This window comes from Gossypium hirsutum, chromosome A01, assembly GCF_007990345.1.
Source record: "Gossypium hirsutum isolate 1008001.06 chromosome A01, Gossypium_hirsutum_v2.1, whole genome shotgun sequence".
In the NCBI taxonomy this organism is placed as follows: domain Eukaryota; kingdom Viridiplantae; phylum Streptophyta; class Magnoliopsida; order Malvales; family Malvaceae; genus Gossypium; species Gossypium hirsutum.
Window position 1 is genome coordinate 82,866,142 of NC_053424.1, and position 60,948 is coordinate 82,927,089.

At 35.2% G+C, this 60,948-nt stretch overlaps 1 long non-coding RNA gene and 1 other non-coding gene across 2 annotated transcripts; both read left to right on the top strand.

Moving 5' to 3' along the window:
• Positions 1-30,275: 30,275 nt before the first annotated feature.
• LOC107903728 (uncharacterized) lies at positions 30,276-33,495 on the top strand. The gene is made up of 4 exons (XR_001685922.2): positions 30,276-30,736; positions 30,852-30,918; positions 32,044-32,121; positions 33,143-33,495. It is a non-coding gene; the product is annotated as an uncharacterized lncRNA (long non-coding RNA).
• A 25,280-nt stretch (positions 33,496-58,775) lies between these two features.
• Positions 58,776-58,881, top strand: LOC121206560 (small nucleolar RNA R71). The gene has a single exon (XR_005901619.1). It is a non-coding gene; the product is annotated as a small nucleolar RNA R71 (small nucleolar RNA).
• Positions 58,882-60,948: the final 2,067 nt, after the last annotated feature.

The following is a 60,948-nucleotide window of genomic DNA, read 5'->3' on the forward strand; positions in this document are numbered from 1 at the left end:
CGATCTCTATGCACATACATTATGACTTAATCAAATCATAAACTAAGTCTCATTGCTCGAAAACTTACCTCGGATGTGGTCGAACGTTTTCGGCGGCTATTCGATAACTTTTTCCTTTCCCTTATCCAACTGTGGTCCTCTAAGCTCTTGAGCTAATTCAAACAAATTTAACTTATTAAAGTCTCATTATGCTAGCTTATGGCCGAATATGACAAGGAGCTTGATAGGTCATATGGCCACCTTTTAGCTCAAATACACAATGGTCATGCACATTTTTAATCACATTAATCAATTTAACACAATTCATTTGAACATCAAAAGAGAACCTCAAGGTACTTAGCCCATATATACATTAGGCATTAAAGTCACATATATATATGGAAATCATGAATCAAACTCAACATTTTAGCCCACACTCTCTTTTAGCCGATTATCTAAGCCAAGATAAAAGCATCAATATGCTTGCCTCTAACCGAACACATGCAACACCAACCTATCTCATGTGGCCAAATATACATGTCTAGGTTGAGGCCGAGTATATGCTTAATACTTCCTACAAATATGGTTACTTGTATTGACTACATACCATTTTGTTTCAAATTCAAAACTCGGCTAATACACATATACACACTAGTAAATCAAACACTAACTTTTGCACTTCACCTTACTACCATTTCTCATCTAAATAACGTGAACAACAACCACATTCTCTTCTACTTCCTACCATGGCCGAATGCATCACAACACCATACCATTTCAATTTTGGTCATGGTTAAACAAAGAACTTAATGTCTCACTCAAAAATGCTAAAAAGAAGATTCAAGAGTCATCAATCCACCATCACATGCATCATTACAAAGCTTCACTTTTAGCATGGAAATGACATCAACACCAATCCACCTTAGCCGAATATCATCTCCATGACATAGCAAAGATTTGAACCATGGGCTAGTTAGAACTCAAGCTAACAACAAAAAACATGCATGAGTCTCATGGCACAACATCAAACATACCTTATCCTAGACACAAGTATGGCCGAACCTCCTCCTAATCCTCTTCCAAGCCAAACATGAAGCAAGAGCTCCTTCCTTCTTCCTTAGTACTTTCGGCCAAAAGAAATGAAAAAGGATGGACACTTTTTTTTTCTTTGTTTTCATCATATTCCCTTTCATTTTTTATTACCATGCTCCTTATTTTATTTTTCCTAACATACATCACTAACATAACATGTTTGTGACATGTTTCCACCCATAGCATGGCCGGCCATTATGCTTTAATTTGGCTAATTTGACATGCAAGGACAAGCACTTTCCCACATATATTAATAGGCCTCTTTAACACTTGCCTAGCATATTTCTAAATTGTCTCACATAAGTCCCTACTAATAAATTTCACATACACTGACCAAATTACAGTATGGAACTATCACACAAGCATTTACGCACATCATAAACACAGAATATAACCTTTAATTTTTATAAGACTCAGTTTCGTGGTCCCGAAACCACTTTCTGACTATGGTCAATTTAGGGCTGTCACAGCAACCCTATCCAGTATCCTTAACATAGCTTAGAAAAATGTGTCATCCCCAACCATGTGATCTTGAGACCCAGTCTTAGTAGTGGGTGACACCAGTGTCTCACTCGTATCTAGGTTCGGCATGCTGCCCAGAGAAGAGGACTCAGCTCAAGCCCTCTACGGCCTCTAGTACCATGTCCATGGATAACTCATGCGCTCATGTCTAATCAGATTTATCTATATTACGAATTTTATGGATCAGTTACAGTTTTAGTATTTAAAAACAGATATTTTATGTAAAGCAGTATCATATTTTTAGAGTTTGTTTTTCACAAGTATAGTCTCTATTAGTTTCAGTTCCACTACAGTTTCAGTATACACTAACTAGAGTGTTTTTAGAGCAGACTATCTATAATACCATAACAGTTTATCAGAATACTTACAAGATCGGCGCCGGAGACTTGGTGTACCACATTCTAAATCAAATCATTTGAAAATTAGTTCTTTAAAACAAATATTTTAAAACCCAATATCCACAATTGAGTTTTGTAACCTAGCTCTGATACCACTAAATATAACACACCAAACCCAGCCTAGACGTTATGGCCGAATCTAGCGATGTTATATGGAATGGGATTTGAAATTGAATCATCATGTTAAAATCATTTTCGTTTATTAGCTCCTGTTTGTCTTTCGACAATTTCAAATTTATTTTCTCGTTAATTTGATTCGTTTATAAAGTATTCTGTAGTGAAAGCTTTAAAAACCGTGATATTTTAAGAAAATCGTTCGCGTTTAGGAAAACGTTATTTTTAATAAAACCAAGTTTTCGTTGAGTTTTGCAATTTAAAAGTCCATGAAAATAGTTAAAATCCAAAATAAAGACAAACAGACTAAAAGTCCCAAACTACATCAAAAATAGGAAATAGAAACCATAAAAGAAATTAAAGTAGTTCAATAGACATGTGGTCACCGTTGAGTCCTTTGCCGCACCGATCCATCTAAGTCTGAGGTTTACCTGTACAGATAAAATAGAAAGGGGCGAGTTTACGTAAACTCAGTGTGTAATCCCCACAAAAGACATGCATACAGTCAAACAACAGTTACCAGTCAAATACAGTCTGGGCCTGAGCCTATTACAGATTCAGATACAGTTTCAGGTATAAATTAGGCCCTCAGCCCATCTCAAATACAGTATGCATACAGTAACAGAAAATCAGTATCCTGTCCACCATCTCCGACCATCCCTACACATCATGTGGGGTTTAAAACACTCACCCAGCCCTACACACCAAGTCGTTCCGAATGCTGCACATATCAATAAGATTGCAACTTAGCTACCAAATAATAGGCATGAAAGCCTTCCAGTACACTTCCACCAGCAATCAATCATCCCACCCCCAATGCAAATGCAACTAAACATGCTCAATGCAGACATATAGAAATACATGCGCACATGCTAGATTCCAGTTATTAGTCATACATAGGGATCAGTAAACATGCGTAAATTTCAACATGCGAAAATTTTAATATGCTCAATGCATACATTATTTATTCAGGTCACACAATTTAGGGTCTAAGTAGTGCTTACCGACCCTACAGTAGATTCACAGTCGAATTGGGTCACCCGTGCAACCTTACAAAACATTATAGCTAAACGGGCCCACACGCCCATGTAGCCCACACGCCCAGATTGGCCTAAGCTCGTGTGGATCACATGCCTTGCCCAAATTCCCACACAGCCCAATTCGGTCAAGCCCGTGTGTCACACACGGCCTACCTAGCTATCACACGGTCGTGTCTAGCGCACGGTCTAGCCTTCGTCGACTACTCAGCCGTGTCATTCACACACGGCCTACCATATTAGTGACCACACGCTCATGTAGCGTCGACAGTTTGCAATTTTGGCTTTTGCTGAATCCCGTTTTCTGTATTTTCAGGTACACACTTGGCACGTTTCCGTCGCAAAAGCACTCCCAAGATCACCAGAACCTAAAATTGACCAATCAAACCCCAAATTAACCTCACAAAACAATATCAACTCGAACTATCATGTAAAAGACAACCCTTTAATCCATCAAGGTTCTTACCTTCGAAAGAGTGACAGAAGTTTCGCACCCTTAAAGCCTCGATTGAAAACCTTCAGCCTCTTAATCCACTCCTAAACACCAAAAAAACTTATTAACTAACAATTCCAAAACCCAAACAGAAACGTACCTACAAACTTACCAGAAACGACGGAAAACAAAAATCTGACAACAATTACAAAGCATAAGAGAACGATGGCATGCAGAAGAAGGGAAAGAAAAGTGGTAGATAGCAGAAAAAAGGGAAATAACGTGAAATTCTTGGGAACAATTCTGGAAGAGAGAGAAAAATGCTCTTTATGAAAAATAACAAAATAATAAAAATGAAAGATGATAACACCCCTACATCCCCAAATCCCTTATATCTCTCCCACAGCTCCACTACACTCAACCAACACAGAATTTCGGTTCAACTAAAACTCTAACCGTTAATAGAGCAAAAATAATCTCCCATACTCGCGTAGGGATTCGAACACCTAACCATCAGCAAATTAACACTTCACTTATCCATCAGACCAGCAGGCTTATTCTGTTAAAATTTTACAAACAATTTAATTTTAGCCTACTAAACAGAGATAAAGCGTAATTCCAAAAATAACAAAAATTTCTCAAGCTAGGGCTTGAACTTAAGAACTCTCAAACACTCATAAAACACTTAACCACTGAAGCAAATTCAGATTTGTGTCAAAAACCTCCATAAGCATAATTATAAAATTTGGGGCGTTATAAATATAATATTTTCCTCATTCACAATCTCAATATGAGATCCATTATGAATATCTTTTAAAACTAATGGATTAACCATCACAAAATATTAATGTATTAGTTCTTCTGACGCTTTCGACTAATTTTATACTACCAAATATTGAAATAATATTGGTTTTTATTTTCTTTTATACTTGCGTTCACTTCGGGGAATACAATAGATTTACTAGGATAAATTTATAAACGTCCCGATAGATTTTTTATTTCATAATACCATTGCAAACATGCGTGGATTTCAAATCAAAATCTATCTATTCATGTTGTCATGATTAGTCTCCAATTATAATAAACATGCTATAATAAATAAATTTTAATAAAATATACTTGAAGATCTTTAACATCATTGTCATCACTCACATAAGGATTATATAAATTTCTTTGGATAATTATCCATAGTGCACAGGCCTCAATCGAAGAGTAAAATTACAATAGCTTTAGAAGGAAATCAACATCAACTTTGAGCAGCAAATTTGGAATGACCATATTATAAAATAAAAAAGAATCATGCTGATAATGTGTTATAAAATAAAAGACAACGAGTAAAGATCAAAGAGAATGGGAGAGCAAAGAGAAAACATATTTTATTGATCAACTAGAAATATTTACAAAACTTATCCAAAGTCTCTATTTATAGGCATAAGAAGTATAAAAGAAGTAGAGATATACTTCTAATGACTATTAGAATTTAAAGTATATCAAAACTTATCTAGAACTTGATGGACATCCACTTAATAAAATATTCATAACATTTTATTCTTTTTTCTTTTGATGATCTAAAAAAGCACATGAACAAGTAAATCGGTACAATTTTTAACTTTTACTTAGTATTAAATATTTTTTATTTACTTTTTATAATTTTTTTTTACTTTGTATATTTTTTTTGTTTGATATTATTGGTGTGTCTATTAATGTAGAACCAACTTTTTCGATTAAAGAAAACAAAATTGGGGTAAAAAGAGAAATTATTATTCTCAACAGTAGGTACTTAATCTTTTTACTTTATACATTTAGAGTTTTCAATTTTAATTTTATATAATTTTCTAATTAAAATAATACATGGTAATTGTTATGAATATCTTATTAAGTGGATGCTCATCATGATAAAGATAAAATTCTGATGTACTTTAAATTCTAATAGTTCTTAGAATTAGATCTCTACTGTAACACCCCTTACGCATTCTCGAGATCGGGACTAGGCACGAGGCATTACCAGACACATACTCAGATAATTTCGGGAAAAACGGGTTATAAAATTTCGTTCCAATTTGAACCCAATCAAAAAACATCTTAGTGTCCCTATTGTGGGCCTACGAGGCCGAAAGCATACATTGAAAATGGTCTGGGACTAAACCGAGGACCTAAGGAAAATTTAAAAAGATTTCTGGGTTAATGTCTCACACTCCCGTGCGGAGCCAATGCACACGCCCATGTGCTTTGGGACACGCCCGTGTCCCCTACCCGTGTGGAATTAATTGAATTTATTTCTCATTTCGAACCTAAGGGGTTTTCACACAGCCAAGCACATGCCCGTATCCCTGGCTCGTGTCCTTCACATGGCTTAGACACGCTTGTGTGGTCGCCTGTGTCCAAAAACTCGAGCATTCTGTTTATCATGTCAGCATGCATCTAGGGGCACACGACCAAGACACACGCCCGTGTGCTAGGCCATGCCCTCCACACGATTGAGAAACACGGTCGTGTCTTTGCCCGTGTGTTTACTACCATACATTCTGACTTAAAATTTTTAGGTGCAGGGGACACACGGCCATACCACACACTCATGGGGCGATCTGTGTATCACACATGGCCTAGACACATGCCTGTGTGTCCACTCCTGTGGACCTTGTTAGGCAAGCCTTTGGTCACTCTCTATCATTCCCATACTCTTATAGATTTCCATAACACATAACATGGCCTAATTATACATCCCAAATGACCTTGATATACCTCATTGCATGTAAACCTCATCTCATCGATTTTATACATGCTAGGTTATTCCCTTTGTACTAAGGATTTCTATGCCTTATAACACTTTTAAGGTTGGCTTATTATTATAACTAATTGCCAGTTATGGTCTAGCCATCCGATGTGATTTGGTCACATTACATGTGTTTAAATGTATATTTCATCCTCACTAGCACAACTGAACACAAGCATGCATAAAATTTGTAGGTCATAACCTACATCAATATGAGCCAATTCCATGGCCACATACAAGTGAATATGTATACCTTTACAAGCCTTCGTATTGGCTAATTAAATGATACATATAACAAAATAACAAAAGCCTAGTACATGCAATTGAAAAAAATAAGAGTATCTATATACTAAAGCTAGACAAGATGATATTGTGTTGATTCTCCAACCGTCTCCTAATCTTCCCGAGTCCATGAGCTCCGTAAGAAAAGGAAAATAGAGGGGTAAGCATTTACATGCTTAGTAAGCCTGAACAACTGGAAAGTAAACTTACCAATTAATTAGCATACAACCATATTAGGCAATAAAACCAACAAGCATTGAATGGTTTCCCTATCATATACACTCAATCAACAAGTTAGTCTCATAACAATGCACCATGTAACTTGTCTTAGATGAGCTCATCATTCAACATTTTCATTTTTATATATTATGTTAATCCCGTTAAGTTTCTCAAAAATCTCGATGGATTATCCATTACCATCAAATCATAAGAGCGATCATCTCAAGTACGCACTCCAGTGAACCTCACATCTTACGGCGGGACTATCAGTCCAGGCTAAATCACCCGTAATATCAACTCATAGGGTGATGTCCGAATTACCAGTCTAGGCTAAATCCCTTGTAGTGACAAACACCCATAATGAGATCGGATCTGAATTACTAGTCCATGCTAAATTCAGACCCTAGTCGAATTACCTGTCCGGGCTAAATTCATTATTCACACATATCCTTCGGGAGGCTCGATCACTCAAGGAACACCCGTCTGGGATAGATTCTTTCTATATTTGAGATCAACGGATTACCCGTTCGGGCTAAATCTTTTTTCTACAACACATGCAGGATCTCAAGTCATGTAAGCCATGGTTTATCCTTCGAATTTCCCTTTTTACTTCAATCGGGACATTTATTATCATATCATTAGTATTAACATATTTCATGGATTTGCATGCCATCATTATGACCAAATATCATTCATTCATAAACATGTAATTAGGCATATTAATAGTTTACTTAAAGTTATTCGAACTTACCTAGCACTCATTTCGGTTTCGTGTTTTGGTTATTCCGAAACCTTTCATTTTCCTCGATCGACCTTCGGAATTTTTTTCCTCGGGGTCTATAACAATAAAAATGAATCATTAAGACCTGAAATTATTCTTTTCGAGTATAAATTTCACCTCCGGACAAAACAATCATTTTGCCCCTAACCTTTTACATTATTTATGATTTAGTCCCTAGGCTCGTATGATGAAATGCATGAAATTTCTACATTGTCCAAGCCTAGAAGAAAGTTTTTCCTTCTTCTGGCAGCTCACATTTCTATTATTTCACATTTCTATCACATACTTTGTACCTTTTGCAAAAAAAAAGGTCCTTTTAGGGAATTTTCATGAAAATCACCTAGGAAAAGATGCTTAACACACATCCAACTTTCATATTCCTCCATAAATCATCAAATAATAAACATGTCATACATGGGCCACTTTGCAAACATGAACCCTAACTAAAACTATGGGTAGAAATAGAGAGAGTAAGCTATTGGGATTTCAAAAATACGAGAACATTAAAAACGGGGGTTGGGAGCACTTACTATTGAGCTTAAAATTGTTGAAAACCCTAGCTACGAAGGGATTGAGAAATTTGGAAAGATGAGGAGAAGAATGGCTGAATTTTGCCTTCGTTTTCCCATTTTATTTCATTAATTAGCCAAATGACCAAAATGCCCTTAAGCCCTTTCAAATTTTATCCATACATGCCCATTTTTGTCCAAAAACTTAGAAATTGGGCAAATTCTATTTAAGACCTTCAAATTAATAATCTAAATCAATTTCATACAAATTGCTTCTAGAATCCAAGTTTTACAATTTATTCAATTTGGTCCTTATTTTCCAATTGGACACCTTACTCATAGAATTTCTTCATGAAACTTTAACATATGCATATTCTCATATTCTAGACCTCATAATAACATAAAAAAACATTTCAATGTTGTATTTGTAGTCCCAAAACCATTGTTCCGACTAGGCCCTATTTTGGGATGTTACATTTCTCCCCCTTAAGGACTTTCGTCCTCGAAAGTCTTACCAGTAAACAGGTTCAGATATTTGCTTCTCATTGTTTCTTCTGGCTCCCATGTAGCCTCTTCCACACCATGTCAATGCTATAAAACTTTTACCAAAGCTATATTCATGTTCCTTAATTGTTTGACTTCTCGAGCCAAAATTTTGACCGGCTTTTCAACATAGGTCATGTCTGATCTAATTTCAATCTCCGTCGGTGAAATCACGTGCGAGGGGTCAGATCAATACTGTCTTAACATAGATACATGTTCCACGTTGTGAATCTTTTCCAGTTCTAGTGGCAATGCTAACTGATATGCCAAAGGTCCAATTCATCCAATAACATCATATGGTCCAATAAACCATGGACTCAGTTTCCCTTTTCGGCCAAATCTCAATACCTTTTTCCATAGAGATACTTTCAAGAATACTTTGTCTCCGACTTGAAACTCAATCTCTTTTCTTCTCAGATTAGCATATGACTTTTGCCTCTCTGATGCCGCTTTTAAATAGTCACAAATCACTTTAACCTTTTGTTCAGTTTCTTTATTTAGATCAACTCTGTGACTCTGACTCTCCTTGAGTTCTGTCCAATATAATAGAGTTCGGCACTTTCTGCCATACAAGGCCTCATAAGGCACCATCTTCAAACTCGTTTGAAAACTGTTGTTGTAGCGAACTCTACCAATGACAAGTATTTTTCCCAGCTATCCTGAAATTTAAGAATGCAACATCGCAACATCTCTCAAGAATCTGAATCATCCACTCAGACTGACCATTAGTCTGTGGGTGAAAATTTCTACTAAAACTCAACCTAGTACCCAGGGCTTCTTGTAACTTCTTCCAGAATCTTAAAGTGAATTTTGGGTGTCTATTTGAAATAATCGATAGCAGTAACCCATGTAATCTCACGATCTCAGATATATACAAGTCGGCCAACTTGTCAAGTGAATAATCTATCCTTACCGGAATAAAATGAACCAACTTTGTCAACTTATCAATCACAACCCATATGACATCTTTCTTTTTCGGGGTCAATGGAAATCCTGTCACAAAGTCCACAGTGATTCTGTCCCACTTCCATTCGGGGACCATCACAGGCTGTAGTAAACCTGAAGGTACTTCATGTTCAGCTTTGACTTTCTGACATATCAAGCATTTCGATACAAATTCAGAGATGTCTCTTTTCATATCGTTCCACCAGTACATTTTTTTTAAATCATTGTACATTTTGGTACTTCCAAGATGAATAGACAAACGGCTGTCATGTGCCTTTTGCAAGATTTTTCTAATAATTTCATTGTTCCTAGGTACACAAACTCTTTTTCTGAACATCAAACATCCATCATAACCAATCTAAAAATCTGATTCGATGCTCGACTCACACTGAGCTCTTTTAGCTTGCAGGACACTATTATTAGTCTGAGCATCATAAATTTCCTAAAGAAATGTCGACCTAGGCCTTAGCTCTGCCAAAACTGAACCATCATCAAACCACACCAATCGAGTGGTTATGGCCCTCAATGCAAACAAAGATTTTCTGATTAACGCATCAACGACCACATTTGCCTTTCCCGGGTGATAATCGATGATCGGCTCGTAATCTTTAATTAACTCTAACCATCTCTGCTGTCTCAAATTCAATTCTTTTTGAGTCATCAAATACTTCAAACTCTTGTGGTCAGTGAATATACGACAAGTCTCACCATATAAGTAATGCCTCCAGATTTTCAAGGCAAAAACAATGGCGGCAAGCTCTAAGTCATGCGTCGGATCATTCTTCTCGTGTGGCTTCAACTATCGTAAAGCATAGGCTATCACCTTGCCATCTTGTATAAGTACACAACCCAATCCATTTAAGGATGTATCACTGTAGAGCACAAACTCTTTTCCCAACTCAGGCAATACTAAAACTGGAGCTTCAGTTAGCAATGTCTTCAACTTTTTGAAACTCTACTGACACCTTTCTGTCCATTCAAACTTAACGTCTTTCTCTAGCAACCTCATCATTGGAGTCACTATCATGGAGAATCCTTTCACAAATCTTCGGTAGTAACTGGCTAAGCACAAAAAGCTTCTAACCTCAATTACATTTTTAGGTGGTTTCCATTTAACAATAGCAGAGATCTTACTTGGATCAACTCGGATACTATCACCCGAAACAATGTGACCCAAAAACCCTACTTCTTGGAGCCAAAATTCACTTTTGCTAAACTTAGCATACAATTGCTTTTCTCGTAAGGTTTGCAACACAGTCCTCAAATGCTTCGCATGTTCTGTCTCATCCTTAGATTAGATCAAAATGTCGTCAATGAACACAACGACAAACTTGTCCAAGTATGGCTGAAATATCCTATTCATTTGTTCCATAAATATGGCCGGTGCATTCGTTAACCCAAATGGCATGACAAGGATTCATAGTGACCATACCTCATTCTGAAAGCTGTATTAGGCACAATCGATTCCTTAACTCGCAACTGATAGTAGCCGGATCTCAGGTCTATCTTAGAGAATACAGTGGCTCCCCTCAACTGGTCGAACAAATTGTCAACCCTCGACAAAGGATACTTATTCTTGATAGTTACCTTATTCAGTTGCTAATAATCTATACATAGCCTCATTGAACCATCTTTCTTCTTTACAAATAATACGGAAGCACCCCAAGACAAAAAGCTCAGGCTTACAAAACATTTATCTGTCAGTTCTTGCAGCTGTGCTTTTAATTCTTTTAGCTCAGTTGGTGTCATCTTATACGGAGCAATAGAAATAGGAGCTGTTCCTGGCACCAGTTCAATACCAAACTCTATCTCTCTACCAGGAGGTAATTCAGGTAGTTCCTCCGGGAACACGTCTGGATATTCACATACTATTGGTACGGACTCAATCTTCAACTCCATTTCCTTAATGTTCAGTACAAAAGCAAGGTAGGCTTCGTACACTTTTCTCATATATCTCTGAGCAACCATTACTATTATTACAACCAGCAGTGTATCCAATTCTCTTGAATCAACTCGTAGAGTTTCACCATCTGGGCATTTCAGTTCAATACACTTACTACCACAGTTTACAATTACATCATACAGGGCTAACCAATCCATGTCAAGTATTACATCAAACTTATCAAATGGAAATAACATAAGGTTAGTCGGAAAACAATGACCCTAAATCGTCAAAGGACAATTCTTACAGACTTTATCCACCAAGACTGACTTGCATAATGGGTTCAACACTCTGATTATAAATTTCGTAGGTTCAATGGATATTTTCATACTAGACACCAATCTCATGCAAATGTATGAATGCGTCGATCCCAGATCAATTAAGGCAACGACACAAGTATTAAAAAGAGAAAAGGTACCCGTGATGACGTCAGGAGCAGAGGCTTCCTCTCAAATGCTTATTATATACGTTCTTGCCGAGAATCGAGCCTTTAATTTTGTAGTGTATTTGGTCACAACTGGACTGCCACTAGCATTTCTAGGATATCTTGGAGGTCTACCTCGTGGAGTAGGAGTACTCGACTTTGAGGCTAATTCCATCTCTTTATCGGTTCGCTCTGGGCAGTCTCTGAGGAAGTGGTCAAGAGAACCACATCTAAAGCACGCACCACTCTTCATTCAGCACTCTCCGAAGTGAAATTTATTATAGCTTTTACACTTCGACTTTTGGTCATCTACACTCCCCACACTAGTCATCGTCGACGAAGAAGACTTTTGGTTAAGTCGTTTGGAGCTTCTCGCTCCACCCGAATATCCTACTGATGAAGTGGAGCGTTCATGTTGGCTCCTTGATTTTTTTGCGGAGAATAAGAGCACCCTACCGCTGGATCTCTTGCTAGAAACTCGAGCTTCTCTCTTAGCTTGCTTCCTTTCATTATTGAGCTCCTCGGCCTTCTTGGCCCGATCAGCTAATACAGCAAACTCTCGTATCTCGAAGCACTTACACATTTCTAACGACGTTTGAACCCATTCAGTTGCATACTAACTTAGCTTTACAAACTCCCTTTCGTATTCCGCTATAGTCTTATTTCCTTATTTGAGTTCCAAGAACTCATTTCGCTTCGAGTCTAGGAACCTCTGACTGATGTATTTCTTCTTAAAATCCGCTTGGAAAAATTCCCAAGTGATGTTTTTCCTTTGGCACCACTGAAGATACAGTCTTCCACCAGTGGTATGCAATATCCTTCAAGAGAGATACAGCACACGTTAAACACTCCTCAGGTGTACAAGATAACTCGTCTAATACTCATGTAGTGTTCTCGAGCCAGAACTCGGCTCGTTTAGCATCATCATCAATCTTAGCTCTAAATTCCTCAGCCCTGTACTTTCTAAGCTTGTCTACAGGGGGTTTACCAATTCTTATAGGTGCCATATCTCATGGCACTTCCCCCTTTGGTCGGTTAGGGGGCGGGGGAGGTTGTGGTATATTGGGGCAATTCCTCAAATAATCCCCAAACCACTCATCCATCATGTTAAAGAAGGCGGCTCTGGGCTCTTCCCGGCCATCAGACATAGACCTTCTAATACTACTAAAAATAGTTCGTTGTATGGAAGCTGGAGCATGGCTCTCGGCTCCCTCGGACTTATCTTGTGCTTGATTGGAAGACATTTACTATATTCAAAGATAATTAAATAGTTAGGAGATATCACACTATCAACATTCATATAATGGCATGTATGGCTAAACTCAATACACTCTACGGTAGTCCTAGAACCGACTAAACTGTAACTCTGATGCCACTAAATGTAACCCTCCTTACCCATTCCCGAGACTGAGACCACGCACGAGGCATTACCATACACACTCTCGGATAATTTTGGGAAAAACGGGTTATAAAATTTCATTCCAATTCAAACCCAATCAAACAACATCTTAATGTCCCTATTATGGGCCTACGAGGCCCAAAGTATACATTGAAAATGGTCCGGGACTAAATCAAGGACCTAAGGAAATTTTCAGAAGATTTCTAGGTTAATGTCTCACACTGCCGTGTGGAGACAATGCACACGACCATGTGCTTTGGGATACGCCCTTGTCCCCTACTCATGTGGAATTAATCGAATTTATTTCTCATTTCTAAACTACAGGGTTTTCACACGGCCAAGCACACGCCCGTGTCCCTGGCCCGTGTCCTTCACACGGCCTAGACACGCCCATGTGGTGGCCTGCATCCAAAAACTCGAGCATTTTGTTTATGACATCAGCATGCATCTAGGGGCACAGGCCAAGACACACGCCCGTATGCTAGGCCATGCCCTCCACACGATTGAGACACACAGTCGTGTTTCTACCCGTGTGTTTACTACCATACATTCTGACTTAAAATTTTTAGTTGCAGGGGACACACGGCCATACCACACACTCATGGGGTGATCTATGTGTCACACACGGCCTAGACACATACCCGTGAGTCTACCCCTGTAGACCTTGTTAGGCTATTTTCCAAGCTTTTGGTCACCCTCAATCATTCTCATGCTCTTATATATTTCCATAATACATAACAAGGCCTAATTATACATCCCAAATGACCTTGATATACCTCATTGCATGTAAACCTCATCTCATCGATTTTATACATGCTAGGTTATTCCCTTTGTACTAAGGATTTCTATGCCTTATAACACTTTTAAGGTTGGCTCATTATTATAACTCATTGCCAGTTATGGTCCAGCCATCCCATGTGATTTGGTCACATTACATATGTTTATATGTATATTTCATCCTCACTAGCACAACTGAACACAAACATGCATAAAATTTGTAGGTCATAACCTACATCAATATGAGCCAATTCCATGGCCACATACAAGTGAATATGTATACCTTTACAAGCCTTTGTATTGGCTAATCAAATGACACATATAACAAAATAACAAAAGCCCTATACATGCAATTGAAAAAAATAAGAGTACCTATATACCTAAGATAGACAAGATGATATTGCGTTGATTATCCAACCGTCTCCCAATCTTCGTGAGTCTACGAGCTCTGTAAGAAAGGGAAAAAAGAGGGGTAAGCATTTACATGCTTAGTAAGCCCGAACAACTGGAAAGTAAACTTACCGATTAATTAGCATACAACCATGTTAGGCTATAAAACCAACAAGCATGGAATGGTTTCCCTATCAGATACACTCAATTAACAAGTTAGTCTCATAATAATGCACCATGTAACTTGTCTTAGATGAGCTCATCATTCAAAATTTTCATTTTTATATCTCATGTTAATCCCGTTGAGTTTCTCATTAATCTCGATGGATTATCCATTTCCCGTCAAATCATAAGAGCGATCGTCTCAAGTACGTACTCCCGCGAACCTCACATCTTATGGTGGGACTACCAGTCCAGGATAAATCCCCCGTAACATCAACCCATAGGGTGATGTCCGGATTACCAGTCCAGGCTAAATCCCTTGTAGTGAAAAACACCAGTAATGAGCTCAGATTTGAATTACCAATCCAGGCTAAGTTCAAACCCTAGTCAGATTACCCGTCCGGGCTAAATCCATTATGCACACATATTCTTCGGGAGGCTCGATCGCTCAAGGAACACCCATCCGGGGTAGATCTTTTCTATATTTGAGATCAATGGATTACTCGTTCGAGCTAAATCCTTTTTCTACAACACATGCAGGATCTCAAGTCATGTAAGTCATGGTTTATCCATCGAATTTCCCTTTTTACTTCAACCGGGACATTTATTATCATATCATTATTATTAACATATTTCATGGATTTTCATGCCATCATTATGACCAAATATCATTAATTCATAACACATGTAATTAGGCATATTAATAGTTTACTTAAAGTTATTCGAACTTACCTAGTACTCATTTCGGTTTCGTGTTTTGGTTATTCCGAAACCTTTCGTTTTCCTCGATCCACTTTTGAAATTTGTTCCTCAGGGTCTATAACAATAAAAATGAATCATTGATACCTCACATTATTCTTTTCGAGTCTAAATTTCACCCCCAGACAAAACAATCATTTTACCTCTAACCTTTTAAATTATTTATGATTTAGTCCCTAGGCTCGTATGATGAAATGCATGAAATTTCTACATTACCCAAGCCTAGAAGAAAGTTTTTCCTTCTTATGGCAGCTCACATTTTCCATTATTTCACTTTTCTACCACATATTGTGTACCTTTTGCAAAAAGGTCCTTTTAGGGATTTTTCATGAAAATCACCTAGGAAAAGATGTTTAACACACATCTAACTTTCATATTCCTCCATAAATCATCAATGAATAAACATGTCAAAAATGGTTTACTTTTCAAACATGAATCCTAACTCAAAATATGGGTAGAAATGGAGAGAGTAAGTTCAAAAATACGAAGAACGTTAAAAACGGGGCTTGGAAGCATTTACTATTGAGCTTGAAAGTGTTGAAAACCCTAACTGTGGAGGGCTTGAGAAATTCGGCTGGATGGGGGAGAAGAATGGCTAATTTTTTCTTTCATTTTCCCATTTTATTTCATTAATTAGCCAAATGACCAAAATGCCCTTAAGCCTTTTCTTTTAAATTTTTTCCATACATGCCCATTTTTGCCCAAAAACTTAGAAATTTCGAAAATTCTCTTTAAGACCTTCTAATTAATAATCTAAAGCAATTTCATACAAATTGCTTCTAGAATCCAAGTTTTACAGTTTATTCAATTTGGTTCTTATTTTCCAATTGGACACCTTACTCATAGAATTTCTTCATGAAACTTTAACACATGCATATTCTCATATTTTATACCTCATAATAATCATAAAACAAACATTTAAACGTCAGATTTGTGGTCCTGAAACCACTGTTCTGACTAAGCCCTATTTTGGGATGTTACATCTACTTCTTTTATACTTATTATGCCTATAAATAGAGACTCTGACGAAGCATTGTAGCCATCCCTTTGATTAATAAAGTACATTCTCTATTGTTTTCATACTTTCTTTGTTCTTTATTCTCTCCATCTTTCTTTATTTTATAACACGTTATCAGCAAAATGATTCTCAATTTTTTTTCAAAATCTTTCGAAGTCATCCCACAGATCAAATTCTTTTTCACCTTAAACTTTCACCCTTATAACTTCATCTTTGAGATGTTGAAAGATTCAATCTCAGAATGAATTATGGTTCTTATTCCTGATGTTTGATTTATTGTACAAGCATGGATAAAGTATAGATTTGGTAAGAAACTGTTATATTTTGACCATATGTTCTTTTTAAATTAAGGTATGACTACTATTAATTTTTATTTGACATAAATTTCACATTCTAAAGGTATTTGATTTTTGCCTTTCTAGGTTAATTTTTTTATGTAAAACACATAATTGTTTATTAGATATGTTTACTATTAATATGGTATGTTTTCTCTATTATTATTTTTTGGTAAATCATTCTTTTTGAAGTTTTTTTAATTAAGTTATATTATGCATAATATTTAGATGTTTTGATTATTAAATTCTTGTTATTAAATATTCTTAAAAGTTTAATTATGGTGGAAAGTGTTATTAAACTACCATTTTTGATTGAAAGGAAATTTGATAGGATCTATTTGGTCTTATTAACTTGCTAATATTGAATGATTGTATGATACCTTTTAAATTGAATTTATAAATATTTTATTAAACAACATAAGATTTTATAATATATATGTAATATTGAAATTTGGTACAATGTGTATCAGATAATTCTCAAGCATCGTCCATAAAAATTTTGATTGTTTATTAAATGATTTTTACAATTAGATTATAAATGTTATCACGAAAATAAAGTTGTGTTGCTACTTGCAATAATGCTCATGATAATAGTCAAGGTGATGACGATGATGTTAAAGATCTTCAGGTATATTTTACTATGTTTTATTTATTATATCATGTTTATTATAATTGGAGACTAATCAAGACAACATGAATAAATAGATTTTGATTTGAAATCTCACGCATGCTTGCGATGGTGATTATGAAATAAAGAAGCTATTGGGATGTTTATAAGTCCGTCCTACTGGATTTGTTGCATTCCTCGAAGTGAATATAAACATAAAGTAAATAAATGATATACTTATGGACCACTAAAAGTGGGAACATAGTAATAAATAAGAGAACAATGAGAGTTCTCAAGATAACTTTTCAAAGGGTAAAGATAACTTATGTTATCAATGTGATATGAAAGATTATTGGCCACATATGTCGCTTACACCCAAATATTTTGTTTCTATTAATATTATTTGAGGAATGATATGGAAATGTAGTAATGAATTATATCATTATAGATAGAAAATATTTATTTTATTTTAGTACTGAAACAAACAAATATTATTCCAATATTTGATAGTACAAAATTAGTTAAAAGCTATAGATGAGCTAATATCACGATCTAAAAAGCACAAAATTTGTGATGGTTAATGCATTACTTTTAAAAGTTATTTGTAATGGATATCATATTGAGATTGTGAATGAGGAAAATACTATATTTCATATGAATAAAAAAGGGGATTGGGTTATTAATTTATATTTATTTTATAATATTTGTGATATTATTTTGAAATCATCCCTATTAAAAGATTGAAAGCAAAATATTTGACTTTGAAAGATCTACTCATAAGCAATAGAATATGATAATTCTATCTAAAGCTTGTTATGGTTAGATGGTTAGATGCACCTAAAGTTGCAAGTTTTTTTTAAAACTATGACTTTATAGCATTCAGAATAAGTTCTCAATTAAAATTACATGGTAAAATACTACTGATGAGAACTTATAAGAGAGAAAACTTATATATGAAAAGTCATTGGCTATGTATCTGTTTTACACCTAGAAAATAAGATCCACTCTCAAAGTTTGCTATTAATAGATTTTTGGGCATTTGAAGATTTTGGCATATTTCCTAAAACGAATATTGCAAATAATTATTTGGAAATTATATTTATTGACTTGGTGGCATTATAGACTTCACATTGATTTAGAAATTTCCAGTAGTAAATGTCACAATAGTACTTATATGTGGATACAAATTAAAATAAATGATAATAAAATTATCAATTCGTTACAATTTAGTACAATTGAAACACATGTTAAAGTAAACTAGAAGTTTACTAATACAAATGCGTTTACTACTTGGCGTGACCAGTTAGACCATCCCGGATCGTATATGATGCGAAAATTAATTGAGAATTCATATGGACATCCATTAAAGAACCAGAAGATTCTTTAATTTAAAAAATTCTCATTTGTTGCTTTTTCTCTATAAAAATTAGTTATTAAAAACTCACTAGCTAAAGTTGAGATTTAATGTCTTTCATTTCTAAAATGAATATGGGCCCATTCATCCAATTGTGGATGGTTTTGATATTATATCATTTTGGTAAATGCATCTACAAAATAAACACATGCATTATCAACTCACAACCTATCGTTTGCGAGATTTGCTTGTTTAAATGATTAATTTCAGATTATGCAATTAAAATAATTCATCTTGCTAATTTTGGTGAGTTTAAATCCCAAGTTTTCAATGATTATTGCATGTCAATTGGGATAAAAGTTGAATATCCTGTAGATCATGTTCACACACAAAATGATTTAGCGAAATTGTTTATCAAATGCCTCCAACTAATAGCTAAATCATTACTTTTGAGAACAAAACTTTCCATTTCAGCATGAGATTGTATTGATTTACATGATGTACGCATCAAGCCAATAAATTATAAATACTCCCCATTACAATTGATTTTTGGTAAGAGTCAAATATTTCCCATCTTACAATTTTTGGATATGCGGTATATGTTCCAACTGCTCTACCACAACGCACAAAGATGGGTGATCATAAAAGATTGCGAATCTATATTTGTATGAGTCTTCTTATAATATTTTTGAGCTATTAATTCGATATTTAGTTATGACATGAGTTGTCAGTTTTCCCAACATTAGGGGGAGAGAATAAAAAGCTGGATTAATAAATTACTTGAATATAATTATCAATATCTAATATCCACGTACAAAGCAATGTGAACCAGAAGTTCAATAGATGATTCATTTTACAAATCAACTGAATCTCACATACCAGCTGAAAATGTTTCAATACAAAGTGATGTCCTAATAGAACAAACTATTAGTGCAAAAGAAAGTAATTCATACTTGAAGCGTGGAAACCTAATCGGTTCCAAAGATAAAAATCCTCGTAAAAAAAAGGAGCAAACATTCATTATGGTCATATAGTAGAGGCAGGGGTTCCTGAAGAGACTCATGACATAACTAATTATAAAACTCAAGAAGAGATTCAAATACCTAAAAGTGAAAATGAAAATGATAAAAATAAAGAGATCTCCATAAGTTATGTCAGTACGAGAAAAAGATGGAACCGAAAAAAATGTAGTTGCTATTGAAATAATAAAAGAAAATAAGGATCTTGTGTAACACCCCAAATTCGGCTAGATGTTATGGCCGAATCTAGCAATGTCACATTGAACTGTTTTTCGTAAAGTGTGATATCGATGAAAACCCTTTTTCTATTTAACCTCTTTGTGTGATCTTAATAATGATTTTAAGACGTGTCATTCATTTTCAAAATGTGAGTTATTGTCAAAAAATTTTAAATGTTATTAATTTTTAAAACGTCATTTATTACGGAAGCTCTTGAAACAAGTTGCGTATTCGTAGTATCTTTGATAAAACATTTATCTTTTTGAAAACCTGCGTCCTTTCCTACTGCTAGCAGTTATAAACAAAAACAAATAAAAATCCCAAATTAAAAATAATAATCTAAAGAGGCCATTATTACAATAAATTACCCCAAAAATTGATTCAAAATTATAAAATACTATTTAAAATTAGATAGGTTGTGTGGCCACCGCTGAGTCCTTCATTGCACCGATCAGCCTATGTTTGGGGATTACCTATACAGTTAAAACAGGAGGGTGAGTTTACGAAAACTCAGCCTGTAATCCCATGTAAACAAACAGTCAGAAAACAAGCACAGTCTGGGCCTAAGCCCCCTTTTTAGTAACAGTGACAATATCAGGTTAGGCTTTAGCCCATCTCAATACAGAAATAGTCATGTGTTTGGGCCTTGGCCCATTACAGTAACAATAATCAATGGAGAAACAATTTAAACAGTACACAAGTCCTACCTATCCAGCCTCTACAGTCCATCTCTTTCCAACCATACACTCTATGTGGGGATATAATCAACCCACCCATCCGTACACTATAGAAAGTACCAAATGCGGCACTATACAGTAATATGCAGCTAGGCTGCCGGTAATATAGGCTCAAAGCCTTTCAATACACTTCTTCCGATCAGTATAAAACCTATCCCCATGCAATGCATTATGCAATCATGTCATGTCATATCATAATATTATACATGTACTCAATATAGTTAAAAATAGCATGCCAAAATATAGTCATACATGAACATATATATATATACATTACAAAGGGGCATAACAGTCATTCAGTCAATTAGGGGTCTAGGAAAGCTTATTGACCCAACAGTAGGTCCACAGTCGTCTTGGACAACCCGTACAACCTTAGCCGTCAAACAGTGAAAATGTGCCCAAAATGGCCTTGGTCGTGTAGATCACACGGCCTAGCCCAATATTTCAACACTTCAATGTGGTTCACCCGTGTAGGGCCCATGTGTTCGTGGGGCCCACACAGCCCAATTCGGCCCAGCCCATGGATTGCACATTGCCGGCTTCATCGATCACACGCTCATGTTTAGTCACATGGACTACCACACGAGCGAGCGTATGACCATGTGGCATCGTCGTTCACTTACTCCGGCTTTTGCCGATTTCCATAGTCAAGGTTGAGTTTACACACATTGTTTATCTCCAATGCAAAAGCGCACCCAAAACTATCAACACCTGTAGTCGACAAACAACCCCATAATCAATCCTAAATCGCAGTTAATTCGGAACCATGACACACAATTAATTGCATATTAATCGAATTAAAAAAACCCCTCTTCAAAACACTTGACCAAAATATCGATAGCCACTTACCCTGCTTGAACAACCAAGGCCTTACACACATAAATCGTTGATAAAAAGTGATCACTAGCTCCTCGGTTATTACCTGCATTCCAGTCGAAACCCCTACTAACAGTTATTCACATAAACGATTAAAACCAAAATGAATCACACACTTACCGAAAGCACAGAACCGCATAACTAGAAAGGGACAATTGAAAAATAAAACCAAACAAGAAAAGGGGTCAAATCCACAACAATTTGGCAGAAGGCAGAAATGTAAAGAATGAAAGCCACAAAAACAAAAAAGGACGACACAAAGAGGGAAGCAGAAGAAGAAAAGGATTGATCAGAGAGGAAAAGGGAACACCAGTCGTGGGAAGGGGCAAAGCCGAAGGGCACAAAAGAATTATAGCAAAACGCACCTAGCAATAATCGGTCAGGAAAAGAGCAAAAAGATGAACAGTAGCTTTCTAAAGTAGAGAAAACTATCATCAAGATCTTCAGAGAAGTGAGAGGAGCCAATTTTTTTTAAAAAAGATACCAAAATAAAATAAAATCCCTCAAAAACCTCCTAAAAATCGTCCACTGTGACCCCACACTCCTCAAACACTCAGAATTTCGGTCAAACTATAACTCTTCCACAGCCAAGTAGTAAAAATAAATCCCCTGTAATCGCGTAGAGATTCGAACCCCAAACCTCCCAATCACTTAACGCTCTACTTATCCACCAGACCAGCAAGCCCATTCTGTCATATCTTTAACAAGATTTATTTATAAATCTACTAACTAAAGCTAAGGGTTTATTCATTAAAAAGAAAAAATTTCCCAAGCCAGGGCTTGAACTTGGAACCACTCCAACACTTCCCAAAACCCTTAACCACTGAAGCAGACATGTATTTGTGTAACAACAACATATAAAAATAATTATAACAGATTTTGGGGCGTTACATCTTGAGCCTAAATCTACTAAGGAATGTAAAAATAGAAAAGATTGGCCAAAATGGAAAGATGCAATTCAAGCAGAATTGAATTCACTTTCTAAACGTAAAGTTTTTGGACCTGTAGTCCAAACACCTAAAGGTGTAAAAGCCTGTAGGATATAAATGGGTATTTGTCTGAAAATGAAATGAAATTGATGAAGTCATAAGATATAAAGCTCGCCTTGTAGAACAAGGATTTTTGCAAAGGCCCGGCATTAATTATGAAGAGACATATTCTCCTGTGGTGGATGCAATCACATTTAGATATCTTATTAATCTGGCAGTACATGAAAAACTTGACATGTATCTAATAGATGTTGTTACATCCTATTTATATGGTACACTTAATAGTGAAATTTATATGAAAATCCTTGAAGAATTTAAAATCCCAAAAAAAATATAGAATTTCTTGAGAAAATTGCTCGATCAGTTTAAAGAAAAGTTTATATGGAATAAAACAATCTAGACATATGTAGTACAATTGTCTTAATAAATACTTGTTAAAAGAAGGTTACAAAAACGATCCAATTTGTCCATGTGTCTTTATAAAAAGGTTTGGATCAGATTTTGTGATAATTTTTGTTTATGTTGATGATCTAAATATTATTGGAACTCCTAAAGAGTTTCAAAATACAATAAATTGTTTAAAGAAAGAATTTGAGATGAAAGATTTTGGAAAAACAAAGTTTTATATTGGATTAAAAATCGAGCATTTAAAAGATGAAATTCATGTTCATTAATCAAATTATGTGGAAAATGTATTAAAGAAATTTTACATAGATAAAGCACACCCATTAGGTACTCCAATGGTTGTAAGGTCGTTATATGTGAATAAAGATCAATTTCGTCCTTACGAGAATGATGAAGAGTTTATTAGTCCTGAAATACCATATCTAAGTCCCATAGGGGCATTGATGTGCAAACAATACAAGACATGATACAGCTTTCGCTGTAAATTTGTTAGCAAGATTTAGTTCTTCTCCAACATGTAGACATTGGAATGGAATTAAACATGTATTTAGATATTTCAGAGGGACCATTGATATGGGGTTATTTTATTCAATGATTCAAAATCCCTATTAGTTGCTTATTCTGATGCTAGATACTGATACTTATTAGATCCACATAAAGGTCGATCTCAAACAGGATATTTATTTACATGTGAGATACTGCCACATCATGGCGTTTAACAAAGCAAACATTACTTGCTGCTTATTCAATCATGCAGAAATAATTGGAATCCATGAGGCAAGTGAGAGTGTGTTTGGCTAAGATTATTGACCCAACATATCCAAAAGATATGTAATTTTCCTTTACAGGAAAAGATGTCAACTATCTTATATGAAGATAATACAGCATCTATAGCTCATTTGAAGGGTGGTTACATCAAAAGTGATAGAACGAAACATATTTCAGCAAAATTATTCTTCACACATGATCTTGAGAAAAGAGGTGATATAAATGTTTAACAAATTCATTCTAGTGAGAATTTAGCAGATCTTTTTACTAAGGCATTGCCAACTTTAACATTTGAAAGACTATTACACAAGATTAAAATACGTCGACTCAAAGATGTAATGTAACGCCCCTTACCCGTATTCGATACGGAACAAGGTACGAGGTGTTACTAGACATATACCCACACAATCATAAAAAATCGAGACATGAATTTCCTCCTAAATTTAAAACTTTTCATTCACATGCATATCGTCCCTTATACAGACCCACGAGGCCCAAAAAATACATTAGGTGTGGTTCAAGACTAAACCGAGAACTTTTGGAACTTTTACTACAATTGGAAATTTTTCATACTTTGGAGAGTCACACGCCCGTGTGGCTTGGGAAACGCCCGTGTCCTCGGCCCATGTAACTCTTTGTTTATGACATCATGCACAATTTGAGGTCACACAACCAAGTCACACGCCTGTATCTCGGGGTCGTGTCCTTCACACGGTTGAGACACATGGCCGTGTCTCTGCCCATGTGGCCAAGGAAATGGCTATTTACCAAGCCATTTGCCACCCTCATTTGCACACTCACATACACACTTTCAATGGAACTTAACATGGCACAATTAAGCTACCAACACAGCCATAATAAAGGTTTAAACATATCAAAACAATTATTTACTGTTCATAACAAAACTATTCACTTGAGTCATAGTCACTAATTTATTTATATCTTGAGCTACAAAACTCTAAATTCAGATCCCCTTGATTTTTTTGAAACTAAACTCAAATATCTTCTTACCATAAAATTTTTAGAATTTATGGTTTAGCCAATAAGTACAGTTAATTCTTCAAATTCGTCTCTATTCTTCTATTTGACAGTTTCGACCTTTCTTTACTAAATATTAATCATCTCATAGTAAGGGATTCGGATGATGTTTCCTGTTTGTTTCTCTTGAAAATAGACTCATTAAGAACTGAAACATATAAATTTGAACCCCCAAGTATTTTTATACAATTTTTAATGATCTTCCAAAGACAGAACAAGGGAACCCGAAACCATTCTAACCTTGTCTCACAAAAATTCAAATATCTCATAAAATGAAATTCTTTTCTTATACCGTTTCTTCTATTTAAAACTAGACTCGGTAAGATTTAATTTCATATTTTATTCAACTCTAATTCTATTTCCACAATTTTTGGTGATTTTTCAAAGTTGTACTACTGCTGCTGTCCAAAACTGTTTTAATGCTAATTTTACTCTTTCAGGATTCCCTTGTACTAACTTTCATTAACGTACCATTATAAACCACATTACACAATGACATTGGCATAGGCATATGAGTAATTAATATGCTTGCAACCCATTAGCCAATATAAGCCAATTTATATGGCGACATACCAAATCAAATCCTTATTCGTTACAAGCTAATACATTTGGCCATATCATAATGACACATACACAAAATGACTAAGTCACTATACATGCCATAAACTCAAAGGTTTGCGTTCATTTACCCAACATGATAGCTTGATAGTGTGATGGAATCTTTGACGATCTCTAACTCGAGCTAGCTGAATAAACCTATAAGAGGTAGGAAAGAAAAGGGGAGTGCGCTTCAAAGCTTAGTAAGTTCATATGTAAATAAGAACAACTATTAGCATTTATTTACTTTATCCATCCATGATGATACTATTACAATTTACATTAAACCCCATGATTACCATTTATTCATAATTCTTACTCTTTTATCTTACACACACTAATTATATTGTCTCGTCATTAGGCTAGCAACCATAATCTCCCCATTATAGCATATCACATATTACCAAGTTATTTCAATTTGCTTAACAACACGCACATCATTTACGAGTAATTATAATTTCAACATATAGCTTAACAATCTTTCACATATCTATTGAATCACAACTTAAGTATATACATCGTACTATATCCCAACTCAATTAGGCTCATAAGCCTAACACATGATTATTTTCAAATCTTATCATACATCCATTTATCATAATTGTTGATCATTAGTCACATGACTATCAGTATTTCACAAGCATAACTTTCTCGTATGCATTCTTACCACATATTCGTAGTATACCAAGACCTTTACTCATGGGTTGTAAGTACATAGTTGTACTAACTCATAGCACATTCTCATATTTTCTCATCATTGACTTACTTGTCACATAATTCACTGATTTACCTGTTGAACACTTAGAATACTATCGGATACACGGAAAGCACGGGCTACCTCATACCACATATCACACATTTCTCGCCCTCGAGCTAATCACGGGCCTGCTCACACAAGTTGACAGTCAGGACATAACTACATGGGCTGCTCACACAAGCTGATAGGTACCCGCAACACATGCCGAGCTACCCAGCCACCAGTAGAACGTACAAGACCAGCACCTGGATTCACATAGTCACATATACACATAATCGCATGAGCTCATAATCACATAGTTCCTAGTGGCATGTCACATTGTGTCCTAAATTATTCCTAAGGTTCAAACGGGATTTTTTTCTCGATATCACGTATTCGTCGAACTCGTTTACAATGTCATGCTCATAGACTATAACATCGTTCATAAACTTGTCATAATAATTAATCATAGTGACTCATACATTAATAAAATATTAAAACATAATATATCATTGCATTATTTACACATAAACTTACCTTGACACTAGAAATGGCAAAGAGGGACCTAATCATCAATTACTAGTTTTTCCCTCGTTCTAGGTCCAAACCTCGTTTTCTTTGATCTATAACATCAAATTTAGCTTCTTTATTAGTCACATTATTCACTGTGACCCAAAAATTATATTATGGAAAAATTATGTTTTTTCCCCTAAACTTTGTCATATTCACATTTTTGCCCCTAAGCTCGTAAAATGAAATTTATTCAATTTCTTTGTACTTTAAGCCTAGCCGAACCATTTTCATAACTATAACATCCCACAACTTCCACTAGAACACACATTTACTACATATTTTATAACTTTTACAATTTTGTCCTTTTAAGCATTTTCACCGAAAATTACTTAACAAAAGTTGTTTCTCCAACCATAAACATGCATAATCTACCATTAAACATCAAAATGCACAAGTTTCTAACATGGGTGAAACCCTATACCTTCATCATAACTCAAATAAATGGTAGAAATAGGTAGATCTTGTTACGAGGATTTCAAAAACTTAAAAATTATTAAAAATCGGGGCAAGAACGGACTTACAATCGAGCTTAGAAGCTTGAAAAACCCTATCCATGGTTTCCCCTTGTGAAATTTGGTCATGGGGTTGAAGATGGACAAAAATTGGCTTTTAATTTTGTTTTTAATTCATTTTAATTACTAAATAACCAAAATGCCCCTAAATTAAAAATATTCTATTTTACCTATTTCATGTCCATTTTTGTCCAACAAATTAACCAATGGTCTAATTACTATTTAAGGACCTCCAATTTAAAATTTCATAACAATTAGACACCTCTAACATGTAGAACTCAACTTTTTTTAATTTTTACAATTTAGTCCTTTTGACTAAATTGAGTGCCCAAATGTCAAAATTTTCGAACAAAATTTTCATGAAATCACTCCGTAAAATTGTAGACCATAAAAATATAATAAAAATAAATTTTTCCTTGTCGGATTTGTGGTCCAGAAACCACTATTCCGACTAGGCCCAAAATCAGGCTGTTATATGTAATGTAATGTTGCCATCAGGGGGAGTCTAAAAACAAGTTGTACTCTTTTCCTTTAACCAGGGTTTTGTCCCATTGGGTTTTCCTAGTAAAGGTTTTTAACAATGCAGGTTGTAATAGAAGAATGTGTACTATTTTTCCTTCATTAGATTTTTTATCCCACTGGGTTTTTCCTAATAAAGTTTTAGTGATGCACATTATCTACCAATGGACAACCAAGGGAAAGTGTTATGAATGTCTTATTAAGTGGATGTCCAACATGATCAAGATAAAGTTTTGATGTACTTTAAATTCTAATAGTTATTAGAATTAAATCTCTACTTCTTTTATACTTCTTATGCCTATAAATAGAGACTCTGATGAACCATTGTAATCATCCCTTTGATTAATAAAGTACATTCTCTATTGCTTTCATATTTTTTTTTATTCTTTATTCTTTCCACCTTTTTTTTATACCAGTAATTATTTTTTTATTTTTTCTAATTTTAATTTTTTTTATTTTTTTTAAATTTAGAATGTATTGTGGGAAGATTTTGCTAAGAATGAGGGATAATTGCTTAAGGATGATTTTGATGAAAATCTTATTATTACATTGTCAAATGTGAAAGTTTAATTTTACTATGGTAAATATTTTATATTTTATACTAATAATATTTACTAATAGTCGAATTTACGGTAAAATATCTCATATAAATTATGTACATAAATTTACTTTCTTCCATTTTATTTTATAAGTTTTACGTCACTTTTGTTTTGCACTGTAATTTTTTTTACTTTATCATTTTTAATTACTTTATAATCATAATTATTTTATAATTATTTATTATTATGATTTTATAATTATTTAAGCAATTTACAATTTTAGAGTAATTCAACTACTATTATGCAAATTAATTTAAATATATTAGAAGTGGATGAGTTAGGAGGTAAAGTAATATATATATATATATATATATACACACGGTAGGTTAACTAATATTTCTATAAATTAATAAAAAAAGTCCAAGCAAAATAAAAGATAAAAAAAATAAAAAATTACATGTTGGGTCTTTGAAATAGGCCGAATCATTTTGATAATAATCAATTGAATCTGTTTTACCAAGAAGGTCTACGATTCGAGTCCATATAGCCTTATATTTTCTATTTTTTTAATTTTTTTAATTTCAAATATTTATTTAATTTATTAAATTAATAAGAATGAAATGAAAATAATATTCCTAAAACTAAAGCACACTAAAACTATAAACAACATCCAAATACAACTAAAAATAAAAAAGTTGTATAATTTTTTCCTAATTATACTGGTTACTTCTAGTTACTTGGTTAAAATGAAGATCACCGAGAGTATAAGGGTCCCTTTGTTTATATGTAAAAGATTTTACGGAAAATATTTTTTACATTTTCCTGTGTTTGTTTCATAGAAAATAATTTGATTAATGGAAAATGACTTACAGATCAAGGTAAAATAAGTCTTTTTTCTTGTAAAATAACTTACCCTTTTGAAGAGCATAAGTCATTTTCTGGAAAAAAGCTCATCTATAGATAATTTTATTTTTATATAAAAATTAACTTAAATCAAGCTTAATATTATTCTATTAATAATAATTTTTATTTTATTTTTAAAAATATTTAAAATATTATATTTTTTAATATTATTAAACATACCTATTTATTTATTTCTATTTAGCCATATAATAAATTATTAATATAATAAATATAATTTATTATTTTAATTATTTATTTAATATTTCAATTTTATTTTAATAATAAATTTTAAAAATAATAATTTTAAACAATATTATTCACATATTAATGAAAATATTCAATATTAATATTTTAATAATAAATATTTATTACAATTATAAATATATTAATAATAAATATTTTGTAGTATAAAGGTTAAAATATGTCATAAGTCTATGTACACTTCACAATTTGTAATTTAGTCTTTGTATTTTTATTTTCAAGAATTTAGTCCCTTTACTTTTCAAATTTGAAAATCAAGTCCAATTGTTGACATAGTTTTTTTTTCAATTTTATTGATGTCACATTTTTAAATAAAAAATACTCACTTAGTAGTCATGTAATTAAAAATTGACGTTATAATGAATCTGAATTTAACATAGTATTTTTAATATATGCAAAAACAATGTAAAATATAAAATTATAGATAAAAATAAATTCAATTAAATAATAATAAAAATAAGAAAATCTCAAATGTATGTTTGTTTAATTGAAAACAATTTTTATGAAATATTTTTAAGAAATCTACCAAACAACAGAAAATATTTTACACAGATTCATCCAAACACAAAAAAATTTAACTTTTCTAGAAAAATAAATCATTTTCCAGAAAAGTTTACATAAGCTCCACAATTACTTTGAAAATTATAGTTAATCAAATTTGCAAGATACATAACTAAATATTTTTAATTATAGTAAATATTTATGTTTATTTAGTTACTTATGTGGGTTTGAATGGTTTCAATTTCCATAATTTAAATCGAAATAATTAAATAAACTAACACCATGTTTGGTTGGGTGTAATGGCTAATCCATTACACCCCGATTCGGTGGCCCCACCCAATACGCCGTTTGGTTCACCGTTTACCGAATCGGAGGTTTTGCTATTCCTTACCTATTCCCTCAGCAGCTGTAATAGGGATTCCTGGGTTTTAGTTTGTAATGGCTATTCATCGTTTTCTTCTTTAATTTTGAGACCAAAATAGCCTGCCTTCTTCTCCCAAAAAATTTCCCATCGATTTCATATCTTCAAATCAAGCCAAATCGATTCACCTTCACGTTTTCACATCTTCTTCCAGCCAAATCGATTCGCCTTCATCTTCTTCCGGCCAAAGGTATGCTGACAGCCAAAGGGCTTCACCATTCTTCCAGTTCTTGCAGCGACTGAGAAACAGTAGCGGGAAGGGAGGTAATCTTTTTTTGCCCTCATCAAGCTTCATCCTCTCCGACGTTTCCCTTCCATTGATTGCAGAGGTAATCTTTTTACTTCTCTTCTTCATTGATTTTTCCCTCTTACGTTTGGGAACTTAAAATCGATTTTTGCCCTCAGCTCCATCTTCTCATACGTTTTTGCTCTTCATTTTATCAGGACCCAAAAATTTCATCACTTTCACATATTTGACCTTCCAGCACCGCCGCCTGCGCCTCTACTACCAGTGAGAATACCTTGTCTCCTTTCCTTTAATTTCTACGCTTCAGATGTTTATCTATGTTTCCCGATTATCCTAAATTTTTGTGTTTTTAATTTATTTAGTTTAAAATTTTGATTTAGTGCATTCCATTGTTTGAAATTGAGTTAGGATTGTCTTCTAAAGGCTGAGACTGATCTAATTAGCTTTTCATCACCTGATCAAAAGAGCAAAATTCTCTGAGGGACAAGGTTTTAGTAACATAAAAGGAGAAAGAATGTTAAAAGTCCTGGCATGCATAGTCATATATCATTTAAGTTTCATCTTAGGCCCTAAAGAATGTTAGGTCCTCTGACATGCTAAACTATTTCCATTTGATCAACTAGCATAGATGAATATGCAAAGAAGCTTTCTTCTTTTATGCTAAATTATTTCCATTTGTCACCATGTGCATGGTTTATGCTAATATCTTTTATCTTTTAAGTATAATTTAAATCTAGGGCCTTAACGTAAGGTAAAGTGCCCTATTATTTGAGTAGTTTTGTTGCTGCTTCTGTTGTCATTTAAAAATATGATTTCCAAAGGCAAGTATTAATATGACCATGGTCCTCTCCTGCTATTGAATTGAAGAAATAAAAGAAAAAGGAAAGTTTGACTTATGAGGACAGAGCAGGGCAGATTCTTAGAGTAACCTTTGGGTATATGCTCATGAGGATTTGTGTTGAAATATTGCATTCTTTAAGTTTTTTGTTTTGTTTCTCCCATAGAGCTCTCTAATTGAATGATAGCTTGGCTTTGGCTGCAAAATGAATCAAGCTATGGATAGGCACGTTTAATATTAAAGAGGTTTGCACAAAAAGCAAATCCTATCAAGTCTATTTCATTTACTGTTAAACTAATTAAATACTATATCAAAGGGATCTTAAATTTCACCAATCTTCAGCCTTAGCGCATGAGAGTTTTGTTACTTTAAGTCAATGACAAGGTGTCCCTATATAGACAGATAAACTAATATAAGGCAGCAAAAGAAGAAAAACAAAATGTAATTGACTATAAAACCTGTTTAGATCTCCTTGGATGTCTCCTCTTTTTCAAATGCAGCTAAAATTTATTGTCAATATTTACATCATCTTCCTCTTTTATATTTTGCAGATAGAGCCAATCCCAAGAGGAAATCTGCCTCCTGGTTTTGATCCTATTGAAGGTTGCAAGCTTATCAGAAAGGAAAAGGTATTATTTTCAAGATTTTCCCTTTTCTTTTTTTTCCTTTATTAAGCTGAGTGTGCACTACAATTTTAAAGCACAAGTTTGAATGAATTGCTTCTATTTTTCTTGTTTGTATTCATGTTACTTTGGTTATCCTTTGTTTTTCTTATCCTTTGTTATATTGTATCATAATTCAACATTATGTCGTTTACGTCGATTCAATATATGCCTTACATGTTCATTGTAAGACAGAATCTGTTCCCCGTTTACTATTTGGTTTTGTTTGAAACATATTTGTACCATGGGGTTGCGACGAAGATTCTATTTTCGTGTTTAAACCGTTTGCAACAATGTTTTCATTAGAGCAAGTTTTCATGTCTGCTGATAGAGAACAATTTGTAATGCTTTCACTTGATGACTTGTTTACACCGTTGCTCGTACAAATCGTATATCGGTTTTATCTTATCATCTAGTATAGGTTTCAGCTTCTTCTATTGCAGCTTTCAGTTGCATGACCTTAGTCTAGGCCTATAGGGTTCTCACTTTTGTGGCATATTAGGCATGTTTTTTTCAATAGGCTGTTAATTTTCGAACTCGGATGAAGTTGGAAGCTATGAAGCTTTCTACATGTTCACTATGACACTGCACTATGGTCAGTTAGAACCCAATTCTGCTTCTTTGCTTGCTTTATATGCAGCTTGAAATCGCAATCAAGTTTTTGTCGTAAAGTTGCACCATGTTCATTCTTGTAGAATCAAACCTCTGTTCAATAGGCCTAGATAATTATCCTTTGTTGCAATGTTAGTGTCTTAAGGTTTGGGTATATGCTATCTGGTTTGCTTATCCCATGCAAAAACATGGTCTTTTACATTTCGCAGCATGGGATTCACATTCTGTTGCTTGTTCATGGATTATACTACCTATTTTTCAACCCGATTCTTATCATTTTTGTTCTTGCATCAATAATCAAATCAGTCTGTTAACATGCTCAGAACCCTTTCAATGCCACACTATGGGGTTGAAATTGATGCAGATGCAGATGCAGATGCAGATGCAGATGCAGTCCTGAAAATCGTGAAGATGCCCGAGTCTGAAAGACTCAAGATAGCTACAGCAGCAAGGAGAAGAGCTAGCAGATTTTCGGAGCAAAGATTTTACGATGATCTCAAAGCCGCAATCCGACCAATTATATGCGGTTCTTCCTAGTTATAGGATTGCATTAGAAGATCACACTGACATAGAAAACAATAGTTATACTTGTTCTTGTTTATTGGGGTTCTTCACCCTTTCGATCCAATCATTAGAAAAAGCTTAGTTTAGATTTGTCAACAAAATAGATATACTCTTAATTTTGATTTGAAAACATACTTGAAGGAATTGAGGATCATGTTTGGTTCATTGGATTGCTCATTCAATTACTGCCCTATTTTAAGATCATCATTTTATAATTTTTTTTAAATAGAGTAATTAAAAAGTAAATTTACTAATAATTTAATAATCTTGACCGTAATTTACTTTATATTTAAAAATATTGTTTATAACATAAAGTATTGTTTAATATTAAAAACAATGGACTAATGTTAGAAAATGGTTTCAAAGGCACAAAATCAATATTATTATCGTACTAATATTGCAAACAATATTTAAATTTCTCTAAATTAAATGAAAAAATTAATATAAGAATATTGATTATTAAGAATTTTATTAAATTATATATTTTAATTAAAATATATTTAATAATAATTATGTTAAAATATGATTAAATTATTTATTATTGATATTAATAATCTTATTAAAATTTAATAACAATAACAATAATCATTTACCTAAACAAATTTCTGCTAAGGGTATTCTAGTCATTTTAGTTTTTCCATTATGCTATTACACCTCTATTACATTCAACCAAACACAGGATTACTATTACGCCTCTATTCCATTACATTCAACCAAACAGTTGATTTGCTATTACACCTCTATTCCATTACACCTCTATTCCATTACACCTCTAATCCAATACAGCGAACCAAACGTGCTCTAATTGTTTTAAGCATTAAAACATAGTTTTATAATTATCCTCAAGTATCAAATATTTTTTTTAAAGAAACTAAAAACCCATCCCAAACATAAAAAATAAAACCCAAACCCAAATTAATAAGTAAAAAAATTATAATAATTTAATTATAATTTTATTAATGTATATTAGGTGCATCAAAACTCGATTCAATTTGAAAAAATAAAAATAAAATTTAATTTTTGAGTTAATCTAATAGTGTTATTCGAGTCAACTCAAATAAATAATTCGAGTTCGAGTCGAATTGAATTGAATTCGAATAAGTAATTTGATTTCGAGTTCGAGTCGAGTTGAATTTTACAATCCAAATAACTTGAATAATTTAAATAATATATTGGTGTAAACACCCCTTTGGTCCCTGTCAATTTTAAAAATGAGCAAATTGATCTCTTTCTCAACAAAAATTATAAAATAAAATAAAATAAATTTTAAAAATTCAAAATAAATTTTAAAATTCAAAATATTTATATAAATTTCAAATTTTATTTTTTTTAAATTATAAAAAAAAGTTAAAAATTTTCTAAAAAATATGTAAAGAAAGTTAAAATTTTAAAAAATTTCTAAAATATGTAAAGAAACTTAAAATTTTAAAAAATTTCTAAAATGATAATTTTTGGACCTAAATAAGTTAATTAATGATTTAAGTTTATTATATTAAAGTATTTTTTTATTTTACTTTGAAAAAATTTTCAAATATATATGGTTTTAACAGGTAATTAATTATACAACAATATTTTAATTTGATATATTTAATTTTTTAATTTAACTTGGACTCGACTTGAATTTTATTTTACTCGATTTCATTTGAAAAAAATTCAACTTGAGTTAAAATGATAAAATATAACTCGTCAACTCAATTAATCCAATTTTTTTCTCAATTGATTCGATTCGACTCGATTCGATTGAATGTTGATCCTAAATCTATATACATAAAATAAATCATAAATATTTTAATTTAATAAAAAAACCCTAAACCGGGCCCTATCCCAAAACCGAACACCATTTACATCGCCACCAGCTCCTCCTGGACAGTCACCAACTATCGAATAATTATTATTCCCTGTTGCTCAACTCGACTGCCCTGCTAGTCAGTTTTTTGTTTCTGGGTTATCTTTGCCTTTTGCTTTTAGCTGTAAAAATGTAATTTTTGCTCATTGTTTTATTTGTTTTTGTTTGATTGGATAGTAATAATGTGTAATATTAGTGGTAATCAAAGTTCTTTTTTAAAAATAAAAATAAAATTAATCAACTAACGACATTTTGATTTTCATGTGGGTTACTTTTTTAAAATATATATATATATATTTCTTCTTCTTCTTTTATGTGATAGAATAGTGATGAGATCTTTGGGACTTTGGTAGCTGTATTTTTGCCTTTTGAGAACTGACCTTTTTAAAACTTGGGTTTTAAAGTTGATACATGTTGTGAATTTTGTATTTTGGTATTTCTTGTTTCTATGTTGGTCTTTAAATTTAGTTTCATTTTGATCTTTCTTTTTTATTGTTGAACTAATAACTGGTGTTATGATGATTAACACACTTGTTTCATAAGCTGAAATGAAGTGGTTTAATGAGTTTTTTTTTTTTTTTTGTATGAAGAAGATGTGTTGTTACCATGTTTTTCATATCATCTTTGATTTTTATTACAAGTTTTTATTACAAGCCACAATTGTTTTCTTTGTAATGTTTGGTAATGATTTAACATTCATGTTTTCTATTGGGTGGCGGTTCTGCTGTTTTGTGTTTGGGTGCTGAGAAAATGCAGGAAAATGTGTATTTTTTAGATTATCTTAATTTCATTTTGTAATATAGTTATATGTTGAAATGACATCAAATAAAATATTAATTTAATTTCATTCTTTAATCTAAAGTTATATAACTTGTCTTTCTTATTGCATCTTAAAAAAAGAATTAATTGAACTTTTTTTTTTTTTGTTGATGTCAAGTGAACTGAATGAAAGTCATGGTAGCCCTATTAATGATGTACAAAGCTATCTCCTCATTTTCAAGAAGTCACACATGATGGAACATGTCCTAAACTTGCTGCTGTAAGCTCCAAATGGACCAAAGCTAGAGCAAAATGAAGGCGAACTACTGGGAGATCGAAGGTATTGAATCACTTTACTAAGTTCAACAATGATAACGGTGATATCAAAGCTAGATGTAATTACTATCGGAAAGAGCTTTATGCTGACACTAAAAAGAAATGGGACATATGCACTAAAACCCCACATGATTACTTGCGTTCACTTTCCTCTTAACTAGTGATGATCCTACACAAACAACATTAGTCTTGCAACCAGGAGATGGGTCTTTAAGTGATTGGAAATTTGATCAAAATGTCATTAGGAGAGCTTTAGTAATGATGATATTAGTGGAAGGATGGGGATTTAGGAACTTAATGGAAGTTGCATGTCCTAGGTTTTGCATGCCTTCTAGATAGACAACTTCTAGAGATGTCTTTCAATTTTATGTGGACCTTAGTTCAAATTTGAGTAGAATATGTTTTATCATTGACACATGAATTTCATTGCTAATAATAAATTATATGTGCATTACGACTCACTTTATTAACAATAATTGGAAGTTAGCAAAAATAATAATAATAATAATAAACTTTTGTCCCATTTCTAGTCACAAAGGTGAGGCAATTGGAAAGACAATTGATAAATGTTTGCAACATTAGGGGATTGAAATAGATTTATGATTGTGATTGTTGATAATTGATGGGCGTCAAAACCACCAAAAACAATTCCTATTAAAATAACTCTAAATAGTAATAAAGAGTGGTAGTAGGGTCGAGTCCACAGGAATTGAATGTCATAATCAACTTCCATGTTCACTTATGAACAGGATATTCGTCGCGTCAAGGGTCATGTCACGAGTCATGCCCATGACTCCAAACGTACCTACAACGAATATAAACAAGTAAATCAGGGGGTTTGAAAATATTTAAGAAAGTAATTAATCTAATCAGCTTAAATAAACAATTGATTACTATTGAAAATAAATGTAAATTGGAAATAAATTCAAAATTTTGCTAACAAAAATAATAAGCATTACCCTTAGACTCGGTAAATTCCGTGTTAAGAATCGATCCTCGAAAAATTAATCTTTTCCTCTAAACGATAAGCTGGTTATAGTAGTTAAGAACGTCCTAACCACCAATTCTTCCTCTCGTAGTTGGTCCCAGTGCAACCTACAAACCAACCCTTACCGATTATCTAACCGAGATACACGTGTTCCCAATTCCAGATTTCGACAACCTTGTGCTCTGAAGAACCCAAGTCGAATTAACAGCCTCAACCGCGTGGGTCATTTAAACTCGATCGCTTTTTCCTTTATTTGTTCTTGGAGATCCGAATACAGCACAACCAACTTATTTCTCCAACTGTCAGCAAATACGACTTCAACCCTGTAACACCCCGAACCCGAAACCGACACCGGAGTCGAACACGAGGTGTTAACTGACTTTAACCCCTTATAAAATTTATTTTCCAGACACTGCCCAATCTGTGTACTAGTCGTTTTAAAAATCATATCTTGAGTTTCGTAACTCGAAAATCAGTTTCGTGATTTTTTCCAGAAACTAGACTCATGTGACCATCTATGTATTTTTTTCTAGAATTTTTGGTCTGGCCAATTAGTACAGTTTATTAGTCAAAGTCTCCCATGTTGCAGGGGTCGACTACACTGACCTTTGCCCATTACGACCTTGATATCTCCCTGCACGGGGCTTCAATACTGATGCCGTTTGTTTCTATGAAAACTAGACTCAGAGAGGAATCTGTACATATATGGTACGACCCCTAATTATCTCTGGTTAATTTATATTGAATTTCCAAAGTCGGAGCAGGGAATCCAGAAACCGTTCTGGCCCTGTCCCACAAAAATCTGATTATCTCTTAATATACTGCCCATATGATCTTTTCGTTACTTCCTCATGAAAACAGACTCATCGAGCTTCGATTACATAATTTATTCATCAATTAATTCCACTCCTACTATTTTTAGTGATTTTTCAATCTCATGACACTGCTGCTGCCAGCATCTGTTACGAAAGTAACTAGGTCCATTTCATGCCTACCCTTGATCCAACTCAATCGAACATTCGTGCCATTTTCGCATGGCTTAAAGTTTACATGCCAAAGTTCAAACACAACGTCATAGCTTATACATGCCAAAATGTTCTTCTAAGCCAACTAAGAAGAAGGTACCAAAACTTGCTATCCGGTGTGATGACTTCGATGACGGCCTGACCCCGCAAAAATAGATGAGTCCAAGCAACCTATAATGGGTGACAAGGAGACACCGAGTGAGTTTATAACTCAGTAAGTCATAAGCAATGCACTACCATCCATCAATAACATTATCACAAGAGGAAACAAAATGGAACGAGACAATTTACTCCATCCATACCGAACCATACCATAGTTCCTCCAACCTATCGATTCAGTTTCATATCAATTCATGCATTCACATTCCATATACTCATCAATAGGACATTGAGGCAATTTCATAAATCAATTTATTTTCGTTACAATCAACGACTAAACGGCCTTTCACCCATCCTACGATAAATTTTATGTACGTGACTTCAAGTATATTTGTCACATAGGTTCAAACTTACCGAGCTCAACACCAAGTATAAGCATAGCACCTATTAGCCATGTACTCAAGACGCTTACCCGATCCGCTGTCCGCGATCGACTCAATAGTGTCGCACACATAGTGTCCATAATGATTCACGAATGTATATTGAGTCCGCACACTCAGTGCTATATAATCAACTCGCACACTTAGTGCTACGTAATCAAATCGCACACTTAGTGCTACATAGTCAAACTCGCACACTTAGTGCCGCATGGTCAATTCGCACACTTAGTGCATCATATTCATTTCGCACACTTAGTGCAACATAGTCAAATCGCACACTTAGTGCTGTACAATTTAATCCCGCGCACTTAGCGCCAATCTCATGGTCATAAATGGTTATACCCGCACGTTTAGTGCCGAGATCAACAACTCAGTACATCTTACCTCTTTTCTTTTCATTCAACAATTTCATCATCACATACGTACATGCATATATATATATATATATATGTATATTTATTCATTCCATTCAGCATCAATACATAAACATTATGACCATTTGAAATAATACCAACTACATGCTTAATGACTTACCTTGTGTTGGGTAAGACGGTTCCAACTCGGCTACTCAGTGATCTTTTCTTTGCCTTTATCGGATCTAGTTCCCTTTTGCTCTTGAGCTTAAGTTCGACAAAATTTAAAATAGTCATTAATCGACTATTCAAGTATTACTTTCAGAATAATATATATATTGATTTGACTTTCACACACATAGATTGTAGTAAGCTTTATAATAATCAATAAATAACTCATTGGCAAATTTTCATTAATGTTTACAACAAAATCACATATTCACTACGAGCTGTTTTCCTGAGCAGTAGTCGCTAAATTGTTTATAACTGGAGCTACAAAACTCCAAGTCACTAGCCGTTAATTTTCCCTGAATATAGACTCGTATATCTTCCATCCATAAAATTTTCAGAATTTTAGGCTTGGCCAATCAATACCAGATTTTTCTTAAAGTTTCCCCTGTTTCACTGTTTGACTATTCTGACCACTCTTCACTACGAATCAAATTTCTCATTTTACAGAATTCAAAATGTGTTGTAGTTGATCTCATTTGAAACTAGACTCATTAAGGAGTCTAAGCATATAAATTTTATCTTATAATCATTTTTGTACAATTTATAATGATTTTCTAAATACAGAACAGGGAATCTAGTAGTCATTTTGACTCAGCCCCACAATACTTCAAGTATCTCAAGATCGGTAACTCTTTTGTTTTTATAGTTTCTTTTGTAAGAAAATAGACTCTTCAAGCTTTAATGGCATAATTCACTCAGCTTCTAATTCAACTCCTACAAATTATGGCGATTTTCCAAAATCACCTTACTGCTGCTGTCCCCAAACAGATTATTACCAAATCAAATACTAACATTAGCATTTCACCTTAATAGCTAGCTTACCAAGCCTTAATTTAACATATAATTCACACATATCACATTCAGCTATATATACATTTATCATATTTCCATTTCAGCATATATAGCTAACATTTATTCCGAAATTTTAATATCTAATTGCTTATAAACTTTCTTCGGATGTAGTCGACTAAATGATCGGCTACTCAACTACTTTCGATTTTCCCCGATCTAAATCCAATTCCTTGGTTTCTTGATCTTAACATATTCAAATAAATCTCATTTTAACATATTTTCATTCAATTTAGTCTAATAACGCATAAATGGGTAAATTACATTTTTACCCCTAATATTTCGCACTTTCACAATTTAGTCTTTATTCCACAAAACACAAAATACACAAAGTTTGGTCACACTCCTTAAGGGCCGAATCTTCCTAGTACCCATATAAGTCCATACATTTCATTTATTTCACCTTTGAGTCCTTCAAAAATTTATTTTTGTAATTTAGCCCTAACTACTCAAAATCACCAAAAACTTCAACACAAAACATATTAATCTTTAACATATCTTTCACTTTTCATCAACAACTATCAAAAAGCTCAAGCACTCATCAATGGCAAAACACAAAATCATCATCAATCCACAAAATTGAACCATGGGTTTTTAGAACTCAAGTCAACTACTAAAACATGCATGCATCTCAAGAACAACATCAAACATACCTTAGTCTAGCAAACCACCATAGCCGATTTTCTCAAGCTCTTCCCCTTCCTTTCTTTCCTCTATTCGGCCAAAGGTGTTCAAGAATGAACACATTTTTTTTTTGTTTTCTTTCTTCAACTCACGGCAACAAGGGGGGTATGGATGAGACCATTTTTTTTTTCATCACCCTTCCTTTCATTGTTTAATTACCATGCTCTTTATTTTATTTTTCTTAGCATACATCACTAGCATAACATGTTGGTGACATGTTTCCACCCATAGCATGGCCAGCCACTATGCTTTAATTTGGCTAATTTGACATGCAAGGACAAACACTTCCCCACATATATTAATGGGCCACTTGAACACTTGCCTAGCATATTTCTAAATTGTCTCACATAAGTCCCTACTAATAAATTCCACATACACTGACCAAATTAAAGTATGGAACTATCACACAAGCATTTACGCACATCATAAACACAGAATATAATCTTTAATTATTTATAAGACTCGGTTTTGGGGTCCCGAAACCACTTCCCGACTAGGGTCAATTTTGGGCTGTCACAAACCCAACGTGCACTTTTTGACTTAAAATCGAGTTAAGCTTAAAGGATGAGTTGTCAATCTCGATACTTAGGAAAAATATGAATACCCATTGGAATAATTTTTAGCACGAATACTTATCTCACGATTCCCAACCGGAAAGAACACCGGCCTAAAGCTAAGATGGAATTTAGTGTAGCATGGATTTAATCATGCTTGTAGGTTGTGGAAGGTGATTGGATTTGTATGAAAGATGGTGGAAGTTGGTAAAAAAAAGTACTTGGAAAGCAATTAGGCCAATTTTAAAAGAACAAAGAAATGTAAATGGAACAACAGAATACCACGCCCAAATTGAAAGAAAAGAAAAAAAAACAATTTAATTCTATTCAATTCCAAATTAGAGTAGGAATGTAGAATTAAGGGATGTCTTTCCGAAGGACAATAGGCCCTATTTATATACATAGAGTTTGCTATTTTTGGACTAAACTAATTTAACATAAAATCAAAATAAAATAAGATCTTTTCCTATTTTTGGCTATTACAAAGTCAAAAATTCTGATAAGTTCTTAGCTTTTCTCCACATTTTTTTTATTCGGCCTCATTTTTAATGATTGTGTTTTAATTTGGTCCTTTTCTGCACGTTTTTGTCTCTTAGCATCCCAATTGCATTCCTGACAAAATTAAAATATAAAAATACTAATTTAGCAGGTATCAATTTAGAAATAAACCGAATTAAACACAAAATACATGCAAATTAATATGTTATCAAATCCCCTTACTTAGCTCATGCTTGTCCTCAAGCATATTACTCCTTCAAATACTAAAAATTATTCTTCAATTTATTACAAATCGAGCCTCTTTTCCACATCCATAATCAACGCAAACAACATAGGCAAAAATAAACAAATGCTTAGAATATATAGTTTAATAAACAAGTGTCATAAAATTGAAATATGTGAACTAAATAATTTCACTAAATTGAGCTTGAATCCAAAATTTACAAGGCGTAACTAAAATTTTTTTTAAACATTGTCAAACCTTTTTATGCGAACTAGGATGACAACCCAAGCACCCTATCCCAGTTACTTAGCTCAAACAGTCTGTTTTTTTTTTAAGGCTCAGTTAGCAGAATGTTTACAAGTTATTGACTTGTCACTCGAACCTTTTTACACGAGATAAAATGACAATCCAAGCGTCCTATCCCGGTTACTTAATTCGGTCACGTTTCAAAACTTTCACTCATAACTTGAGCTTTTATTTATTTATTCATTTTATTTATTTATTTATTTATTTATTTATTTATTTATGTACAAGCAAACATTTTTTCAAACAATCAATTTATATGAAAATTCTAGTTACATATATCAACCATAAAACACAAAAGTCGACTAATCTAGATACTTTGAACACTTTAATTCAAAATTTTCCCAATTGTCGAAATCAACTACGTAATGAGATTAGAGGCTCAATGTAACACCCCTTACCCAAGTCCGAGACCAGAGTTGGGCATGAGGCATTACCTAACTTAAACGCATCTAGGGACATGCCCGTGTGGTCTTTATGACATGGCTGTGCTGATGGCCCGTGTGACACACACGACCTAAGCATCTAGGGACACGCCCGTGTCCCATACCCGTATGAATTAAATTCCAAATTCAAACCTACAGGGTTTTCACACGGCCTGACACACACCAATGTCCATGGCCCGTGTCCCTCACATGGCCATTACACGCCTGTGTCCTAGCCCGTGTCTAAAAACCTTGACATTTTGTTTCTAACATCAACATCCAATAAGGGGCATACGACCAAGGCACACGCCCGTGGCCAGAGGCCGTGTCCTCCACACGGCTGAGACACACAGTCATGCCTCTGCCCGTGTGTTTACTATCATGCATTCTGACTTGCAAATTTTACGTGCAGGGGACACGGCTGAACAACACGTCAATGGGACTGGCCTAGACACACGTCCGTGTGTCTACTCGTGTGGACAACATAGGGCTATTTACCAAGCCCTTTGCCACCCTAAAACACAAAATAACAACATCCATCATGCTAAAGATCGTTATAATAAGATTCCTCAATCTAGCAACCTCATCTAAGGCCTTTACACATTTCATATTTACTAAAATAACCAACAAATTACCCATTCATGCAATTACTTCTTTTATTCATATAACAACTTTTAACTTTAGCCATTTCCATGACCTTATACAAAATGAATCAAAATGCTAAAGTAAGCCAACACATTTGGCCAATAAACGATGACCCAAAACTCAAAAGTTGAGGTCTTGTACATGCTATAATCAAAATAAAATATCTAACTATACCAAGTGCTTCGGATGATAGTGTGACTGGCTTCTCTGACGTGAGATGATCCTCGAGTTACTATGGCGGCACTATAAGAAAATGAAAAGGGAAATAGGGTAAGCATGGAGCTTAGTAAGTTGTATGAAAATAAACAACAATTACTTATCATAAGGCAATATGTTCATAACCTTTCATAGATTATTCATGAATACCATAAATAAACGCAAGTACAACTTACTCATCACCATCCAATACAACTCATATTGCATACATTGAACCCATGTCCCATACATTTCAATTAGGTACCTATACCACTCACAACATGGTTATACTTTCCTCATTTAACTTAAACTGTAGCCCTCACCGTTGAACCTTTTTGAAATGCTATCGGATATTCATTAAGCCTCAAACATAGGGTGTAATACCGATGTCATGTCCCAGACATAGTCTTACACTGGTTCATAATGTGGCTGATGCATGTCCCAGACATGTCTTACACTAGGACACAAATAACCCGAACGTCATGGCATGAATATCTGATTTATTTCCTAAGGTTCAAATGGGAATTCAACAATCTCAATATTCAACATACATAATCATTTCCACAAACAAGCAATTTATGCTATATCAATTCAAATACATATATTAACAATTTAGTTGTATTATTTACATACAACTTACATTGGATTACAAAATGTAAGCGGCTAGATTATTTACTCAACTTGCTTGGTCTTCCCCCGGTCCAAATCCGATTTTCGTGTTTCTTGATTTGCAAGAGGATAGCCTGGCTGAAATTTTTTAAGCTTAAAAACCCCTCTTTTACTGGTATGAACGGTGGGAAGAAGATGAGAGAAAATAAAAATATCCTTCCCTCCTTATTCCATTTTATTTTTAACCAATTTAGTCACCAAAACCCACCTAACCTAGTCAACTTGGTCAAATCTTGTCCCTATGGCCAGCCAAGCTTCTTTAAAGGTCTAATTGCACTTTAAAGGCCTCCAATTATGGCTCTCTAGCTATTTAGTATATCTATCAAGTAAAATATAACTTTTACCCTTTATGCGATTTAGTCCTTTTTTTTAAATTAAGCTTCCAAACACTAAAATTAATTCACCAAAATTTTTATGCACCTATATAAACATGCTATAACTCTAATATAATAATAAAATAATTTCTCTGACTTCGGATCGGTACTCCCGAAACCACCATTCCGACTGAGCCCAAAATCGGGCTGTTACAATTCTCCCCTTAGGGATTTTCATCACCGAAAATCTTACCAATGAATAAGCTCAAGTATTGATCTCTCAGTCTCTTCGAGTTCCCACGTGGCTTCCTCTACTCCGTGTCTATGCCAAAAAATCTTTACGACTGCTACACTTTTATTCCTCAACTTCTTGACCTCTCGATCCAAAATCTTAATCAGTTCTTCACCATAAGTCATGTCCGGCTAAATCTCAACCTCAGTTGGCGCGATCACATGTGAAGGTTCCAATCTATATCGATGTAACATGGATACATGAAACATGTCGTGAATCTTTTCTAATTCTGAGGACAAAGCCAAACGATAGGCGACGGGCCCTACTCTCTCAGTAATCTCAAAAGTTCCTATGAAACGAGGACTCAACTTGCCCTTTTTATCGAATCTGAGGACTTTCCTCTACGGGGACACATTCAAAAATACCTTATCGCTAACTTGAATTTCGATCTCTTTTCGTTTCAAATCTATATAGGATTTCTAGCTATCTGATGCGGCCTTTATCCAATCACGAATCACTTTAACCTTTTCTTTAGTTTCTCTGACTAAGTCAACCACGTGAATCTGATTCTCTCTCAACACAGTCCAATATAAAGGTGTTTGGCACTTACGCTCATACAAAACCTCATAGGGCGCCATTTTCAAACTCGACTAATAACAATTGTTATAGGCGAATTCCACCAGCAGTAAATATTTTTCCCTGTTGCCTTGGAAATCGAGAACACAACACCGCAACATATCTTCTAAGATCTAAATTACTCTTGCCGACTATCTGTTGATTTGCGGGTGGAAAGCTATGCTAAAGTTCAACTTTGTTCTCAAAGCCTCTTGTAATTTCTTTCAAAACCTCGAGGAAAACCTCAGGTCTCTGTCCGAAAAAATCGATAATGGCACTCCATGAAGTCTCACAATTTCAGAAATGTACAAGTCAGATAGCTTATCGAGTGAGAAGTCTATACGTATCGAGATAAAGTGACCTGACTTCGTCAGTTGATCATCCACAATCCACACGCATCTTTCTTCCTCGAGGTTACTTGCAAACCCGTCACAAAGTCTATAGTAATTCGTTTCCACTTCCACTCGGGAACCATAATAGGCTGAAGTAAACCCGAAGATACCTAGTGTTCGGCCTTCACTTGCTGACAAACTAGACACTTAGAAACGAACTCAGAAATGTCTCTTTTCATCCCCGACCACCAGTACATTTTCTTCAAGTCATTATACATCTTTACACTGCCCGGATAGATAGACAAGCAACTACTATATGCCTCTTATAAAATCCTCTGAATAAGCTCATTATCCTTGGGTACACAAACTCTGTCTTGGAACATCAAGCATCCATCGGTACTAATCCGAAAATTTAATTCAACACCCTACTCACACTGAGTTCTCTTGGCTTGCAATTCGATATCGTTATTCTGGGCTTCGCAAATCTCTTGCAGGAAAATCGGTCTAGCTCTCAACTCTGCCAATACCGAACCATCACTAGTCACGGCCAACTGAGCATCCATAGCCCTCAGGGCGAGCAATGACTTTGTACTCAAAGCGTCGACGAATACATTTGCCTTCCCTAGGTGATAGTTTATTATCCAACCATCTCCTTTATCGTAAATTCAGCTCTTTCTGAGTCATCAAATACTTTAGAATTTTATGGTCAATGAATACCTGACATCTCTCACCATACAAATGGTGTCTCCAAATCTTTAATGCAAATACTATAGCTGCAACTCCAAATCGTGGGTCGGGTAACATCTTTCGTATGGCTTTAGCTATCTCGAGGCATAGGCTATAACCTTACATTCTTGCATGAGCACACATCCTAACCCATTCAAGGATGCATCACTATATACCACAAACTATTTTCCTGGTTCTAGTTACAATAAAACTGGGGCTTCAATCAACAAAGCCTTCAATTTCTCGAAACTCTGTTGGCACTTCTCTGTCCATTCAAACTTGACATCCTTTTGTAACAACCTTATCATCAGAGTGGCTATCATAAAGAACCCATTCAAAAACCTCCTGTAGTATCTGGCTAAACTCAGAAAGCTTCAAACCTCTGTCACATTCCTCGGCGGTTTCCATTTAACAATAGCCGAGATCTTGCTTTGGTCAACTCTGATTCCATTACTAGACACAATGTGTCCTAGGAATCTGACCTCTTTAAGCCAAAATTCGCTCTTACTAAACCTGGCGTATAACTGATTATCTCTCAAGGTTTGAAAAACTGTCCTCAAATGCTGTACGTGCTCACTCTCATCACGCAAATAAATCAATATGTCATCGATAAAAATGACGACAAACTTATCCAAATATGGTCGAATAATATGATTCATTAAGTCCATAAAAATCGCGGGGGCATTTGTTAAGCCAAAAGGCATAACAAGAAACTTGTAGTGCCCATACCTCGTCTTAAACACGGTTTTCAGTACATCCTACTTCTTAATCCTTTACTGGTAGTAGCCCGACCTTAAATCTATCTTAGAAAACACTGTGGCTCTCTTTAACTGATCGAATGGATCATCAATCCAATGCAAGTGATACTTGTTTTAAATAGTCACTTTGTTGAGCTGTCTGTAGTCTATGCACAATCTCATCGACCCGTCTTTCTTTTTCACAAAAAGTACCGGAGCACCCCACGGTGAAAAGCTCGGTCTGGCAATAACTCTTGTAATTGAGTCTTCAACTTCTTTAACTTCGTTGGAGCCATCCTATACGGAGCAATCGAGATAGGTACCGTACCAGGGACTAACTCGATACCAAACTTCACTTCCCTCACTGGAGGCAATCTGGGCAATTCCTCCGGAAATACGTCTGTGAACTCACATACCACTGGTACCGACTTGATCTTCAATTCAGATGCTTGAGTATTCAATAATAAAGCCAGGTAAGCCTCACACCCTTTTCTTAAATATCTCTCTGCCGTCATAGACAATATCACTTCAGGCAATCCACCTAATTTACCTGGTTCAACCCGAAGAACATTCCCATTTTCACATTTCAGCTCAATAACTTTTGGTCCACAGTCCACTACAACCACATGAGAAGTCAACCAATCCATCCCAAGGATTACATCAAATTCATTAAATGGAAATAACATCAAGTTAACCGAAAAACAATAGCCTCTAATTATCAAAGGACAATTTCTACATATTTTGTCAACTAACACATGCTTGTTTAATGGATTGGACACTTTTATCACAAATCTAGTGGACTCTACTAGCATGTTCATACGGGGTATCAATTCCATACAAATATAAGAGTGGGTAGATTCTGGTTTAATTAAAGCAATAACAAAAATATCGTGGATAGAAATGGTACCCGTGATCACATCAAGAGACTCAGCCTCTAAACGGGCACGTATGGCATAAGTCCTTGTAGGCGCACGACCCTCGGACCTCATAGTTAAATCTCTAGAGGCAGCTCTACTGCTAGCCCCACTGCCCAGGTTCTTTTGTGGTCTACTCCTCGAGAGAGCACTACTCTCCCTCACCTTTGGTTTTTTCTCTTTCTCATCCAACTTGGGACAGTTACGGATAAAAGGATCCAACAATCCACATTTAAAACAGCCTCTCTCATTTCCTCTGTATTCACCAAAATGACGTCTGCCACACTGTGAACATTCTGGTCTATTCGGGCGAGCACTACCAACACTCGCAATAGAAGTAGTTTGGGCTTTTATTCCTGCGTACTACTTATTCTTGCCCTTGTTTGAGAACCCCACTGACGCGTTTGATCGGGTAGGAAACTCTCTCGATCTCTTAGATAAGGTCTGCTATGATTTCCCTATTTTTTTCCTTGAGTCTCGGGACTCGAGGTCAGCTCTTCTCTTCTCTTTGGCCAATTCCTCGGCCTTACATGTTCTCTCCACGAGCACCACAAATTCCCTTATCTCTAAGATGCCAACTAATAGACGAATGCCTTCGTTCAAACCATCTTCAAACCTCTTGCACATAATGGCTTCTGTAGATACGCACTCCCATGTATATTTGTTGAGTCTCACAAACTCACATTCGTACTCAGTCATCGTCCTACAGCCTTGCTTCAGCTCTAAAAACTCTTTTCTTTCCTGGTCTATAAACCTCTAACTAATATACTTCTTTCAGAACTTTGCCTGGAAGAACTCCCATGTGACCCTTTCCCTTAGTACAATCGACACAAGGGTGTTCCGCCATTGATAAGTTGAGTCACGTAGGATGATAACTCATCAAATACCCTAATGGTATTTTTTAACCAAAATCCTACTCTCTCTGGGTCATCATCAATCTTAGCCCAAAATTCCTCGGCCTCTTGCTTTCGTATCTTATCTACTGGGGTTTCTCTCTCTTAACCAAATCTACTCCTTGCGGAGCTATAGGGACATACTAAGGAATTAGAGGAGGTGGGGGAGGTAGAGTATTCAGATTCGCTTGAATAAACTCCGAATACCACGCGTCCATCATATAGAGGTAAGCTTCTCTAGCTCCTCCGCCCTAACTCATCGTCATAGCCCATTATCAGCTAGCGCAGTCCCTTCAGCGGGAGCTGGGGCATTACTTTCTATGTCATCTGCTGTAGCTACGTCAGGATCCATTTACTATATGAAAACATAATTTATAATGTCAAGAGCAGTCACACTATCATTATACAACTATAGCATGTATAGCTAGACTCGCACTCAAGCTAGGTTAGTCTTAGAATTGACTAAACAATAGCTCTGATACCACTAAATGTAACACCCTTTACCCTAGTTCGAGACTGGGGCTAGGAACGAGGCATTACCTGACTTAAACGCATGCATTCTAACGTTTTCGAATAATTAAGACTTGATCAAACTTAAAATTTTTTCAAACTTTGTTTAAATTCCTTAAAATGGACCTACGAGGCCTCAAACGTCCATTCGAAACCATTCGAAACAAGTTCGAGTCCTTAATCAACTTTAAAAAATTAACTCTTAAAAATAAGGCACACGTCCGTGTAGAAGGGTAACACACCCGTGTGGTCTTTATGACATGGCCGTGCTGATGGCCCGTGTGACACACACGGCCTAAGCATCTAGGGACATGCCCGTGTCCCGTACCCGTGTGAATTTAATTCCAAATTCAAACCTATAAGGGTTTTCACATGGCCTGACACATGCCCGTGTCCATGGCCCGTGTCCCTCACATGGCTAAGACACGCTCGTGTCTTAGCCCGTGTCTAAAAATCTTGACATTCTGTTTCTGATGTCAGCATCCAATAAGGGGTATACAACCAAGGCACACCTTTATGGCCAGAGGCCGCATCCTCCACACGGTTGAGACATATGACCATGTCTTTACCCGTGTGTTTACTACTATGCATTCTGACTTGCAAATTTTACATGCAAAGGACACACGGCCGAACAACACGCCCATGGGGCTGGCCATGTATCACACACGGCCTAGAAACACGTCCGTGTGTCTACCTGTATGGACAACATAGGGCTATTTATCAAGTCTTTTGCCACCCTGAAACACAAAATAACATCCATCATGCTAAAGATCATCATAATAAGATTCCTCAATCCAACAATCTCATCTAAGGCCTTTACAGATATCATATTTACTAAAATAACCAACAAATTACCCATTCATGAAATAACTTCTTGTATTTATATAACTTTTAACTTTAGCCATTTCCATGTCCTTATACAAAATGAATCAACATGCTAAAGTAAGCCAACACATTTGGCCAATAAACGATGACACAAAACTCAAAAGTCGAGGTCCTATACATGCAATAATCAAAATAAAAGATCTAAATATACCAAGCACTTCGAATGATAGTGTGACTGGCTTCCCCGACGTAGAGATGATCCTCGAGCTACTATGGCTGCACTATAAGAAAATGGAAAGGGAAATAGGGTAAGCATAGAGCTTAGTAAGTTGCATAAAATAAACAACAATTACTTATCATAAGGCAATATGCTCATAACCTTTCATAGATTATTCATGAATACCATAAATAAACGCAAGTTCAACATATTCATCACCATCCAATACAACTCATATTGCATACATTGAACCTATGTCTCATACATTTCAATTAGGTACCTGTACCACTCACAACATGGTTATACTTTCCTTGTTTAACTTAAACTGTAACTCTCACCGTTGAACCCTTGTGAAATGCTATCAGATATTCATTAAGCCTCAAAGATAAGGTGTAATACCGATACCATGTCCCAGACATGGTCTTACACTAGTTCATAATGTGGCTGATGCATGCCCCAGACATGTCTTACACTAGCACATAAATAACCTAAATGTCATGGCATGAATATCTGATTTATTTCCTAAGGTTCAAACGGGAATCCTACATTCTCAATATTCAACATATATAATCATTTCCATAAACAAGAAATTTATGCTATATCAATTCAAACACATATAATAACAATGTAGTTGTATTATTTACATACAACTTATCTCAGATTACAAAATGTAGGCGGCTAGACCATTTACTCAACTTGCTTGGTCTTGCCCTGATCCAAGTCTGGTTTTCGTGTTTCTTGATTTGCAAGAGGATAGCTTGGCTGAAATATTTGAAGTTTAAAAACCCCTTCTTTGCTGGTATGAACGGTGGGAATAAGATGAGAGAAAATAAAAATATCCTTATCTCCTTATTCAATTTTATTTTTAACCAATTTAGTCACCGAAACCCACCTAAGCTAGTCAACTTGGTCAAATCTTGTCCCTATGGTTGACCAAGCTTCTTTTAAAGGTCTAATTACACTCTAAAGGTTATGCGTGATATTCGTAACAGGTTTTAAAATTTTATAAATGAATCGTTCTTGAGACTAGCTTATTATCACGATTAAAGCAAGTGTACCTATCGAACAGTAGTATCGTTTAGCAAGACCAGATTGTCGAACCCAAAGAAACCACGAGTACTAGTATTTACTTCATTTTTATTATGCAGCCTAAAAATTAAGAGTTTTGGTTATCTAAACTAATTACTAAACTAAGAATACACAAAAAAAAAATTGGGAAAATCCACCTAGACTTCACTTGTTATTTGACTCTAAATCAGACGATTTTTTTATTTGACTTGATTCGTAGAAATCCCTAAGTTATATTATTATCTCTCTCGAAACTAATAACGTCTAACCCTAGGTTGAATAATTGAAATCTCTTTCTAATTAACACCCTAAAATTTCATTAACTCGATCTATGGATTCTCCTATTAGGTTTCACCCTAATCCGAAAAAATCTTGTTACCCTATCTCTAGGCGTGCAATCAACTCCGCTTAATTACGACAAATTTACTCTTAGACAGGGTCTATTCCTCCTCTGAATAAGAGCATTAACTTGAATCAATATCCTGGAATATTAAAACAAGAATTAAGAACACATAATTAAGAATAAATCAAATATTTATCATACAATTCAGATGATAATAACAAGATCTGTCATAGGTTTCATTCCCCTTAGGTATTTAAGGGGTTTAGTTCATACTTATGAAAGAAAACATCTCAAAAGCATAAAGATAACAAAATATAAGAAAACCCAAAAATTCCTGCAGGAACTTGAAGGGAGATCTTCAGTCTTGATGATGAATCTGACTTCTGAGATGGATCAATCGGCTTTCCTTGAGTAATTCCTTACTTCCCACTCTGCGCCCCCTCTTAAGTGCCTCCTGAGGAGTTTAAATAGGCTTTTGGATGCCTAAGAGCCCTAAAAATTAGCCTTTTCCAAATAGGACTACACTTAGGCTCGGTAGAGACACGCCCGTGTGCGATTACTCTAGCCCGTGGTCAAGGCTATTGAATAGGCACGGACATGTAGTCTACCTGTGTAAGTCATGTTTCGATCCTGCCAAAGGGATACCGTCATGGGACACGACCGTATAAGAAGCCCAGGCCGTGTTGATTTCCCACGTGGGTCTATTTTCTCTGTTTTTGGCCCGTTTCTCGCTCTTTTTACTCTTCTATGCTCGCCTAAGTATAAAAAATGAAATTAAAAGATTAGGATCATCGAATTCACCAATTCTAAGGAGAAACCATCCATAAATGTGCTAAGCATGGGATAAAAATATGTATAAATTATGATTTATCAAATACCCCCACACTTAAGCATTTGCTTGTTCTAAAGCAAAATCCTCAAGTCATAATCAAAATAAATTCTTCTCAATTTATAATCCCTATCAATAATATCTCAAAATAATCCATAAGTATTCATACATTGAGAATTCAACTAAAAGTACATCAAAGTTTCAAACATTCCAAGTTGAGCATTTTATCACGAAAACATAGGTGTCTCCCCTTATCTAAGTGATTACTTTTGATCAAAATATCGTAGAGTTTAACATCCTCACTAAAGATTCACTCAAATCACTCAAGGTGTTTAAGGACATCAATAAAAACACTCTTTAGTCAATATGAAAAGTTATTACCATAGGCTTGCTTGAAAATCAAATCTTCACCACTATATATTGAGCTGATACATCAATCAAAAAGGTCTTCTTAGAAGGTTGTAACGTTGCTTTGGTTAGGGGGTGTGGGTCACAAGATGAAAGAAAAGGTTAGAATTGAGATTGAATTGAAAAATTACTTAGCTAGAAAAATAACTAGTCCTCAATTGAATATAAGTGAGCTTCTTCTCAGAATATGGAATTAAAACTCAAGCTCAAAAACGACAAATTACTACTAATATGTAATGAATTATTATTATTATTTTTTAAGAACAAATCAAATACATAGAAGAACAAAACATAGCTAAGCAATTAGGTCAAATCAAATCTCGACAAAAATAGGGACCAAATTAAGGGATTTCAACAATAATGGGTTATGGGTTAATATTGAGGGTAAATTAATTAATGGCTTGTTAGGCTCAAAGGGGTTCACCAAGGGTTAATTATTAAGGTAGGCTTTTTATGGAGTGAGTGGGTTAAACCTAAGTACCTTTATCATCTTGACATATCAAATCAAATGGTGTGGTCTTGACATGCATAATCAAGCAAGTTCTAGAATAACAAATCAATACTGACGCACTCATACTAAAAGTGAGCATGAAAGGAATAAAATATGCTCTAAGGGCTCAAGATCTCACAAAAATTATGGCTTTTTGATGTTCAAACTTGTGAATTTCAACTCAAGATAATACCTAAACTTAGGGAAATAACCTAAAAGTTTTTAATTCTTCAAAAATTAACTTATCATGCTTGATTCCCTAATGTCTTAAAGTTTAAACAATTAATGCATAAATGCCTATGTTTTAATTCAAGACATATCAATAAATGTCATAAATTAATCAAAATTCATTCCAATAGTGATATGAGTGATCCATGTGAGAATAAGACAATTCAGAGATTTCTAGTGATGATATAAAAGACCCCCCACACTTAAAATGTACGTTGCCCTCAATGTACAAAGATAGATATATTGCCAAAGATAGATTTATAATCATAAGATAGGGAGAGAAGTGAAACTTCCTAAATGATGAATGAACTCTCTGAATTAGAGTTATGGAGAATAATCGGCCAAAGCAATGATGAGGGTGGAGGAGGATACTCCGGTAGTGGTAGAGGTTGGGTTCCACAAATGTTGCGCCAAAAGAATATTATATCTCATGGTGGCTATGGTCGTGGTCGAGCAGGGCATGGCAGTCGTGGAGAACCTTTCTCAGTGGAGTTTCAAGTTCCAAAGTAATAGTGAGCTTTGGAGCTCTTTATAACTGTGATAGAATCAAGAACTTTTTAGGAAATATATAAAGAAGAATAATTACTCGTAATGAAATAGCCGAAAATAAAAATCGTAAAATAATAATTATAAAACCTAAAAAAGCTTAAAGAAAATAAAAAGTTGTCTTAAAATAGAATAAAAGTAAAAACATAAAATAATAAATAAAAGTTTTTAAACATCTTCATCACTAGATGGTTCACGAGGTGGGGGTCACGATAAGATGTGAAAGTGCTGACAAATCTGCTGTAGAGTAGCATCAATGTTATCGAAGCGCTAAAAACACTACTGCTCGAATCGAGTAAAGCGCTCAGAGATGTTAGCGTATGAAACCGTCGCATGAACTAGACAAGAGAGGGGTAGTGGCTGAGACGATGGGTCCTCATGATATGGAGGGACATCATTAGTAATGTTCTCTGGATCCTCCTCTTCGGTGGACTGGACGAGGCGGTACTGAGGAGGGTAGGTGCCACGTCATTTCTCGATCATCCTCATACTTAGCATGCTCGACATGCCCTGTGGGGACATCTGGCCAATGACAGTGAGGAAGGATGATTGGGTTGCTGTGTTGAGGAGCCCGAAGTGCTGAGCAAGTAGAGTTACATAGGGCCTGATAAAGATAACCCCTCTCCTATGTCGCTCCATCTAATAGCGGATGGCGAGGCCGATGAAGTAGGCAAGGTCGAGGACGTGCCCGTTTACCATACTCCATAAGAAATAGGCGTCGTGGGTGGTGACGATGCTGGTGCTCTCTCGTCTCTCTGTTAGAGTGTGAGCCAAGATGGCATGTAGATACCTCAAGGATGGAGGGAGAGCCGATGCCTTGGAGCAGCTAGGATCGTAGGTGGCCGAGGCAGGGAGGACGTCCCTCCAACAGTTTGAGGGGGAGTAGTGGATCTAGCTGTGGAGGGTGTCGAGTTCATTGTCGTCCATGAACTCCTCCGTATATAGCCCTAACGCCGAACCTAGGTACGCTCAACTGGCGTACTAGACCACCAAGGCGGAACTGGACCGTTCTAGGATAGTCGAAGTTGCTCACGACGATCTAAAGATGGAATGTCGAGCAGAGTTCCAATGTGAACTCGAGATACGTTGGCTCGACGATATCGAAAAAGAGCCCCAACGAGTCAGACGTCAGGAGGGCTCGAACCTCATCAGTCAAATGAATCTATTCAAGTGCGGCCCAATCAATGCAATGGCCCACACCTAGGGGTTGGGCCCGCAATATCTGATATAATTCCTCCTGGGGTCCTAAGGGAACTTGGAGGAACAGGTGGCGAATCTTCGCAGTAGGACCCGAGGATGACGCTGCTCCTTTCCTCTTCTTCGAGGCGGGAACAGCGGTCTTCTTACCACGTGAGGATGACATTGTACACAAAAGAAATGAGCTTGGGATGTCAAAATCGGTGTTGTAGGCAGCGCACTAGCGTAGAGGGTAGGGCGTGTGAATTTGTAGTAGCTAAGGTTAGGGATTTTTAGGAGGGAGATGATGAATAGTGAGGGGTTTATATAGATTTTAGGGCACACGGTCATGGGACACGCCCGTGTGGCCTAATTTTTTCCCGTGTGTTTTGTGAATTTTGAATTTGGACGCGTCTGACATTCGGCCCACGCCCGTGTTCTTTGGGCATGTGGGTGAACACGGCTATGTCACACGGCCGTGTCTTGCTTCTTTCTCTTCTCCCATGCCCGTGTACAGAGATCTACACCTGTATTCATTTTGATAGTGTCGACCACGGGTGGATGGCACAATCGTGTCACACGCCCGTGTTACATTCTCAGTTTCAACCAGGGTTTCAAGGCATGGACGTGTCTCACGCCTGTATTGTTTTGGCAGTTTTGCCCACGGCCATGTCGCACGGCCATGGCAACTTATCGCATCCCGTGTTGGGGAAAAATCTTACCCTGTGAAAACAGCCGTATCGCACGGCCATGTCTCCTCCTATGGTGTGAGCACGGCCTAAGGTATGCCCGTGTTCCTGGCCATGTGGAGAGAAAAACCCCGTGTTTTATGATTCAGTTAGTAGGTCAGATGTAAAAAGCTAGAATTTAAATAAATCATTACTGTTAGTACTCGGGTTACCTCCCGAGAAGCGCTTATTTATAGTCTTAAACAGAACTTACCTCTCTTCTGTATAGTCAAGGTGGTGCGAGGAGTTTACACTCCTCATCCCTGCTATCAACTTTATCAACATAAGGTTTAAGACGAGTATTGTTTACCTTAAATGTGCCAAATTTGGGATGAATTACCTCGACTATACCATACGGGAAAATACTGAGTACCGTAAAAGAAATTTCTTCATTAGGTTTAGGAGTGGCAATGCAAGGATCTGCTGCATATAGTAGTACTTTGTCTCCAACCTTAAGTTGATTTGGTGAGGTATTGAGCTTGTCCTGGCTCGGTTTTGATTTGTCGAGTGTTCTTGATTTCTGTGTCCACCATTCATCTAGCTCCTCGGTTTGTAGCCTTTATTCTTCATAGATAGGTCCTTTGTTGTTTTTTGAACACGGCTCATATGCGTTCTTCGAAACTATTTCCTTCATAGAGGGTTTCACAACATGATCAGTACTAGTAGAATGATTAATACAACCACTTTCGATTTTTGATGTGTTACTCGAATTACGAGCTTAAAAGGTGATTGTTTCGTCGCCCTCACGAAGTGTGAGTTCACCTGTACCAACATTAATAATGGTTCTAGCAGTCGCTAAAAAGGGTCATCCTAACATCAAAGGTGCGTTACTATCCTTTTCCATGTCTAGAACAACAAATTCTACTAGGTATATAAATTTATCGATCTTAACAAGAACATCTTCAATGATACCCCTAGGAAATCTAATGGTTTTATCAGCCAATTGAATGCTCATCCTAGTTTGTTTAGGTTTCCCAAGGCCTACCTGTTTAAACATTTTATAAGGCATAACATTAATGCTTGCCCCCAAGTCAGCCAATGCATTATGAACATCTAAACTACCAATTAAACAAGGAATCATAAATCTCCCTGGATCTTTCGATTTGTTGGGTAGCTTATTCTATAATATGGCTGAGCAAACTGCATTCAACTCCACATGCGACGCCTCATCCAACTTTCGTTTGCTTGTTAGAAGCTCCCTTAAAAATTTGACTACGTTCGGCATCTGTGAAAGAGCTTCAATAAACAGTAAGTTAATATGTGGTTTCTTTAAAAGTTTAAGGAAAAATTGTTCGTCTGATCAATCTTTTCTTGTCGTATTGGGGTATGGCACACGAGGTTTATATTCTGTACTTACCGGCTTTGGATCATTATGGCCTACCTCATCCTTACTTTTGCTTACCACTATTTCTGAACTTGGTTTTGCAACTAACCCTTCCTCATCTTCAATGGCAATCGCGTTAAGTTGCTCCCTTGGGTTAGATTTAGTGTTGCTTGGTAAGCTACCTTGTGGTCATTCGAAATCAACTTGGCCAGCTGTCCAATCTAATTTTGGAGCCTCTAGATTGATGCTTGTTGATTTTTGAGTGTCGTCTCGGTATTCTGAAAACGAGTTTCTGACACCGAGATGAATTTGGCTAGCATCTCCTCAAGGTTCAGCTTTTTCTCCTACTGGTACGGTGGTTGCTGAAAGCCTGGAGGGGGTGGTGGTCTCTGATTTCCTTGGCCTCCCCATGAAAAATTTGGGTGGTTCCTCCAACCTACATTGTAAGTATTGCTATAAAGATTGTTTTGAGATCGAGGATTGTTACCCATGTAATTTAACTGCTCGTTCTCCATGTTGTGGCCATAAGGTGGGTATTCTAAACTGCTCGATCCGCCTCCATTTCCTTCACATTGCATTACTGGGTGTACCTGTGAGGAACCAAGTAAACCATTAATTTTTTTTATTCAAGAGTTCTACCTGATTAGAGAGCATAGTGACCGAATTGACGTTTTAATCGCCGGTTGTTTTTGTTGGCTTTGTCCTCATGACTTGCCACTGATAATTATTCAGTAACATCTCTTATATAAATTCATAGGCATCTTCAGGTGTCTCATTATTGATGGTTCCGCCAGCGGCTGCATCAATCATCTGCCGCGTCGAAGGGTTCATGCCATTGTGAAACGTTTGGACCTATAGCCAGAGTGGTAACCCATGGTGAGGGTATCTTCGCAAAAGGTTCTTGTATCTCTCCCATGCATCGTAGAGTGTTTCTAAATCCATCTGCATAAAAGAGGAGATATCATTATGTAATTTGGTTGTTTTAGCCAGCGAAAAATATTTTAATAAAAAATTTTCGGTCATCTATTCCCAAGTAGTGATTGATCCTCATGGCAACAAGTTCAACCACTGTTTAGCCTTATTCCTCAATGAAAAAGGAAACAACTGAAGATAAATGGCGTCATCAGAAACGCCATTAATTTTAAAAGTGTCGCAAAACTCTAAGAAATTTGCCAAGTGAGCATTGGGATCCTCATCCTACGCACTACAAGAAAACAGACTTTTAGCGGCGTTTATCCAAAAAACGCCGCCACCGTTATACATTAGTGGCGCATGAAAGAAAATGCCGCTAAAGGTCAGAGCTATAGTGGCGCTTATTAAAAAACGCCGCAAAAGATCACTATTAGCGGCGCTTTTGAAACAAACGCCGCAAATAATCGAGCATTAGCGGCGTTTTTTATGAAATGCCGCAAAAGTGTTGACAAAACGACGACGTTTGCTAATGAGCCATAGAGGCATTAGTGGCGTTTCACGGAAAACGCCGTAATATACCAGAATTCGCGGCGCTTTTATAAAAACGCCGCAAAAGTCTCGAGAGAAACGACGACGTAACTATAAAGGCTTAGTGGCGTTTTACTAAAACGCAGCAAAACATAAAAATTAGCGGCGCTTCTTTGAAAATGCCACAACAGCGGCTGTAGATGCACTAGTGGCGTTTTATATAAAACGCCGCAATATATCAGCATTAGCGGTGTTTTTCTTAAAACGCCGCAAAATTGTTGAGGAAAACGGCGTCGTTATATAGAGGCATTAGTGGCGTTTTTATGTAAAACACCGCAATATATCATAATTAGCGGCGTTTGTTCTAAAATGCCGCAAATGTTAATCATTAAAATATTATGTTATTTTAAGATTTAGGGTTAACGATTTTTAGAGTTTATAGTTTGGGCTTTATGGTCTAGGATTAATTTATGATTGGTTTAGGGGTTACGGTGCATGGTTTTGGGGTTTGGTGTTTGTGGTTTAGCTAGGGTTTAGGGTTTAAGCTTTCGGTTTTAGGATATAATTTTGGATTTTAATTTATAAGATAAATATATATAAATTATTATTTTAAAAGAATATATATCAAAATGGATTAAATCTCAAAAGCATACATGAAAAGTGATTTAGCATGCACATGATTGTGAAATATTAAAGCAATTATTGTTATAATTAACATCATTTTTTTATTTAATTAATTTATATATATGAATTAATGCTTAAATATTTAAAAAATATTTAATCTAAACCATTTGATATATTAAAATAGTAGATTTAAAAAAATTGATAAACAAAGAAATGGTGTCGTTTTTTTAAAAACGCCGCAAAAAGATTATGTTATTTTAAGGTTTAGGGGTATGTATTTTTGGTTTAATGTCTACGATTAAATTAGTATTTTAGGGTTTATGATATAATTTTTTATTATTTTGTGTTATGGGTTTATGTTTTAGAGTTTGAGTTTCGGGGTTTATTGTGTTTCAGGGTTTAGGGTTTTAATATTAAAGTTCATGGGTTAACGATTTCTAGAGTTTATAGTTTAGGCTTTATGGTCTAGGATTTATGGTTGGTTTAGGGGTTACGACGTATGGTTCTGGGGGTTTAATTAGTCTGGGGTTTGAGGTTTGGTGTTTGAGGTTTAGTTAGTGTTTAGAGTTTAGGGTTTAAGATTTTAAGTTTAGGGTTTAAGCTTTCAGGTTTAATTAGGATATAATTTTGGATTTTAATTTACAAGATGAATATATATAAATTATTATTTTAAAAGCATATATATCAAAATGGTTAAATCCCAAAAGCATACATGAAAAGTGATTTAGCATGCACATGATTGTAAAATATTAACGCAATTATTGATGTAATTAACATCAATTTTTTATTTAATTAATTTATATATATGAATTGATGCTTTTATATTTAGAAATATTTAATCTAAACCATTTGATATATTAAAATATTAGATTTAAAAAAATTGATAAACAAAGAAAGACACTAAAATGTAATAAAATTTGTAAAAACGGCACCGTTTCAGTATAAGGGAAAAAATTTAGTGGCGTTTAGCCTTAAAA